At 34.0% G+C, this 72089-nt stretch overlaps 1 long non-coding RNA gene across 1 annotated transcript; it reads left to right on the forward strand.

Moving 5' to 3' along the window:
- The first annotated feature begins 900 nt into the window (after positions 1-900).
- On the forward strand, positions 901-54177 carry LOC141371338 (uncharacterized). The gene is made up of 4 exons (XR_012376225.1): positions 901-992; positions 46419-46576; positions 51910-52011; positions 54045-54177. It is a non-coding gene; the product is annotated as an uncharacterized lncRNA (long non-coding RNA).
- Positions 54178-72089: the final 17912 nt, after the last annotated feature.

Here is a 72089-nt window from a genome sequence, read left to right on the forward strand (position 1 = left end):
TTATTGGGTTAGGTTACAGATATTTTGTAATGACTATGCTTTTTCATGTAGATTAATTAATATAGCTCTGAATAAATTTAAAAACATTACTTTTATGTGTATTGTTCCTCTGGACCCTATAGATTACTTCAAATAAAAAAAGATTTATCAAGGCATTATTAAATATAATAAAATATTTTTCAAATTACAGATCTCAGTCAGAATGGAGAAACTTAGAGAAAACTAAAATGTTTATGTTTATACCTATAGCCATTCAACATTCAGGATGGAGATACCTATTCAAGATAATTTTTTCAGTATTAACAGGAGTTATATTTTAAACTATTTACTTATATAGAATATATTTATTTTAAATATTGAAGCTAAAAATTGCTTATCAGTAAAGAATATATATAACAAACAGATAAATCGAATTTTTTTTTAGTTTTTCAGTGTTTTGTCTGAAGTCATCTCTACAAGGACAAGGAGTGATAGTTAAGTATGAAAATATGATTAAACAGTACTGTAGACCCTTTTCCTAGCATGTGATAAAATGTGACCTGAACCAGTTTTGTAACCCTAAGCCCATTATAAGTTCCAACTTATTTACATAAGAAAAGAAGAGAAATTGGTTGTTGGATAATACAAAGGAAATTGTTGAAAAAGAGATGTAGTCTTAAACAGGAATTTCCTGTCTTTTACAGGTAGTACAATTCTGTTGTTTTTCTACTCATCTGTTTGGGGAAAGACAGATTGTACTTTCCTCCTCTAGCTAAGAGACCAAGCAAAGACCTCTTCTGAGTCATAGGAGGTGCTTTTCAGAAAGGGTACATCTTATTTCTAGGTAGATTCTTGTAAACTACAGAAACTTGTTAACTACTATCAGAGCAGAGCCACATGGTTTTTTTTTTTTTTTTTTTTAGAGCTGAGTTATAAATGATGAAGCTGCCCTAGCCAATCTAGGTGAAAAAAGAAGACTGCTTTAGAGTGAGCTGCATTTCACCAACAATTTGGTAAGAGTGAAGGTTTTCCAAGTTCCAATGTACACAGTAGGATATAGCTGGATTAGTCTTGCATGATCCTTCACAAAGTGACTGCTTCTCAGGATGAACAGATCCCTGACATACAATGCTGGAGCTCAGAAGCTGAGGTTGTGTCATAAAAAGATGGCCAGACAGGGAAGTAACCATGTGTGGATCAGAGACCCAAGGTGGGTGGACAGAGTAGGGAACGGGCAGGTGGGTATCCAGAGATTCTACAGAAAGAACCTGAGAGAGAAAGAACCACTGGTTGGACTCCTACTGTGGCAGAAGGCAGTGAATAGCTTTCAGTGGTCAAGGGAGGACCACAAACAACTCTTGCTAAGTTTAGTGGCTTTTGTCCCTTTGACTCTAAATAATACTTCTTTCTAATCCTGGAAGCAAGAGAAGCAATTTGGTGAATGGGACAGGAGAGGTAGAAGGGCAAGGTGGGGCAAGGAAGATTATGCACCTTATTCCACTATGGAAACATAGAGCAGGACTGCTTACCAGAAAGGGAGAAGCTTTGGATTGGAAGAAATGTTGACATGCTCTATTATATAGAGAGAAAGCTAAAGGTAGCATGCAAATCAAAAAAACTCTTTGATATAAAACATTTATGATGATTTCAACAAAGCCATACACATTATGATTCTGCAGAAATATAATCAAAATAATGGGTGTATTTTGAATAGCATACTAGGTATATTTTATTCCATTGAGCATTAAAATACTTAAAAACGGATTATGTTAGCCAGTAGCTCAACATGAAGCAAATTTTTGTTTCTTACACTGACAGTAACTTAATACTGACATCTGTGGGCTGACTATAGATTTTCCTGTTGACCTATTCATGAGGAAATATATTTGAATATAATATGCACTGCAATAGAATTTAGATTTATTGCTTTGTAAGAATCATAAAACTTAAAATATGAATAACTCAAGTTTCTATCACAAAAGAATATTGTTAAATAAATATCACCATTGTTACTATATTAAAAATTTATAGTGATGCATCATTCATACCTTTGCAAATATTTCACAATTATGTAAATATAAATATATAATACAAACCTTCACTCAGCAATGATTTTATATTTAACATAAAGGCCATAATTTAACCATGTTTTATTGGAGAGAGGGTGTAAACTTTAGATTGATTCTACTATCTAAAATCCGTGGCCTATTCAGTCTATTTCTGAAAATGTACTTAAGACAATTAGGAAAATTTAGTGATTTTATACAGAGAAACATACATATACACACATGCACACAAATTTGGACAATCTCACTTTTGATAGAAAAAAATGAAGAGTGGATGCTATTAAAATAACTCCAGGAAATTAGGCATAAACTAGGATGCAAACAAATATACCTTCATCCTAGAGATATAGCACAATATATAAAAATTTTCTTAATACTAAATGATTCATAATTGGTACATCTCAAACTTCTAATGCAACTGCTTATGTAATTTATATTTTGATGTCTTATAGGATTATTAATAACTATCTTTTGCCAAGGCACTCATTTTAATTAAGCTACACAGAGAAAATTAAATGCAGAATAGAGAATAAAAAATAAATGTGAACAAATATGAAAACAGAATAGAAAACAAATTACAAATAATGATAAAATACCTTGAAATACCTAAATAGTATTACAACAGTTAGAAATACTGATATTTTCTTGAGGCACTGGGTGGCTCTTGGTTGAGCATCTGACTCCTGGTTCTGACTCAGGTCATGATCTCAGGGCCCTGGAATCCAGCCCTGTGTTGGGCTCCAAGCTCAGTAAGAGAATCTTGAGATTCTCTCCCTCTGCCCCCACCCCACTTGCACTCTCACACACACACTCTCTCTCACAAATAAATAAATAAATAAAATCCTTTAAAAAAAAATACTGTTGGGGCGCCTGGATGGCTCAAACGGTTAAGCATCTGCCTTCAGCTCAGGTCATGATCCCAGTTTTCTGGGATCGAGCCCCAGGTCAGGTTCCCTGCTCAGCGGGGAGTCTGCTTTTCCCTCTCTCTCTGTTCTACACCCCCACCCACTCATGCTTTTTCTCTCTCTTTCTTTCTCAAATAAAATCTTTTAAAAAATGCTGATAATATTTTCTTGCACCCCAATATCTAAATAAAAATATCTTCATTTTCCCTCCTAAATATTCCTTAAATTCTTTGTTTCTCTAGCCTCTCTACCATCATATTACTCTCTTCGCTAATGCACACCATGCCTTTCATCATAGCCTTTCAACTGTTTTATCACTTGGAGATTCCTCCTTTTTAATACATCCTACACAATTCTCTCAGGCTAAAGTTCATAAAATGTTATTTCATCACATGGGTCATTGTTTTATTCATCAACTATTTTTTCACTCCTATGTTCCATGCTGCATAAAGCAAACATGATCATGGCCTCACTGATATTTCAGGTTAACTGGGGAGATACCGTAAACAAATAATTACCCAAACAAATATATAATTACTAGCTCTGATAACTGCTATGAAGAAAATGGACAGAATGCTATGAGAAAAAGGGGCCTATCTAGGATCAGGAAAATTGAAAAGGCTTGTTTGATAAACTGACATATATAACAAAACTTGAAAAATGGAGAAAGAAAAATCCAGTCAGTGAAGTGAAAGGTAGATCATTGTGTGTATAGGAACCCAGAGGGAAATGCTTGGTGCATTCTAAACTCAAGAATGGCTAGACTCCTGGATCATAGAGTGAGAAGATATTATGAGATGCCTGGAGAGGTGCTCAGAGACTTGATCATGTAGGATCTGGAAGGCCATGCTAGAGATGTCATATTTTGTACTAAATGCAGTGGGAAGATAATAAAAGTTCTTGAGAATCAGTGCAAAGAATGCAGTAGAAGGGAGCTAGAAGGATGAGATAAAATTTAGAATATTGAGAGAAGTCTAAGTGGATATGGATTTGATTAAGATTTTGAAAGACTTTGGTTTATAGCAGAATTGACAGAAATTATAAATGACTACCCTATAACTTAAATAATAGCCCACAGCAGCAAGTCAGAACTTTTCTACTTGAATTTGAAGATGATTTCAGATACCAACTTACAGGTGGAGTTGTTTCTTCCTCACACTATTACTCTAAGAATACTTCTGTATTACAAGGGTAGGGGTAATTTTTCCACATCAAGTAAATTCTCTGACTCCCTGTGGACACCAATTGGATATCTTATAATTTAATTTAATTCTGACATTATCTACTGGAGTTGCTGTCAGATTCTACAAGTTGAAGGGTCATCAACATAAGACTATGCCACCTCATTTTAGATGCCAATTGAAAGTCAAGGTTTTTGCCTATGCATCTGAATAGCTATAAATGAAAGGTTATGATCCCATCCTCAGGTTTGATAATTTGCTAGGACAGTTCACATAGCTCAAAAAAATGGTTTACTTATTAGATAACCAGTTTATTATAAAAGGATACAACTCAAGAGTAACCAGATGGAAGAGATGTATAAGTCAAAGTGTGGAGGGAAGGATTAGAGTTTCCATGTGCTCACTGGGTGGGCTATCCTCCCAGTACCTTCAACATGTTTACAACCCATAAACCCCCTCAAACCCAGTAGTTTAGGATTTTTATGGGGGTTTTATTATTGAAGGATGGTTTCTTAAATCATTGGCCAAAGGTGTTCCTCTGTCTTCAGGCCCTCTCCCTTTCCTGAAGGCTAAGGGGGTGGGACTGAAAATTTCTATCCTCTAATCATTACCATTTGATTGGTTCCCTTGAGGCTATCCTGGAGCCCCCAGCTACCAGTCATTTCATGAGCATACAGAAAGTCATTTATTCATCAAAGAGTTCATGGTTTTTAGGAGCTATGTGGCAAGAAACAAGAGGATGGAACAGAAACCAAATATATATTTCATATTATGTCACAAGTCCGTCATTGTTTTTCTTATTTTTTTACATTTAAATTCCTGTCAACTCAAGCAGATCTCTATACTCCCCCAAAGGTTTGCCTATTCTTCTTATCCAACCTAGAATATCTTTCTTTCTCCATCTCCACCTCTTAACCAAATCAATTCTTTTCAGTCTAACTGGAGTCTTTATATGTTCTAAAGTTTTGTGTTCTTTTTTTTCCCCCAGAAAAATCTGAATACCATTATTGCAATTAACAAAGTTAGGAAGCATAGCATTCTGTTATTTATTCATTCATCCATTCAACATAAAGATTGCCAATATTAAAATAGTTTCAATTATTCAAATCTAATAAGAAATGTGATAGAATCTTCTCTATGAATCATATCCAGCATGAATAAGGAAAGGCAGCATTTAAAATAGTTAAAACTCTTGGGCGCCTGGGTGGCTCAGATGGTTGAGCATCTGCCTTCGGCTCAGGTCGTGATCCCAGGTTCCTGGGATCGAGTCCGGCATCGGGCTCCCTGCTCCTTGGGAGCCTGCTTCTCCCTCTGCTTCTCTCTCTCTCTCTCTCTCTCTCTCCCTCTCTCTCTCCCTCTGTCTCTCATGAATAAATAAATAAAATCTTTAAAAAAATAGTTAAAACTCTTTTCTATTAGAAAAACTTCTATGGGATTTATATTGTTTGATTTTAACAAATTAAGAATATTCATTGAATTATGCACTATAATCAGTAGGGCAAGATATGATTCAAAGAAATAACTGAAAATTCAAATTCATTCAGTATCTCAGTTAGAAGCTACATTACATATATTTAGAACATTGACTCTTTCAGATACTTGAGAAATACTCAATATGGTGGACTTGAATTAACTGTAAATTTGATGGACAGAAAAAATCAGTATAATTTTTTTAAAGATTTTATTTTTTGAGAGCAGTTTGAGGTTCACAGCAAAAGTGAGAAGAAGAAAGATCCCGTATACTCCTTGTCCTCACACATGCATAGACTCACTCGTTATCAGTATCCCTCACCAGAATGCTACATTTATTACAATCAATGAATTTACACTGACACTTCATAATCATCTAAAGTCCACAGTTCATATTAGGATTCACCCTTGTTGTTGTACATTCTGTGGTTTTAGGCAATTGTATAATGACTTGTGTCCATCGTTGTATAATCATAAAAAATATTTTCACTTCAAGATCCTCTGTGCTGCTTTTATTCATCCTCTCTTCTCCAGCCCCCAGCCTCTGACAATCACTGATCATTTTATTGTCTCTATATAGTTTTTTACCTTTTCCAGAATGCCATATTTTTGGAATCATATAACATGTAGCCTTTCAGATTGACTTCTTTCACTTAGAAATATGCAATTTAAGTTGCTCCATATCTTTTCATGGGCTGATAGCTTATTTTTTTCTTGTTGATAAATAACATTCCATTGATTGGTTGTATCACAATTTATCCATTCATCTACCAAACATCTTGGTTGCTTCCAAGTTTGGGAAGTTATGAATCAAACTACTAAAAAAATCTGTGCGCAAGCTTTTGTGCGGACATAAGTTTCCAACTCCTTTGAGTAAATATCAAGGAGTATGATTGTTGGATCATGGTAAGAGTATGTTCTGCTTTGTAAGAAACAGCCAAACTGCCTTCCAAAGTGGCTGTACCATTTTGTATTCTCACCATTAATGCATGTGAGTTCTGATTGCTCCACAACATCAATAGCATTTTCTATTCTAATGTTCCAAATTTTAGCCGTTCTAATAGGTGTATAATAGTAGTGCCATTGCTGTTTTAATTTGTATGTTTCTGATAAATGATGTGTAGAGCATCCTTTTATATGTTCATTTTGTCATCTACATATCTTCTTTAGTAAGGTGTCAGTTAAGATCTTTGGCCCATTTCTAAATTGGTTTATTTCCTTATATTGAGTTTTGAGAATTTTTTGTATAGTTTAGATAACAGTCCTTTATAATACATATCTTTTGCAAATATTTTTTCCCTGGCTGTGATTTGTTTTCTTATTCTCTTGGCACTGTCTTTCAGAACAGAAGTTTTTTTTTTTTGTTTTGTTTTGTTCTTTTTTAATGTAGTCCAGCTTATCAATTTTTTGTTTCATGGATCATGCCTCTGCTGTTGTATCTGAAAAGTCTTTGCTCTATCAAGGTCTTCTGGGTTTTATCCTATGCTATCTTCTGGGATATTATAATTTTGCATTTTCTATTTAGGTCTATTATCAATTTTGAGTTAATTTGTGAAGACTGGAAGGTTTGTGTCTATATTGTTTTTTTTTTCTTTTAATGTAGCTCTCCAGTTATTTTAGCACCATCTGCTGAAAAGACTGTCTTTGTTCCATTGTAATGCCTTTGGTCTTTTGTCAAAAATCAGTTGACTGTACTTACGTGGGTCTATTTCTGGGCTCTATTCTGTTCCAATAATCTATTTGCCTATTCTCTTGCCAATACCACAGTCTTGATTACTATAATTTTACAGTAAGTTTTGAAATTGGGAATTGTCAGTCCTCTAACCTTGTTCTTCTCCTGCAATATTGTAGTGGCTATTCTGGGTTTTTGGCTTCTCTATATAAACTTTAGAATCAGTTTGTCAATAAACCATAAAATAACTTGCTCGGATTTTTATTGAGATTGCATTGAATCTATACATTAAGTTGGGAAGAACTGACATCTTAACAATATTGAGTTTTTCTATCCATAAACATTGAATATCTCCCCATTTATTTAGATATTCTTTAAGTGCATTAGAGTTTTGATTCAAAGCTCAATATATAATGAACTCTCAATACATAATGAACTCTGCAGTAAAAAAGAAAAAAAATAAGAAAATAGGCAAAAGACATGAAGACACGTTTCACCAAAGAAGGTATACAGATGGGCAATAAGCACATGAAAAGTTAAACATTGTAAGCAATTATTTGGAAATCAAATAAAAGCCATAATGAGCTATCACCATGTTACTGAAACCCAAGCTTGGCTGTCCATTGCTTGAAAGGGCAATAATCAAAAGATGAGTTTTGACTGGAAAGGAATATGAGCTTTATTCAGGAGGCTGACCACCTGAGGAGAAGGCAGACTCTTGTCCAAAGCCAGTTCCAAGGTTTCTGCCTGGCCCAGAGATTTTTAAAGGGGTTTAATCACTTAGGGGAATACAGTGGTCTATGACATTTTGTGCAGACTCAATGATGCCAGCTACAGAGTTATCTTGGTACTTGGAGGTTGTACAAGAAGGTCTGGTTCCTTGGTACCCAAGGGTGGTTGTGCAAGAGTACTCTGTTCTTTCTGCAAAGGGGGGCAAGGTCTACAGATGTGAAAAAGGTGGTCAGTTAAAGTCATTTGTGTGACTTTAAAAAGAAAAAGAAAATTTTGCTGAAGGATTGTTGGGCTAATCAGAAAGCTAAAGAGATTTCAAGCCGACTTGCTAGTCTCTGTGGCCTGGGAAGGTTCTGGTCCTTTATTTCCCAAGGCCAGTGGTATGCAAATCTCAAAGAAAACAAATTAATTGTGTTACAGATCAAGATCCTTAATTCTGCAAGCAAGGAAGGAAGTGTGTTAACTTGAAGCAAGTTAACCCTTAAGATGGCTGGAGTGGTGTTACAACTACAATCTATTAAAATGGATAAAACAATAATAATAGCTGTATTAAATGCATAAGAGTGCAGAGTAAGTGTATCACTTCCCATTGCTTGTGGGAATGTAAATTGGTGCGATCACTCTGGGAAAATAACTTGGCATTTTCTTTTAAAAACTGCTTTTGTAACTACCATATGACCTAGCAAATGTACTCTTGGGCTTTTATTTCATAGAAAGTTTTTAGATTGAGGTATTAGAAAAGGGCTTGTTTGAATAATCAACATTTATGCTGAAACTTTGTAGTCAAATCTCTTATTTACAGAAAACTAGTATGTGATTCTTCATAGCAAATTTGAAATAACTTAAAACTGTAGTCAATCCGAACCATGAGACACTATGGACTCTGAGAAACAAACTGAGGGTTCTAGAGGAGAGGGGGTGGGGGGATGGGTTAGCCTGGTGATGGGTATTAAAGAGGGCACGTACTGCATGGAGCACTGGGTGTTATACGCAAATAATGAATCATGGAACACTACATCAAAAACTAATGATGTAATGCATGATGATTAACATAACATAATAAAATAAAATTTAAAAAAAAGAACTGTAGTCAATCAAAAGCTATCAACAGATGAAACAAACTGGAAACATCCATACAATGAGATACTACTGAGAATTTTAAAAAGTAGGAGTTTGGGCTATTAATACGTGCAAATTTGGATAGATCTTATGTACATTATGCCAAGTGAGAAAAGCCAGTCTCAAAGGACACATACTATATGATTATATTTTTATATTATTATCGAAGTGAAAAAATTATAGAGTTGGGAAACAGATTAGTGGCTGCTAGGATGGTGGAGGGATGGGGCATGGACATGACTATAAATGAGTAACACAAGGTAGATCTTTTTGGTGATGGAGTAATGCTGTATCTTGATTACAGCCACAAAATTTTTTTAAGAAGATTTTATTTCTTTATTTGAGAGAGAGAGAGAGAGAGCGCGTGCATGAGCAGTGGGGGAGGGGCAGAGGGAGAGAGAGAGAGAGAGAGAGAGAGAGAGAGAACGCACGCATGATCAGTGGGGGAGGGGCAGAGAGGACCCTGGGATCATGACCTGAGCTGAAGGCAGATGCTTAACTGACTGAGCCACCCAGGTGCCCGATTATGGTCATGATTATACAAATTTATATATATGTGATAAAAGGGCATAAAGCTGTACACACAAATTATAATAATATTAATTTCCCAGATTTTATATTATACTAGAATTATATAAGTTGGAACCATTGGGGAAAACATTGAAGAATACATGGGACCTGTCTAAGCTATCTTTGCAAACATTTATGAATGTAAAATTTATTTTGTGGTGCCTTGGTGGCTCAGTTGATTAAGCATCCGACACTTGATTTCAGCTCAGGTCATGATCTTAGGGTCATGAGACTGAGCCCCGCACTTGCCTTGATCTTAAGCAATTGAACCTTAATCTTAAGCATTGAACCTGCTTAAGATTCTCTCTCCCTCTTCCTCTGCCCTCCCCCCCCTCTCTCAAAATAAAATAATTTCAAAATGAGAAATAGAAAATTTTTTATTGAAATTAAAAATATCCCTTGTATGTAAAAATAGCAAAATATTATGAAATATTATTCTTCCCATACCCTGATGAAGGAAACTTTCTGGAAAGCACTCAAACAATATATATCATAGGGTGTAATATTTACAAACATTTTCCTCCAGCTTTTGCAAATTAAAAAAAAAAGGAGACATAAGAATATGTTTAGCTACAAAATTATTGTCAGAGCATTGTTTAGTATATAAAAATAAAGGGGTGAGACCCAAATGCTAACAATGAGCAACTGATAGAATTATACTTTCAAACCCTTAGATGTAGAGTTAGATTTATTGTTATTATGTATAGTTAAATTTATAATATATTAGGTTTCCATAAGATATGTACAGAATTCCATTCTTTTAAAGAGAAAGTGAGAAACGCAGACAGATAAACTGCAATTCCAAAAATCAGTCTGGAGGCAGTGGTTTTCTATTTAGGATCAGTGATGATTTTTATTCTCATCTTTTTTTCTTAATTTAAAAAGTATTTTCCTACAATTAACTTGCTATTTTATAATTAAATTGCATATAATTTCTGTCTTAGTCCATTCAGATTGCTGTAACAAATACCACAGACTGTTTTATAAACAACAAACATTTATTTCTTATAGTTCTGGAGTCTGGAAAATCAAATATCAAGGTGCCTGTAGATTTGGTTTCTAATGAGAGCTAGCTTTGTGGTTCATAGACAGTTGTCTTTTCTGTGTGTCCTTATATGAGGGTAGAGGCATGGGATCTCTCTGAGAATTCTTTTATAAGGGCACTAAATCCAGTCATGAGGAATTAGTCCCAATTTTTTACTGTTACAGTGAGTAACAAATCCAGAAAGCTTTGAAAATATATATGAGATGATATAATTTGGTTACATTCAAAATGAATATTAAAACATAGGAGTCCCAGCTCCCATGGTATTACCTCACTATACAGGTACTTATTTTCATGATATTTTAAATATGCAAATTTAACAAGAGCCAGATCTTTTATACTGAAATTCTTAAAACCAAAGCTCATCCTAATTTAAGTGCAGTATATCTAGAACTCTTATCTTAATAGAGTCATACCAGACCAAAGAGAAGGACACTTTTAATCTTAATCACAAATGCTGCATTTCTCCAAATAAGTGAAAGACTTTTTCCTTTGCTAGAAAACTCATAGAACCCCAATTATAAACATCAGACATAGTGTGGAAGAAAATAATTTGTCTTAGATAGGAATGCTATAGTAGATCTTAAATCTTATTATTCCTTTAGCTTGCCCAAATTAATACTTGAAAAATAAGATTAATTCAATAGACACATTTCTAAACAAGTCAGATACATAGGTCTCACGTATTAGAAAAGATCTCTACAGAATGGGATTGAACTGAGTTTAAGTGAAACTTTAAAAGCAGAGCAACATTTAAAAGTTAAAACTGATTTATTTTGTTTGCTCATTTCTTTCTTCTATTTATTAGTGGTCTTGGCATCAACAAAATTGGAGGGTTGATCATTAGATTCTGCCAGAAAAAATAATAAACGAAATAGGGAAGAGTTGTATTTCTAGAAATCCTAATTTTGAACCAAAGGTAAATTCTCAGGGTTATTCATTTCCTTTAATAGGCCTGTCAGTTGTTCAAGCACTTTACTCTGTAATGAGCAGGGGACGGTATAATTGTAGATACTCAAATAGTAGCTCTTGCTAAGCTCATGTTCAATGAACTAGAAATTAAACTTTGGTGTTTAGTTATTCTTTGAGATTGCAGTAGTTCCATTTCACTGAAAAGCAGGTTAGAAGTTCACCAGAAACACTTATATTATTTCTAGAATAAATTACTATTGACAAATTTTTGGTCAAAGGAGTCTTGAATCTGATGTCCTCAGTTTTTAATACAAGCACTCTTGAGAGGTCAACTTCCTATCTCTTTGGATGAACTAAACACCTTAAGCAGGGTTGGTTCACTTGGGAAGAAATTACAGGTAACCAAATTTGTTAATTTTACAGATTTGGATACTGAGTCTGGGGGATAAAGAAGTGGAGTCAGATTATAATCTGAATATCCAAATCATCAATCCAATGGGAAATAATCCATCAGAGAAGGGTTAGGGCTAGAGATAGAATCTGAGTAAGCCATAAATACAAAAGAAGGTTCCAAGGCAGTCAATAGAGAAAAGTTAAGAAGCATAAATACATAATAACCTGAGAATGATCTATGTTTAGTTGGGTGGAGAAGAAAAAGCAAGTAATGTGGAGAGAATCTCAAATTATGTAGATTTCTGCAGTGTGGGCTCCTCCTTGAAGGTCCTCCTCCTCCTTTCCTTCCAGGTTTGATGTCCATGAGAATATTTTTAAAATTTAAATTGATCAATTAATCAATTTTGTTGATGCACTTTCCTTGATGCGATCCAACCTTGATCTTCCCAGATCACCAATATAAGGAGAATGAAACTGAAAGCACCATTATTTTTCCTAAAGTTATCTTTTTTTCTCGGTGATTTCTTGCCTTTTATTAACTATTTTTTTAAAGATTTATTTATTTAGTTGAGAGAGAGAGAGAGAGTGCAAGCAGGGGTAGGGGCAGAGGGAGAGGGAGAGACTCTCAAGCAGACTCCCTGCTGAGCATGGAGACTGATCTAGGGCTTGATTCCATGACCTTGAGATCATGACCTGAGCAGAAATCAAGAGTCAGCTGCTTAACCAACTGAGCCACCCAGGCGCCTTGCCTTTTAGTAACTGTTAACAGTCATGTTGTCTTCTAAGAAAAAGAGTAACATTTTGTGCAGAAGATCCTGTCCTATCATAGCTGGGGTAAGGATGAATATTAAATAAGACTTTCATTTCATGTTGGCCTCCACAAGACAGCATAGATTTAGCTAACTTTCTCAGGATCAGGTGCCTGTGCTCACTCAACTTCTGAGTTGCCCTGTTGTAGAAATTTTCACCTTAATCTTTACTACTTGAAAACCTTCCAGCATTTCTTAATAAATCCTCAAAAGTCTGCTGATAAGTCATGAACCCAAGAGTAGTTGGATTTTTCTCTCAGATGCCAAAAGTTGAAATTTTTATTTTCAGTGTTGTGCCTGAGAAATTCTTCCCTAGACAATTGACACCAGTATCCATATCCTCCAGATATTTCAACTTAAAAAAAAATTCCATGTGAAAAGCAATACAAGAATGTATATGTGGTTAATAATAATAATAATAATAATAAAGTAAAATAGCACTGTTTAAAGAAATTTTACATTAGACAGATATTAATATGTGACAAATATTGTACAGAAACACAGATTTTAGAAGTGATTAGGGGAATGTTTTAATCTTTTAATAGAAAGTTAATAAACAGTAAGTATCTGTCAATAATTATCTGTTTCAAACTTTATCTCCCCTGAATTTCACTGTAGCAAATAAAAGATCATGTTTTTGTCACAACATGATAGCTAGAATTACTCAGGATGTTTCAATTCTTAAGAGGAGACATACCATGAAATATAATACATTCATTCATAAAAAATATTTGTTACGAGATTATTATGTGCCAGGCACTGTTTTAGTTTACAGAGATCCAAAACAAATAAACAAATAAATAAACAAATTAAAAACAGGTCTTGCCTTCAAGTAACTGACATCGTTAATAGGAAAAAAGTAACCAAGGTAATCAAGAGTGTGGTAATATAAAATAAAATAAACTTCTAACCATTTGAAATATCGTTATTTTTGGACTTAGCATAAATATAAAATGGAATAAAAATATTTGAAATATTGACAACTAAAAGTCTATTTTTTTCAAAATTTAGGAGTGCTTGAAATACTTTGATAATACATGGATATTCAGAATCACAGCTCAACATCTGGTGTATTTATTCAGTATCATTTTATTAATTGCATAGGTAGCAGGGTGACAGAATTAATCAGTGACATGACCAGCATACTGAGTAATTAGAATGATAATGTTAGAATTAGATCATTAACAGCCTGCCTTTTTGCCTAATGACAGGGTATCCACTATAATTACTAACAAAGAACAGAATAATAACATATTCAGTAAAGGGTTGTGTTTAATTGCACACAGTATATATGGTAGAAAACTAAGAAAAGGCGGGGCAAGGAAAAGGTTATGGTTAATAAGGAATATAGAATGTTGTCAGTTGGATTTTGTCATTAACTGAAAAACCACACAGCCCCTCTTGCTTGAAACATTGCTGTTAATTGCTACCATTCTCAAAAGAATAGAATAATTTTCTGCCCTAGAAAGCTTATTGAATATCACAAACTTTATTTTTTTTTAAGATTTTATTTATTTATTTGACAGAAAGAGACACACAAGCAGGGGGAGTGGGAGAGGGAGAAGCAGGCTTCCCGCGGAGCAGGGAGCCAGATGTGGGGCTCGATCCCAGGACCCTGGGATTATGACCTGAGCTGAAGGCAGACGCTCAAGGACTGAGCCACCCAGGTGCCCCAGATATCACAAATTTTCACCAGTGACTGCAGATATGCTGCTTATTTCTCGTTATCCCCTCCAGATCCAGCCTTCATTCTTCAGACTTCTTTGTGCCCTGGGAGATACCATCTTCACAAACAGCATCATTGGTCTTCTTGACTTCTGGGTTGCTCTTGCATTTTTGGCCCAAGGCATACACTTGCAAGAGAGGGGAGAAAAGGGCAAAGGAAGAGACTGGGTGTTATTTTCCAGGCTTTCTCTCCCCTGAGTGGACAGGAAGTTGGTATGTTTTTCTGTTCTGTATATCCTCCCTCCTCCCCGCCCCTGTACTTTTGTTTTGGATTAATTAACTACTCCCTAGATTTATCACTTCAGACCTGGTGATGGTAATAGTTTCTCAGCAGTTTCTAGGCCTGAGTGCTTCACTCTTCCTTTGACTTTTCATATTCTCTTTCATGAAAATTTTCCTGCGGTGACTTAGCATCGGTCTTATATAGATACAGAAAATATTGGAGACTTGAAAAAATTCATAAATTTTAGTTTACACTCTGGAGCTTCTTTTTAACTAACTGTCTGATTATATTTATTTTTCTGTGTATCCAGAACCTTCATAGTTCTCATTAAACAATGCAACTTTGAAATGGGATAAGGGATAAGGAGAAATTTTCTACTATAAAATACAGCAATGATCCTTCATATTATCAACATTTACTAGAATTTCCCCAAAAATTACATTTTTCTTCAAATGGTATTATTTTTTATATAAACCAGAAACAAAGATAGCACCTCACCAAACTCATTATTTATTTTATATAGAAACATAATTACATGTTATGGCATAATTTTACTTACATCAAACTAAATAAAAAAGCATATTAATATCTGCCATATAATCTAAATACAGGTTATTAGTAGTTTTTATATTTTTGTTAGCTTTAGTTTTTACCTGCATATAATACTTATATTTTAAAAAATATTTACAAATTTCTATTCTGTACCCATAAGTAGGAAAATTGGGTCCTGAATATAACGTTTTAGAATAATTGAAATATAAACTCATTGGAACATCTTAAGAATATTTTATTTCTCTCCCATAACAGACATATTGTTTTAAAATTAAAGGTACTGATTCAAAAATTGGAATATTATAAATTATGATTCATAATTAGGAATTTATTTATAACTCCTAACCCCTACTGAAATCATCCTTGACAGTTCTCCATATATTATCACATTTAAAGCTTTTAACATAATAAAAGCCATTTTATTTAATTCAGTTTGCCTGACAAATTAATTGGATCAAGTTAATTGAGGTTAGGTCCTGTTTCCTCTAAATCTTTAACAATATTTGTATAATTAGTTCATGAACTTTTTGCAATTGCTTCTTATTCCAAATCATGATTATTCTATTTTTAAACATAAGCTGATTTAGATGGCTATGTACATGTCTTTGTTATCTATTGTGTATAAGAATGCCCCAAAATTTATTGTCTTAAAATAACAAACATTTATTATCGCATAATTTCTGTGCCTTAGGAATTTGAAAGTGTCTTAGTTAAATGGCTTTAGTTCAGGGTCGCTCATGAAGCTGAAATGCAGATATTGTTCAAGGCTGCAGTCATCTGAAGGCCCAACTAGTGCTAGAGGATCTTCTTCCAAGCTTACATTTTCATCTCACCTATTAGCAGGAAGTCTCAGTGCCTTAGTACATGGACTTACCCCAGAACATGGCAGCTGCTCTAGGAAGCTTCCTAGAACAAGGGGTTAAAGAGAGAAAAAGAAAAGTGAGAGAGTGAAGCCATAATGGCAGAAGTAACATACAATTCCTTCTACCATATTTTGTTGGTCATATAAGCCAATGCTGACACTGTGTAAGAGGGGACAACACAAAGGAATGAGCATCAGGAGGTAGAGATCTTTAGGCCTCTTAGAGGCTGGCTAGCACCTGACATAATTTTTAAATCAGTATATATTGCATCAGACATCAAGTAATGTAAATACTAGTAGTTCTCAGGTCAGGAAATGGTCATAGAATAATGAAGTACATTGCTATTTGAGTTTGCAGTCCCTTGATAACAACGCAAAGAATCCTACAATACGATAAAAAATTATACAGACAATGGAATTCAGCTAGAGAGTTGGTGCTACCTTGTATTCTGTGTTACTTCTTTTTAGTCTCAAGTGATATTTAAAGGGATGGTTAGTTCTGAGAATAAGCTGATCATAGAGAAAAGGCAAAACTGCATTTGCTTACATCATCATCATCCTACAGAAATGCTACAGAGTCAATCTGAGTAAAATATTAAATAAATAAATCTATAGGACTTTCAGAATTTGACACAAAAATGTGTAAATTATGAATTACACATCCCTTAGGTATTAAAGTTCCACCTGCTTTGTTTTACCCTCTGAGTCTTTTTTCTTTTTTTAGGTTTTATTTATTCATTATGTCAGAGAGAGAGAGAGAGAGAGAGCACAAGCAGGGGGAGCTGCAGGCAGAGGGAGAAGCAGGCTCCCTGCTGAGCAAGGAGCACAGTGTGGGTCTCCATCCCAGGACCCTGAGATCATGACCTGAGCTGAAGGCAGACGCTTAACCAACTGAGGCACCCAGGCGTCCCACCCTCTGACACTTTAAACACCCATTGTTTTTATTCATTTAGCTCAATTGAAAAAAAAAGTTTAACTCTATCAGCAAGAAGTTTTATATACACAAGGAAATGTCAAGAAATAGAGATTTTTGGACTTAACACTCTTTCCCTCAGCATAGCATTTGTTTTACTCCTGTGACTGTTTAACTACATATTTATCAAACTTCCTATTCTTACAGTAACTAACATTAAGTTAAAGAATGTTTTTGCTGAGAGCTTGGCAAATAACTCTAAATGATTGACTTAAATAGCACAACTAGGTAAGATTTTCTATTGTCAAGAAATGGGTTTATTTTTCATTCCTGATAAAACATTATTCTTCTAAGAGGTTTATTCTTACTTTCTAAGACAAATAGCAATGTTTAGTGTTGATAAGGCTAGCTTCTCAATTTTTTTTTGCTGTCCCCTAAGGTTGATTTCAGGCTGGATTATGCAACATGCAAAATTATGACACTTATTATTGAAATGTGACAGTGCAGCACAACTCTGAGGCCAAGGAAATATTCTGACAGCAGAAGAGGTATATGAGTTCTGAGAGATAATTATATGTAAGGTCCAAGTTTTTCTAGATTTACATTTTTTTTACCAAAAACTGGAACAAACTATGGTGAGAGCAACAGTGAAAGTCACTTTAGTAACTTAATAAAATGTTTCAAGTAAATTTCTAGCTGCAGTTAATGTGTCTGAAAATAAATGCACATTTGTCAGGAAAGTATATTGAATCTTTTTCTCAATAACTGAGAAACTTCATTCTTTCAGCCATTCACTCATTTAGCATACATTTGTTGGGTATTTTATAATGGGCACTCTGCTAGGCACTGGAGATAGAGAAGTATTTGAAAATACATATTTTCTACTCTCAAGAATTGTACAGACTAATGGGAAAAATAACCAATAAACAAATAACAAAAAATTCCAAAAGTTCAAACTCCTATAAGGACATAAACTAGGTGCTATGATAGTTGAAGATATAATAAAAAGCAAATTTTTATATTGATAAGGGCATTCTCACTTGTGAGAGGACTAAATGTAAGCTAGGGCCTGAAGTATGGGTAAGGTTACACAGGAAAGTCTGGGGAAAGAGCATTCTGGGCAGGGTGAACAGCCAGTGAAAAGATTATGGTGTACTATAAGAACAGAGACAGCCAATGAAGCTGGAGTGAAATAAATGAATCTTATTCTTGGAGGACAATCCAAGGAATGCCAAGAATTTCCAGCAGTCACCAGAAGCTAGGAGCAAGGAATGGGACAGATGTTTCCTTAGCACCTGTGCTAAGATTTCCAAATTATTCAGAGTAGTATGAGTAGTGTAAATTGAAAATTTATAAACAGGAAACTAAAAATACTCAATGTAGTTTCAATAAAAGTAACCCCTTAGCTGTTATGTAGGAAAAAATGGGACTAGATAATGCAAGAGAGGAAGCTAATTAATTACAGAGCTACTGTCACAGTCACTATCATTTGAGCAATGATAGTGGCTCAAGCTGGAGTATTAGCAGTAGAGATAAAGAGAAGGTATATAGATTCAAGATATATTTTGGAAGATGAATAATTAGTGCTTAGCAATGGATACTATATTCCATGTTTCAAGGTAAGGAAGAAGGAAGACTAAAAGATGACTCCCACATTTCTGATGTGAATATCACAGTGAATACCACAAACTGAAATGGAGAAAACAGGATTATCTTGTCTCCAAGAAAGTCTTTCCCAAGAGATTTTACTTTATAGTTAACAAAATAATATAAAATTAATATAATTTCATTCACTGGAACCAATTAACTAAATATTTGACCAAATAAGCATATACTTTCTAGGTGAGTAATATGTAAATTTATATAGAACGCTATTGGATATTAGCATTAAAACAGCATAAAGTTTCTAACTGACAAATGCGGGCTGGACAAAATGGGATCCCCTTTAATTAAGTTGTTTGGGTTCTTAACTCAGAAAGAAAAGTGGGTTCTTCCTCGTAGAGCATAACAAAATTGTCCAGTCCTTTTGATGTTTAATGTTTTGAGGAAGTTAATGTTCTATACATAAGACGATCAGAGAGGGTTTTACAAACCTTTCAAGCAGATAATAAATACAAATTCACAATCAAGTTGCAGCCAAGGCAAACCTTTAAGCATATGAAAATTCCTGCTCTCAACACACTAATGTAGCCATGAAAACTAAGATATAGTTTCAGTAATCTTTCACTAAGCATAATCATATGTATTTGTAAACACTTATTTTCCTTAAAACTAAAGATATAGTTTCAGTAATCTTTCACTAAGCATAATCATATGTATTTGTAAACACCTGTTTTCCTTAAAACTAAAAAAGAGACATTATGAAATAAAATTTTCAAAATATAGAAAATTTAAAGAAATATAAGAAAATTCTCTTTATAAAGTCACTATCTATAAATGCTTATGAAAGACTTATGTCTTGTGTGTTAAAAACAAAATAGTCTGTATTATCTACCTCAACTTTTTTTTGGTGGGAGCTAGGAGAAAAAAAACCTATACAACCAGGCCATCTATTTTGTGTTGATTCATGATAAGGAAAACCTTGCATTGGGTATAAGAAAAATGCTTAGATTATAACGCAGTTTCAAGCCCATTCATATCATAATACTTCATTTATTTACATGTTAAATATTTACATTTGTGGGTAATAGAGTTCTTAATCATCTTTAATTAAAACACAAAGAATTTGGGAAACTGAATTGCAAACCCATTAACAGGGTTTATTTTAGGTAACTCTCTTCTAAAGTCTCACTCTATCCTGCAGGAAAGCCTGGAGACTAATAGATTGGAACTAAAATGTTGAGAACAGAATACAGCTATCACAGTGCAAATAATACCTTCACTTCCCTCAGTCATAAAATTAAGATATCCTTAATGCCTGTCATAAACCATTTTCCCTTGGAACAGAGTTTGGAACAAGAATTCCAATGTGAGTATTTCTTGGGGGAATACAAGGGAAAAATAAAGCAGATAAGGAAAGGGGAAACACTAGGCTGTGTCCTCAAATAAAGGATTGGCCTGATACAGAAGCATAAACTGAATCTCAGTTTTCCTACTTTTAAAAGCAAGGGACTCAGTCTTTTTTATCCTCAGTCAAGAGCAATTCTCTGGAGAAAGGAGACAGATAGCTGTCAAGCAGCGAAATTACAGCAACTTCCAGTGTTTGTACTACCCCAAACAATAGCATCTATAACTCTGTCTCACCCTTGACATGAAATCAAGGCATATCCTATCAGTTATACCTTCCAAATATTTTTTGATCTAATCTCATCCTTTTACCTCCATGGTTCTGCCATAGTTTAGTCTCTCTCTTTGACCACTGCATGTCTCATAACTCATCTCCCTGAGCCTTTCACATTGCAGTCGGTTCTTTATGCACAGACTATTTTCTCTCTTTAAAATTCCATGGTTCCCATTGTCTAAGGACTTCTGTTCTCTCACACTGAATTTTCTATCATTGGGTCCTAAATACATTATTTAAGCTTGAGAAACCCAAGCCTTCAAGATAAAGTTCAGTTTTCTGTCCACATATGTCTCTTCTCTTCCGTATTTTAAGTTTATCCAGAGTGATTCCTTTGTTTTCTTCCATCTAGAAATATGTACAGCTTTACACAACATTCAGAAGTATTTATTAAGGACAACTAATTATAGAAACAAAATGGGAAAAGGATAGATTTTGACACCTTTGAAATTTGGTTTTAAATAACAACTGATTATGATCTTGGGCAAATAAGGAACCCTGCTATGCTTCAGTTTCCTCACGTATAAGATGAGGACATTTCCATCAAATATTTTTGAGGTGATTGAATGGTGTAAGTTATGATAAATTTCTGACATATTATAAGCAGCAAATAAGTGTTGTTTCTACCTGTAAATGTATAGTACTGGGCACGAAAGTTAAACAAATATTGTAGCCATGATACAGGCTACTCTCAATTTTGGCCTTCTGTATATTTTCTTTTAGAATTAATTTCTTTATTTCTGTGATTATATAAAACCATTACTTTATATACTTTTACTAACATGGAAATAATAAAATTATCTTGAAAATATTCAGAAAAGATTGACATTTCACACTAAATAATGAAAAAAATTATGAATGTTCTATGAAGCATACTTTATTTTCATGCTAATACTTTTCTGGAGAGAGGAACAAAAAGTAGAATACAGAATTTCCTACTTAAAAAAATATTTAGGGCACCTGGGTGGCTCAGTTGGTTAAGCGACTGCCTTCGGCTCAGGTCATGATCCCGGAGTCCCCGGATCGAGTCCCACATTGGGCTCCCTGCTCAGCAGGGAGTCTGCTTCTCCCTCTGACCCTCCCCTCTCTCATGTGCTCTCTCTCTCTCACTCTCTCTCTCTCAAATAAATAAATAAAATCTTTAAAAAAATAAAAAATAAAAAAATATTTAAACTAGGAATATGCTGGAGTTGGTTAGCAACAGCTCACAAGAGACAGCTATGTGCTTCTTTTCCCAATTCTGTGTTCAGTGTCATTGTGTTGATAGTTTGAAATGAGCCATAGTAAGAATATTTATGTCATGTATATCAATTAAAAACTGCTACAAAACACAGTTTATCTCCCCAAACAGGAGAGCCACCTTTTAAACATTTCCCAGCACTATATTTAAGAATTCATTTATCTTCTCATGATGAAAGACAAAGTAAACAAATTAGTAGAATTGTATATACAGAAAAACATTTGAAAAAAAATGCATACTACTTTCAAATTTCCAGTATTTGAAGATAAAGAAATGATCTTTGGAAGAGAATATAAATATCTAGCTTAATATCAACTTTAATAAATATTTACTATTTTCCACCAACCTGTGGCAGGAAGCAATTGGAGAAAATAGAAAGAAAACATCTTCTGTGTAAGTTTACACACAGAGAATGTAGAAAAGTACAAAAACTCTTTATAAATACAAGGACCACATAATCCTATTAGTGAATGTAATATGCCTCTTCCTTTCCTCCACACTCTACAGTTGTGGGGTTGACAGAGTGTCTCTTCAAAATGCAGCTGTATCTTAAGACAACATAAATACAGTTTTAATAATTCAGTTTGTGTCTTGCTTTTTGTTTTTTTAATTTTGATTTTAGTATAATTAACCTGGAGTATTATATTAGTTTTAGGTGTACAATACAGTGATTCAACAAGTGATTCTGTACATTCCTCGGTGTTTATCACAATAAGTATACTCTTAAACCCCACCACCTATTTCTCCCATCCCACTATGCACCTCTCCTCTGGTAACCATCAGTTTGTTCTCTATAATGAAGAGTCTTTTTTTTTCCTTTGTGCCTTTTTTCTTTTTTTCATTGTTTTCTTTCTTAAATTACAGATGAGTGAAACCATATGGTGTTGTCTTTCTCTGACTGACTTATTTCACTTAACGTTATACATACCCTCTAGATCCATCCATGGTGTTACAAATGGCAAGATTTAATTCTTTTTTATGTTTGAGTAATATTCCATTGTGTATATATACACAACATCTTCTTTATCCCTTCATCTATCAACAGAAACTTGGGATGCTTCCATACCTTAGCAATTGTAAATAATGTTGCAATAAACATGAAGGTGCCTGTATCTTTTCAAATTAGTGTTTTCATAATCTTTGGGTAAATGCCCTATAGTAGAATTATTAGATCATATAGTAATTCTATTTTTAATTTTTTGAGGACTCTCCATACTATTTTTCACAATGACTGCACCAGTTTGCATTTCCACCAACGGTGCAAGAAGGTTCCTTTTTCTCCATATCCTTACCAACACTTGTTTCTTGTGTTTTTGATTTTAGCCATTCTGACATGTGTGAGGTAATATCCATTTAGTCTTGATTTGCATTTCTCTGATGTTGACCATCTTCTCATGTGTCTTTTGGCCATCTGTATATCTTCTTTAGGAGAAATGTCTGTTCATGTCTTCTGCTTATTTTTAATTGGATTATTTAGTTTTTTGGTGTTGAGCTGTGTTAAGTTTTTTTTTTATATATTTTGTATACTAACTCTTTATTGGATATGTCTTTTGCCAATATCTTCTCCCATTTGATAGCCTATCTTTTAGTTTTATTGTTTCCTTTGCTAGGCAGAAGCTTTTAGTTTTGATGTAGTCCCACTGGTTTATTTTTTATTTTGTTTCCCTTGCCTCAAGAGACATAACTAGAAAAATGTTGCTATGGCCAATGTCAGAGAAATTACTACCTGTGCTGTCTTCAAAGATTTTTATGTTTCAGGTTTCACTTTTAGGTCCTCAGTCCATTTTTAGTTTATTTTTGTGAATGGTATAAGAAAGTGGTCCAGTTTCATCCTTTTGCATGTAGCTATCCAGTCTTCCAAGCACCATTTGTTTAATAAGAGACTGTCTTTTTCCCATTGCAAATTCTTGCCTCCTTTGTCGAGGATTAAGTGATCTTACAATCATGGGTTTATTTCTGGGCTTTCTGTCCTGTTCCATTGATCTATGTGTCTAGTTTTGTGCCAATACCACACTGTTTTGATTATTACAGCTTTGTAATATAACTTGTAATCTGGGGTTATGATAAGTTTTGTTCTTCTATTTCAAGATTGCTTTGGCTATGCAGGGTATTTTGTGGTTTCATACAAATTTTAGGATTGTTCTAGTTCTGTGAAAAATGCTGTTGACATTTTGATAGAGATTGCATTAAATTTATAGAATGCTTTGGGTAGTATCAAAATTGTAACAGTATTTGTTCTCCCAATCCATGAGCATGGAATATCTTTCCTTTTGTTTGTGTCATCTTCAATTTCTTTCATCAGTGTTTTATAGTTTTCATAGTAAAGGTTCTTCACCTCCTTGGTTAAGTTTATTCCTAGGTATTTTATTATTTTGGGTGCAGTTTAAATATGACTGTTTTCTTAATTTCTCTTTCTGCAATTTCATAATTAGTGCATAGAAATGCAACGGACTTCTGTATACTGATTTTGTATCCTGTGACTTTATTGAATTCATTTATCTGTTCTAGTAATTTTTTGGTGGAGTCTTTAGGGTTTTCTATACATAGTATCATGTCATCTGCAAATAGTGAAAGTTTTACTCCTTTCTTGCCTATTTGGATGCCTTTTATTTCTTTTTGTTGTCTGATTGCTGTGGCTAGGACTTCCACTACTATGTTGAATAAAAGTAGTGAGAGTGAACATTCTTGTTTTGTTCCTGATCTTAGGGGAAAAGCTCTCAGTATTTCACCACTGAGTATGAGTTAGCTGTGCGTTTTTCATATATGGCCTTTATTATGTTGAGGTATATTCCCTCTAACCCTAGTTTATTAAGGGTTTTTATCATGAATGGAGGTTGTACTTTGTCAAATGCTTTTTCTGCATCTATTGAAATGATCACATGGTTTTTATCCTTTCTCTTATGATGTGATGTATCACATTGGTTGATTTACAGATATTGAACTGCACTTGCATCCTGGAATAAATCCTACTTGATCGTGGTGAAGGATTTTTTTTTAATGTATTGTTGGAATCAGTTTGCTCTTTTTTTGAGGATTTTTGCATCTATGTTCATCAGAGATATTGGCCTGTCATTCTCTTTTTTTGTAGTATCTTTATTTGGTTTTGGTGTCAGGGTAATGATGGCCTCATAGAATTAATTTGCAAGCTTTACTTCCTTTTTAATTTTTTGTGATAATTTCAGAATAAGTATTAACTCTTCTTTGAATGTTTGGTAAAATTCACCTGTGAAACCATCTGGTCCTGGACTTTCATTTGTTGGGAGTTTTTTGATAACTGATTCAATTTCATTGCTGGTAATTGGTTTGTTCAAATTTTCTGTTTCTTTCTGATTCAGTTTTGGGAGGTTATATGTTCCTAGGAATTTATCCATTTCTTCTAAGTTGTCTAAATTTGTTGGTATATTTTACAATATCCTCTTATAATTCTTTGTATTTCTGTCGTGTCGGTTATTTCTCCTGTTTCATTTCTGTTTTGTTGATTTGAGTCCTCTCTTTTAACGATTCTGGCTAAAAATTTATCAATATCATTGATAAATTTTGATCTTTTAAAAAGATCAAATTGATCTTTTAATTGATCTTTAAAAAAAAACAGCCACTGATTTCATTGATTTGTTCTGTTATTATTCTTATTCTTATTATTTTATTTTTTTTTAGTTTCTATATCATTTATTTCTGCTCTAATCGTTATTTCCTTCTTTCTGCTGTTTTGGGGTTTTGTTTGTTGTTCTTTTTCTAGCTACTTTAGGTATAAGTTTAGGTTGTTATTTGAGATTTTTCTTTCTTCTTCAGGTAGGCCTGTATTGCTATAAACTTCCCTCTTAGAACTGATCTTGCTGCATCCCAAAGATTTTAGACCATTGTGTTTTCATTTTCATTTGTCTCCCTTTATTTTTTCATTTAATCTTTGATTTCTCAGTTTACCTATTCAGTGTTTAGTAGCATGTTATTTAACCTACATGTGTTTGTATTCTTTCCAGATTTTTTCTTGTGGTTGATTTCTAATTTTATAGCATGTGGTCAGAAAGGATGGATGGTATGACTTCGATCTTTTTGAATTTGTTCAGACTTGTTTTGTGGCCTCACATGTGATCTATTCTGGAGAATGTACCATATATACTTGAAAGGGTGTGTATTCCACTGTTTTAGGATGGAATGTTCTGAATATATATGTTCAGTATATCTGGTTCCAGTGTGTCATTCAAACCCACTGTTTTCTTGTTGATTTTCTATTTGGATGATCTACCCATTAATGTAAGTGGGGTTTTAAAGTCCCCTACTCTTATTGTATTATTATCAGTTACTTCTTTTATGTTTGTTATTATCTGCTTTATGTATTTGGGTGCTCCCATGTTGGGTGCATAAATACTTGCATTTGCTGTATCTTTTTGTTGGATTGTTTGTATTATGATTATATAGTGTCTTTGTCTCTTGTTATAGTCTTTGTTTTAAAATCTATTTCATATTAGTGTTGCTACTCTGCCTTTTTATTCACTTCATTTGCATGCTAAATGCTCTTCCATCCTTTCACTTTTAATCTGCATGTGTCTTTAGGTCTGAAATGAGTCTGTTGCAGGCAGTGCATAGATGGGTCTTGCTTTTTTATCAGTCCTGTCACCCTACATTTTTGATTGGAGTGTTTAGTCCATTTACGTTCAAAGTAATTATTGATAGGTGTGTAGTTATTGCCATTTTGTTACTTCTTTTATGGTTGCTTTTTGTAGTTCTCTGTTCTTGTTCTCCTCTCATGGTTTGCTGCCTTTCTTTAGTGATATACTTGGGTTCCTTTCTGGTTTTGTTTTGTTTTGTTTTGTTTTCATATCTATTACTGGTTTTTGATTTGTGGTTACCATTAAATTTACAAATAACATCTTATGCATATGGCAGTCTATATTACATTAATGGTCACTTAAGTTTGAACTCATTCCAAAAGCACTAAATTTTTTATTCCTCTCCCTCACACATTTTAGGTATATGGTGTCATACTTTACATCCTTTTATTTTGTGAATCCCTTGACTAATTTTTACATATATTCTTAATTTTACTGCTTTTGTGCTTCCTACTTTTCTTATTCCTGCTTATGTTCTTTCCACTCAAAGAATCCCCTTTAACATTTCTTATAAGGCTGTTTTAGTGGTGATGAGTTCCTTTAACTTTTGTTTGTCTGGGAAACTGTCTCTCCTTCTGTTCTGAATGATATCCTTGCTGGATAGTTTTCGTGGTTGTAGGCTTTTTTCTTTCAGCACTTTGAATACTACCTTCTGACCTGCAAAATTTCCAGGAAAAGATCAGCTGATGTCCTTATGGGATTTCCCTTGTATGTAAACTGTTTTCTTTTTTCTCTTGCTGCTTTAAAAATTCTCTTTTTATCACTCTTTAAAAAAAAGATTTATTTATTCATTTAAGAGAGATCGAGGGAGAGCAAGAGCAGGGGAAGGGCAGAGGGAGAGGGAAAAGAGGGAATCTCCAGCAGACTCCCCATGTGCAGAGCCCAATGCAGGGCTTGATCTCAAAAGCCAAAATCAAAAGTCAGACACTTAACTGACTAAGCCACCCAGGTACCACTTTATTACTACTTTTTACCATTTCAATTACTGTATGTCTTGGTGTGGCCCTCCTTGGGTTGATTTTGTTGGAGGATCTCTGTGTCTCCTGGATCTGAATTTGTTTCCTTCCCAGATTTGGAAAGTTTTCAGCTATTGTATCTTCAAGTAAATATTCTCTCCCCTTTTGTCTCTCTCCTCCTTCTGAGATCCCTGTAATGCAAATGTTATTAACCTTGATGGTGTTGCTGACTTCCTTTAATCCGTTTTTATTTTTTCAGCTCTTTTTTCTCTCTCATGTTCAGATTGATTGTTTTCCCTTACTCTATCTTACAGGTCACTGACCCATTCTTCTGTTTCCTCTAGTCTACTATTTATTTCATCTAGTTTATTTTTAATTTCAGTTAGTTCTTCAACCTTGATTGGTTCTTTTTTATGTTTTCTATCTCTTTGTTTAGGGTCTCACTGAAATCCTCTGCTCTTTTCTCAAGTCCAATGAGTATCTTTATGACCATTATTTTAAATTACCTATCAAGTGTATTACTTATCTCCATTTCATTTAGCTCATTTGCTGTGATTTTGTCCTGTTCTTTCATTTGGGACATATTCCTCTGTCTCATCATTTTGTCTGTCTGTGTCTGTTTCTGTTTTAGGAAAGTCAGCTACATCTCCTGCTCTGGAAAGTAGTGGCCTTATAAAGAAGACATCCTATATTGCCCTACAATGCAATGTACCCTTGTCACCAGAACTTGGCACTTCAGGAATGTCTCCTATGTGCATTGAGTGTACTCTAGTGTTGTGGCTGAGCCATGTTTATCTTCACTCCAGTCATCTGCAATGGCTCTCTTTAATTATTGTGGTTAGGGTTCGGTCCTTTTGTTGTTAGTGGGCCACTCTGGGACCACCTTCTGCTTGAGTTGAGTCAGACCAGAGGTGTGGTAGCACCAAACTACAGGATATTCTCCTTGTTTTTCCTCTGAGAAACTTTCATTGGTGAGTGAGGCCTATAGTCAGACCTAATGTCTACCATCATCCCACAGCTAAGACCACAGTTGAACTTGCTTAAGTGGTTTTCTTTCCTCCTCCCCAGGGCAGGAGTCACTTTGAAGTAGTTTTATCCCATTGGGACTGTTTTCACGCTGCCAAACTTGTGGTGCTGCTTTGAATGGACACTTGTGTTGGCAAGGCAGGTCCACAAGAGATCATAGGGACAGAGCACATGGTTCCACCAAGGTCTATCCTGGTTTGCTCTGGGAGAGGACTTGCAGCAGCTTTGGAAAACTACTGAGGACAGCTGGAGGGGGCAGGTCTGAAAAAGAGCACTGCAGTGGGGCACACAGTGTTAGCAAGGTAGTTGGAGAGTATTTGCATTACACTGGTTCCTGAAGCTGTCCATGTATCTAGGCTGAAATACCAGGGGAGGGAAATGGCACCTGCCAGCTTTTTTATTCTTGGAGAATTCTCCCAAAGATCCCTGCCCTTCTTGCACCTGCTCTGAGATTGGTAAACAAATTTCCCTCTTAAATATCCCAGGAATTTTTCAAGTTTCTATGCTGTATCTCAAGAGGGCTGTTTGTTGTGCTGTGTCTTTAAGGAGAGGGACTCATTTTCCTATGGCTCTCCCAGAGCTGAGCTTGCTGATTTTTAAACTTCCAGATGTTAAGCCCTACTGATGATAAGAACTCATGAAGTTAGGCCCCTCTGATTTTCAAAGACAAATGTTATGTGGATCCATCTTCCCAGTTTGGGTCACCCATGTTGGCTCTGCTTCTTTTGCTTCTCTGTGCCTGCCAAGCGTCAGTTTTGCTCCTCACTGCATCTCCACCCTTACTACCCTCCTTGATGTGGAATTTTCTACACATTTAACTGGAAAGTCTGTTCTGCCAGTCTTCAGGTCATTCTGTGTTATTTATACTAAGGTGGATGTTTTCTAAGTGTATCTATAGGACAAAGTGAGCCTAGCATCCTCCCACTCTGCCATCTTCCCCAGAAGATGCTTTCCCTGCTATTTGCTTTCTTAAAGCTGTATTTCTGACTTTCATATATTTTGGGTATTTTAATCATAAAGTACTAGTAAACTCCTTCAGAGTTGCCCCTCTTTAACAAGAGTACAGTTTATCCTCCTTAGAACCCTATAATCTTTGCCAAACCTCAGCTCATCTGAACTGTTATAAAGTTTTCTTAAGCAGCTTCTTCTTTGATTATGTGATATGGTCCTAAATTAGGTTACTGCGTTAGTCAGTTTGCCGAGATTCCTGTTTTCTATATTAGGGTCCTCATTACAACTCTGCATTAGGCACTATACTAAAAACTTCAGAAAGGTGACAAAGAACAAAAGAACTTTGTAAAATTTTCTGTTTATTAATGTAAAGTTAATTGAGTGGATTTAAAAGGTTTACAAATGTTGGAAAATTAAGTGGTTTTTTTTTAAGATTTTATTTATTTATTTGACAGAGAGAGACACACAGCGAGAGAGGGAACACAAGCAGGGGGAGTGGGAGAGGGAGAAGCAGGCTTCCTGCGGAGAAGAGAGCCTAATGTGGGGCTCGATCCCAGGACCCTGGGATCATGACCTGAGCCAAAGGCAGACGCTTAATGACTGAGCAACCCAGGTGCCCCAGAAAATTAAGTCTTTTATAAAATATTGTTTCCCTGTATCATTGTTCAACATTTAGCTTGTCACAGGAGTATGATAATTTAACAATGTTTTAAATGTTTACTATTTATTCTAATTTTATTGAAATTTTAGTTTTTTGTTAGTATATATTTCCTTTTAAGTAATATTTTAACAATCATCAATAAGAATTTATCTGAAATCTAAATACCGGTAATGACAAATGATAGTAGAATGTGTTAGCAAGAAAAAACCTGCATAATGCTAATGAAATTAACACTAGATAATTGTAAACAACTTTCTTTTTATAATATTTATGTACTAGAATATTTGAGGAACAGTTTTGATTTTTAAAACACAGAGACATAGAGTGGCACACATATATAATTCTACCATTACTTATTTAGGTTAGGATCTGAAGCAAAGCAGTATGTTGTTCATTTGCCACGAAGCACCAATATCTCCTCTTCCCTACCCTTATCACCTTCTGTGATCCGTGACTCAGCACTTCTTTCAGAATGCCTAATAATATATATACTGGAGACACTCAGTTTACTTTTTGGAATCCTGGCTTGGCTGGAATAAAAAGCTAGTTCTAGGACCTTGATTATGCAGCCCTTTTCAGAGTTACTTACTACATCATTCCAACTTCACCGTTGTTATTCTAAATTCTGTAAATGGAACTAGGAATTTAAGATGTAAACAAAGGGATTTCTTTGCCAGGCAGCCCACTGGAAGCCTATGAAATCAGATTTTCAATTAATCACAACTGGACAGGATAGACTATAGCAGCAACCAAGATGAAGCTGAGGAAAACAAAAGAATAGGTTGAAGATGATACATTATTTAAATAAGCATTTAAATCAGGTATTATAGTCTCTCTGAGGATATGGAAAAAGAAAATGATGATGTGCTGACATATTAAAGTATGTTGTCTGCAGTCAACATTGCAGACTTCGTATAAATAGCTAAAATTTTCTTGAACTTCAAAACACATTTCTTTGAAGATATTGTATCTTTTTAGAAATCCACTGGATTTATTCCACTTAAGGTAAAGAATATTTCAACTGTTTTGCTCTCCTAGCATCTCTTTCCTCTTAGTTCTTCCACATAGTTCAGTTTCTGATCTCCTCTGGAGGATATATGCATCTTTTGCTTCCTCAGTCTTCCTTGAGTACATATATAAATTTCATTTTCATCTTTACCAAAGTGGTGAACCTGATTTGATATGCTGTTTTTTTAATCCTAAGTAAATTTGGTACAAAATTTACTAAATATAGTTTTCATTAATGATGTTGTAAGGGAGGCAAATTTTTTCTCTTGTCCTCTTAAAGTTTTTCAGCTGTGCCTGAGAGTTAAATTAACACTTGACAGATTAATAGGAGGAAAGCATACAAATTCATATGCTTTTTGTGACACAAGAGGTCTTATAAGGAAATGAAGATTCAAAGGAGTGGCCAAACCTAAATGCTTTTATATTAAGTTGAACAAAGAGAGGCAATTGTGAAAAAATAATTAAAATATATGGGAAGGCTAAAGGAAGATAAGAATTATTTTAACAAAGTCTGTTTGTACTAAATTATAAATCTCTCAGCTTTGACTCCCAGTGGAAGAATATTTCTGTTCCCTGGTACAGGGAGTGCATCCTACACATGGGAGTCTTTGTCTCCTGTTTTCAGGAAGAAAATGGGAGATTAGAATGCCCTTCTTGCATCTGCTATTTTTTAAGTGCCATTAGCTCAAAATAATCCTTATGCCAGAGAGACATATTTTGGGATGGCATATTCTTCCACCCTTTCAATGTCATACAATGTAGTAAACTTGGGTTGCATTTTGGTAGTGATGAATATGATAATTTGGGACCAGCACAGTAGCTTAGTCTCTGAAATAGTTGGTTAAAATAGAGAAGACCTCAACATACAGGTATGTTTACACCACTGCAATAAAATCAAAGAATTATTTTACTACAGCATTTTTTTTCCCCTTGGCAGATAATGAAAACTTGTAACTATTTTTCCAAACAAGGCTTTCTATACATCATTTACTTTCTCAGATGCAAAGTTGACATCACCTTTAAACATCTGTACAGAGGAGCAATATGTTCTGAATTACTTACAGAACTGTTAGAAGCTTGAATCTTTCCCCTCATCATTTCTAGTAGCTGTCTACACCGTAACCAGCTATCATGTGCAGGCAGACAGCATAGTTGCAATTAATGAGTTTGATCCTTCCAGCAACTGCTTCAGACGTTGTATCTCATTCTTAAGAGATTCTCTATAAAATACCACATTCTTGAAGTTCAGAAACATTAGAAAATTCTTTATTGAACATTAGGAAATCTTTTGTAAAAACAAAAGTCTCTGTTTTGAGTTCTTAGAAAACTCTCAGACTACCTTGCTGGTATTTTTTAAATGATTAAAAACACAAAAATTATACACTCTGATAAACTATGACTAGCTCGAAAGGTGAGAAATCCTTTCCAGCAAATGATGTTTTATTTGATTTCATTATACTGATTTATTGATAAAATAACTGGTACACTCAACTAGCTTTTATTGACATGGGAAATTATTACCTCAGATATGCAATCTGTGAACACAAATATCCAGAATAGAATATTAAGGATTCCAGGTTTAATAAATGCCACACAGTGAAATACATACAAAAGATTATAGTAACAACACAAAAGGAAACCCTCATTTTAAAATAATGAATAATACTCATGGGTTGTCATTGGAAAGTGGTGGGGAGATTAAGTTTTATGCATCAATGTTCTTTAAAAAGATAGCCTGAATGTTTTAGGAATATATATACTTTGTGAGACAGTATATACATTAGTTTCCCAAAGTATATTTTAAACAGTTTAATTCCTCTAAATATACCTTAATGCCTCAGGAATTAAGAAGTTTTAAAATTCTTACAAACATTAGTAATGTGATTAGGGAAGAGTGCTGTACATTCCTAGGCTGAGGTAAATCATGCCACATTTTGCCTTATATGTGAGAAGGAAAACTCAAGTGTTAATAAGTCAGCTAAAGGGCGAAAGTCAAGCCTTAGTTCCTATTTCCTTACATCATATAATTTTCAATTTAAGTAATCTGGATGATTACATAATGTTATGGCACTTTATTTCCTTCATATATGTATGTTTATTTTTAGCATATAACATATAAAGAGGATATTTTTAAAAATGCAGGCATATTTGAATATTGAAAACTACAAGAACAATGTAATTTTAAAAGGATGTTATTGACATGTATTTAGTTTTTAAAGAAGTTTTGTTAATTTAGACAATTGTAATTACAGTATGATAAATCTCACGGCCTTGTCTCTTTCCATGTGACCCTGGTGGGATACTAGTTAGTGCAATTGTAATTCTCTGTACTTTTCTGTTTATATTTCTAGGAAGCCATGTGAGTTGAAATATTTAATTCAAAAATTATTTGCACACTACCCAACATTGTGATGGTTAATTTTATGTGTCACAGAGTGTCCAGATAGTTGGCTAAATATTGTTTCTGAGTATTTCTGCGAGGAGTTTCCAGATGAGATTAGCATTTGAATCAGTAGAGTGAGTAGAAGAGGTTGCTCTCCCCAATGTAGGTGAGCATTACCCAATCAGATGAGGGCCTGAATAGAACAAAAAGGTAGAGGAAGGGAAAACTTCTTTTTCTGCCTGACAACTTGAGATGGATCAGTCTTCCTTTGCCTTCAGACTAGGATTTACACCATTAGTTTTCCTGATTCTTGGTCTTGGACTTGAAGTGCAGTTCAAAATTTGCAGCGCAGACTCCATGGGTAATCTAGCTGCCATTTGGCCAGGAAATTTCAAGTTCTAGGTATTCAGAGCACAGTAGAGAATGAGCTTTTTTATTTTTTATGGGTGGGATGCAGCCAAAAGAAGGATTTTCTAAATAATAAACAACAAAAATAGTGAAATCAATCACAAAAAATCACTTTATATTTAATCAAATAAAAATAAAATATTTCTATATGTTAAAAACCCAACAATAAGGTAATTACAAAAGGTAAACTTAGAAAACTCTGTTAAGGGGCACCTGGGTGGCTCAGTCGGTTAGGCATCTGCCTTTGGCTCAGGTCATGATCCCAGGGTCCTGGGATCGAGCCCTGCATCAGGCTCCCTGCTCCTTGGGAAGCCTGCTTCTCCCTCTGCCTGCAGCTCCCCCTGCTTGTCTTCTTGTCTCTCGCTGTCTCTCTCTGTCAAATAAATAAATAAAATATTCAAAAAAAGAAAAAGAAAACTCTGTTAAATATCACAAAAAACAAATGCTTTAATATTTGAAATAAGAAGAGATAATTTCACAAAAGAAATGCAAATGAATAAAATATGAGTTCAACCTAACTAATAAGCAGTGAGTTGCAAATTATAATAGCAATTAAACCAATTTTATACTTATCCAATTCTCAATAGTGAAAAATAGCATCTTTCAATACAGAAAGATGATCACCTATGCTACTGGTGATAGTGTAAAATATAATTTTTAAAGAAGGCGATTAGCTATTATAAATCAGAAGCCTTGAAAAGTTAAAAGAATTTGTCTCTATATTTTCACTCTCAGGAATATTTTAAAGAAAATTCAGGCATATGAATAAAGAGTGCTATAAATTTGTGCTCATCGCATCGTAGTAAAAAAGCAGAAACAACATAAGTGCCTAGTAAGAATGATGGTAAGGGTGCGGTTATTTAATATAAGTGTTTTAAAATCAGTTAATCCATCAGAAATCAATAAATGTTTGTTGATATTCAGTCTTCTGTCTACATTACAATTTTTTTACACATTAAAAATTTAAAATAAATGTTTGCTTCTATCAGTATAAACAAACATATATTCATGCTATAAATGGGAATGGACTGCACTTTGGATTATAAAATTTAACCTAATTTAGCAAATCAAAAACATATTACTCACTGACAAATTCTAAAGAGAGATATTTTACTTCAAACTGAGCATTATTAGAGTTTTATTGACAAACACATTACCAGTAAGAACCAAATGGATTTGCTATTTAACATATATATGTGTGTATATATATATATATGTACAGATCCAGCATAATATGCTCTTTAACCATAAAATAAACCTTGGATGGCTTTATGCTACTAAGCACATTATATTTGGACACTTTTCCATCCAACATTTTAACAAAACCAATGTAAAGATCCACTGGGCACAACAGAGGGTTTTTGAATTTCTGAATGTTCTAGCAATTCCTTATAAAACCTAAACTGCAACTGATTTCATGAAAAGCCTACTTATTTGGGTACAGATATGAAATGGCAACAGTTACAGGTCAAGCTTCACTATTTCCTTCGATGTCCAGTGCTTCTATGAGAAATTCACACCCTGGGCATACCAAATGGTAAGAAGATGGGGAAAATAAAGGGTGTTTACTGGCCAGCCATCACACCTGTCTATGATTACTAGTCTCTGACTTAGTGGGGAGTGGGGATGTAATGCAGGCATTGCCAGAATTTAGAAAAGTTATTCTTTTGGTGGCTTCCACTTTTCACTTCAGGAAGAGAAACTAGCTCATTTCGGTTTCCTCCTCAAATGGGAAGTAAGACAAAAAAAAAAAATGAAAAGAAAGAACAGAAAAAAAGAAAGACCAGCTTTGCATGAATACTGCGTTGCATTCATCCAAAGTCAGCCTTTTCCTTTCCCTTACCTCTTCACCTTAGGTGATGAGAAAGAAAATAATTCCCCCTCATTTTCATAATAGTGTACATTTCCTTGTCTATCCCTGTTCCTAGTAACCATGCCTACTTTTTAAAATGTTATGTATAATAGTGTACTTTTCCTTGTCTATCCCTATTCTGGTATCTGAGGATGAGTAGATAGTTTAAAGGGTGCCTATTTTGACCTAAGTGGATGCTCATCAAGGATATTTGGCCAGACATGAATATACTGACTTTGCCTCAGAAAATCCGTCCTCTGGCCACCATTGTCTCTCCCTGACCATAGGTCACATTAGATGACAACACGGCAACTTCTCCATTCCTATGGTACTCATTATTTTGGAAAATGGATGAACAGCTTTTCTCATCTTCAAGGGATGTAACAAATTTCAATTCGCTAGGTGCGAACATGGCAACACTGGAAGATGAATGAGGAGCAGAGGAAGTGATTCATCCTCTTTTTCTACTAAGAATTTGACCAACTTCCCTAAATATGACCCCTTGAACAACTAATGGTGGAAGTAGAGGAGGATTGATAGCATTTTCCAAGACCTGTTTTGAGGTCAGCTGGCCACCCTCAGCAGTTACCGCAGACTATCAATAGCAGTTATTTAAGAGCCTTCTATTGGCAGTTGTGGCTTTCTTTGCCAAATCCCTTCATTCTGCAATTCACATGAACCTTTTACAAGTCAGCTTAGCCAGAAGACTTTTACTAACCATGCCCCTTTCAGAAACAGACCAAACTTCCTAAAACATGATGCAAACTTCTTAGATATTTTCATGCACCTTTAAGGGGAAGAGAAACAGTACTCCCACATCAGTTTTCTTTATCTTCCTTCACTTCCCATTTGTGTCCAGCAAATTATAAAATAAAGGCTTTAAGGGACTTCATGTATTTATCCATTCAGATATATTTATTGAGCACCTACTATGTGTGCCAGGCACAGTTCCAGGTTCTAGAGACAGAGCCGTGACAAATCAGACAAAAATTCCTGAGTCCATAAAGCTTACACACTAGAAGAGAATATAATAAACAAGATAAGTAAGTAATGAATATGTTAAATAAGTGTTAAGTTTTACAATGAAAAAAAATACAGCAGGGAAATAAGTTACAGAAGCAAGAGAGGTTTAAATTAGACATGGTGGTCTAAGTAAGTGAGAGAAATTGGAGAAAGAACATTTCCGAAAAAGAAATAGCAATTGGAAAGGAATATGGCTAGAATGATTAATGAACAAGAGCTGATGGAGATGAAGTGGGGAGATGACAAGCCTGGTGGTAAGAGGAATACAGACTGATAGTAAGGTCTTTGGCTTACCTTACTTGCAGTAAGTAGGAACTTTGGCTTTTGAATGAAAGAAATGGAAAGCCATATGGGTTTTTAGAAGAGGAGTCACATGGGTGTTTCTTCAGAATCACTATGGCTTCTGTATTGAGAATGGCCATGACTGTTTCAGGGAGGAAGAGCAGAGGATGGGACATAGGAAAAACCAGTAATGAGGCTATTGCAATAACAGGTTTGAAAAGATGCACCAAGATGTTGGAAGTGGAGAAAAATAGTCAAATTCCAGATATATTTTGAAGGCTAATAGAATTTGCTGATGGACTGGTATAAAGGATCACCTCGAGGTTTTTCACCCAAGCAAATGAGAGAACAGAGTTACCATCAAGAGACATTGCAGGAGGAGTTTGTGGGTAATGTACCCACAAGAGGTCATTTTAGGACACATTAGCATTGCACATACTTTATGGAACATATGTCAAGGAGATCAGAAGGTTGCAAAGTGAAGATATCACCAGTCCATGAAATATATCGCTATAATATGAATTTTTCCCGGTAAAGGGATAAATATGGCACCAGTAAAGGTGATCTTCAAGATAATTTTTCTGAGACTTTCACATGGCCACACTTACTAATGGAAGCAATGATGCTCAATTCAAATTTTAATTGGATTACTATTACACCACATAATGGGGAAAAGAACATTACATTTTCTAAATGTTGAAGATATATATAATTTGTGCACTATTATATAACAGGAGTTAACTATTCTGTATTTCACACCATACAATGTGAACATAATATAGTCTAGCTATTTCAAAGTTCTAAAAAATTTTGCATGCTGACTTATTACAATGAAATATGTCACTAAGTAGAAACAAAACTAGTAATATCTCAATACAGAAGGAAGAAAATGTTTTTAAAAGATTCCAATTACTTTTATTTATTTATTTTTTAAAGATTTTATTTATTTATTTGAGAGAGAGAGCACATGGCTTTGGGGTGAAATCTGAATGCAGAGGAAAGTTGTAGAAGGTTTGTAAAGGGAAATCTTTGGAAAGGAATTTTATGTGTGGTCAGGATGGACTCGGATTGAAAGGAATGGATTTTATTTATTTATTTATTTATTTATTTATTTATTTATTTATTTTAAAATATTTTATTTATTTATTTGAGAGAATGAGAGATAGCACGAGAGGGAAGAGGGTCAGAGGGAGAAGCAGACTCCCTGCTGAGCAGGGAGCCAATGTGGGACTCGATCCCGGGACTCCAGGATCATGACCTGAGCCAAAGGCAGTCACTTAACCAACTGAGCCACCCAAGTGCCCCCGATTACTTTTTAAATTGGTATTTTCAAACAGACTATCTTAGAATAATAAATACCGAAAGGTAGAGGGTTAAAATGCTGTTTTATTAAATGCAATTCATTTATAGTATTTATAGCTTTAGTATGTGATGACAAAAATAAATCATTTCCAAAAAAAAAAAAAAAACAAGTATGAAATTCGTAGATGACCACTATTCCAAGTACTTAAAGAAGGATGATACTGACCTGCTGTTAAGATTTATATATGGCTTAGGAGATAATGTATCCTTTAAAAAGAATAAAGAGACAAAACTTAACAATAATGATAGAAGATCTTATTATGCAAACAAAGGTAAAAATACTAAGAATCAAAAAGAAAAGAAAACCACAGCTACTGCATACCTTTAAGAACAGACTACACAATCTCTTGGAATAAATCCTTACATTCTTTGATTATATGATAATGCCAAGAATACATATTCTTTAAAATGAACAATTTTAATGACCAAGAAATACTAAAATTTTGATCAGTTACAGTTTTTTTATTTCAAAAGGTCAATTAATTTATGAAAAGTTATTTATGAAGCCACATATTTAATAAGTAGTGGCTTCTGAGAGTACTTGTAATCAGACATTACATTTGGTCTTATTCTTCTTAATCTTTAAATTAATTGAGCAAACACTAACAATAATAGCTCTATCATCAGCTCATTAAAATTAACTGCAGTTTTTGATAAGCCATTCTATTTTCATGATTTTACTTAATTTTGATGTCACTTGTTGATTTAGAAAGGTTTAGTTGACACAATCTCATCTGATCTTCTAATTCATGACAAGACCACCTACATAGGTTTCTGCTTAACAAGATTATAAAAAATATATATATTTTAAATAAGAACAAGGAAAGGTCATTTGCCTTTTTAGTTCTCATCTTTGATAGCATTTTCCAAGCACAGAGTTTAAATAACATCATTGAAATCACCTAACACCTTTGCCATTTGGGAATTTTTTTTCAAATCACTGCCGAGGTCCATATAAGATGTACTTTAGCCTTTCTAGCATGAAATTGGAAGGGGTTTGCTTTTCATGACTCTTCCACAATTTTACAATGTGACTTTTGGCCCTTTTTTGATTTATCAGTGGAATTCCTTACCTAGTGAAATTTGCTTTCCTTTTTTTGTATACCCTCTTCCCTGTGGCATCCATACTTCAAAATGACAAGCACAGTTTTGAAACATGCCTTCACCTTTAGGCCATAATAATATAAAACAGCTAAACCTATTTTTCAATCCACCTTGCACTTAAATCTAACAGCCTTCCTAATAGTCCCTTACCCTCATGGGTGAGCAAAGCTAATTGGCATGGAAGACAGCAATGTTTCTGTGATAGATTTCATTTTACTATCGTTCTTTGGCCTCAGATACGCTTGTTCTTTATAAGATTTCTGGAATGGGCTTATAAGTTAATTTCTGGCCATGGGGAAACCTCCTTCACTTTATATTAAATCTCATTGTCTTCCTAAAAGAAAATACCTAGAGTACGTTTTCTACATGTATTATAAGTTTTGTTAAGGCCCATAATTATTCCCATCAAAAAGACACTTTTTTTATAGTAACTTAGACCTCTGTCAAATTGTTCCTTAAACTTCTTTGAAGGTCCTATGATTGGGCAAAGCATAACAAACCGTTGGAAATGTAAAGAATTTTGGAATGGCTACCTGGATGTGTCATTGCAGAAATTTTCTTCTTTTCTTTTAATTTGACATTCCATTAAGTAATAAATAATAACAATAAAACCTTAAAACAATCATAAATGGGCTTTTAAATGCAAATGAGAATGTCTTGAAGAAGCTTTTTGATTAACTCCTAAGAAGAATGTAGCAATTAATTGGCAACATCTTCATGCTCATGACTAAAAAATATGGTTCATAATTTTAGCCATCTAGCTTTAGGGCTATTCTTCCATAGGAGGAACCCAAAAAAGATTTGCTTGTGAATTCAAATTTAGGTCATAAATTTCTTTCACTCCCCTCCTTAATTTTATTTAAGTTTAGAATTTCTGCTTTCCTAAGTGATTTTTGAGAATATTCATCATTTCAAATGCATTTTGAGATAGAAAAAAGCACATTTTGTGTTTCTTCAATATTTTTATTGGAGGCTTCCAGTATTTCTGTAGAGTTTACATTCAGTTGTCATTATTAAAATTAAACCTTAGTGGGGCACCTGGGTAGCTCAGTCAATTAAGCGTCAAACTCTTGATTTTGGCTCAGGTCATGATCTCAGGGTCGTGAGATGGAGCCCCACATTGGGCTCCACGCTTAGCAGGGAGTCTTCCTGAGGATTTCTCTCCCTCTCCCCTTACCTCTCCCCACTCTCCTTCTAAAATAAATAAATAAATCTTTAAAAAAAATTGAATCTTTGTTGTGTGATATTTTTACCTTACTTGAATTTATATGTATATCAAACATATTTTAAAGTCTTTACAGAGAAATATTTAAAATTATATGAACAAAGGAGGTGTAAACAGGCAAACAAATTTGGGGGAAAGGGGAGAAAGAGAAAACAAATTGTTCATATCTTCTTAACAGCAAAACTAATTTTGTCACAAAATACTTTTTAGGCTTATATAAAACATGGATATATTAAACAATTAAAATTAGACTCTGGCATGTCACCTTTTATACACAATCTAGAGTACAAGAGTTTTACTGCTGACCTTCCCTTAACCTATAAATTTAACATATAAATATATAATATAACAAGAAATAGCGCTTGGCATGAGATGGACTTAAACAGAAAGCAGACTCTTTCAAAAACTAAATGCTTAAGTTTGCATATTCTAAATTTCATGCAATGTTGGACAGACATCTAAATCTGCTTTATATAGCAATAAAACAAAACACTGCATCACTTTACAAAAGTCAAACATCAGGTGATGACCCCATTTTAAAAGACCAATCACTTCATAAGCCATAAAATGGATAAAATTGATTATTGATGATGATTTCATTCCTCTTTGAAAATAGACTCAAGTTTATTACTCTATGTTAATGTGCCAGGGTAAAGCAGCCTTTGGTAATTACACTGTGAGTATTTTATCTCTGAGTTATTAAACTTGTCTCTGCCTCCCTACACACTGTTAGAGGTTAATAGCAATGTTCTATTTTATTCAGTGCCTTACTTCACTTAATGCAATGATGCATGGCCTTCATTAAAGCATGAAGCAAAAGGAATTGCAGAAAAAAATTAACATCTAATTTCAGGGCAAAATAACCTTACAAAAAAAGAATATGGTGGTGGTAACAATCTGTGTCAAGTTTAGCTAGGTATACAACATAGTCGTAAAATAACTCTATTTTGAATTTTATCACATAAAGGAAAACATTAAATCACATTACAAGATTTCCAAAGTACTATCTCCAGTATTACTTTTAATACATGAATATCTGCTTAAAATATCAAATAGATAAAACACGTACTATTGCCATCCAATCTATTCTGGAGTTATGCTTTTACTATTCTAATCAAGTGGGTTGCTTGATACAATGGTTACAATGCTGAAATAAAAGATGGTGTAATTGACCATGTATATATTTAAAATATCAGACCTTATATTAACTATATTCTTACATATGTCAAATGAATGAAATCAGTCATCATTTGTTTCTGTCTTTTTGTAGGGAGTTATACATTTTATTTTTAATGTTCAACAATAGCTCAATCCAGTGTGTTTTGGAAATGCAGTATTTTGGTACATTGAGGGATATAATGTAATTTCTGGCTCTAATAGTAGAATCTCTACTATTCTGGCCTTCACAGGTGACAGTTTGTGTCACATGTCTGTTTACAACATTTTGATTGCATGCTATTGTCATAGTTTTCACGGTTACATTTGTTGTGAAATGCTTCTTATAAGTGAAATCTTAGGTAAGTAATCACAAATGAAATATGGCAAAGTAGGATATTCTGAGTGAAGGTGTTTGCCCTCTCACCTACAGGCATCTACTGCTCTGTTTCCATTAATGTAGATTAGTTTTGCCTATTTTTTATGATTTCATATAGAGTCATACATTAGATACTCACCATAATACTTTTGAAATTCATTTATTTTGTTGAGTCTGTCAATAGTGCATTTTATTTTATTGCTCAGTAGTATTAATGAGGAAATGAATATACCAAACTTAATTTTAATAATGGACAAATGTAGTGTTGCAAGTTTTTAACCATCATGGCCAAAGCTGTTATAAACATTCTTGAATAAGTCTTTCTATGAAAGTTTGTTTTCATTCCTTTTGGGTATAAACTTAGAAAATGGAATTCCTAGGTCTGCCAAACTGTTTTTCAACATGGTGGTACTTTTTTATATTCCTATCAGGAAAGTATAAGTGTTTCAGGTGCTCCATCCTTGCCAACAGTTGGTGTTGTCTTTTTAATTAAAGCCATAACTATGGCTATCATGTGTAGTGTTTGCCAATGTCTGTGGTATAAATTCTCCTATCATGGGTTATTTCAAGTGCCTCTATGTTTGTGAATGTACAGTAGGCAAAAGAGGTGTACAATCTGCTCTTGTGGGCTAGTATAAGTTGGCTTCAACACACAACTGCAACCCCATAAATAAGTACACACTTAAGTACTGAAGTGCTTTGCGTGCCTTTATGTGTATTTCTCATTGGGACACAAAGAATATTAAAAAAACATGGAATTAAGAGTCAAGATGTAATAAAACTAATACTTTTATTGCTTCCTCAACATCATTCTTAACTAAACTGACATTTTTTAAAGGTTCTTATGCAGGAAAGTGAACAATACAGACTACCAGTTCAGTTTGCTGCCACTGCAGTGATCCATGCTGAAAGGATAGTAGCTTTACCCATCATTATTTTTTTCACGTCTGTGAAAAGGCCAACAAAAAGAAAAAAGGCAAGCATCTTAGTATTATTATGAAAATAGTTTTGACTTCACAGATCTCTTGAAAAGGAATTAAAGACTCCTATGTATTCATGGACCATATACTTTGCCAGCTATAACTCTAGGCTTATTGGAAATACTGGGAAATTTGTATCATCCGGGCTGTTAATGTAAACTAAGTTCTGACATCTTCTTAGTTTCTCTCTTTAGAAATCATTGAAATGTTCAGGAAAGCAAAGAGGGAGAGAGATGATTGATATAAAAATAAAGTCAATATAATTTAGGTTTACATTTCACTTTTCTCTCACTTCCATAAAGTTAACAGAACACTTTGCTTTACCTAAGTGTTATTAGTAAAGTGCTTGAAAATCAAAACTAATGGATTCTAAATACCTGCTAAATATCTCTTAATTTGTAATACTTCATTTGAAGCTTATAATTTGCTAATGAATTGTTGATCATATCAACGTAAAAATGTTAAATCTGCAATGTAAATGCAAAATGGAATTAATAACAAAATGTGCTCTCACTGACTATGGAAAAGCAAAAATTCTACATATGGAAAATGACTGAAAATTAAAACTAAAAATTAAAATATTTTTAGAGAGACATCAATTTCCATGCAAAATAAACCTCCTTAAATAATGAACAACAAATAGAACAAATACAAATGTTAATGATTTGAGGGAATACAAACTCTTTAAAGAAACCTTTCCAGGGCACCTCGGTGGCTTAGTCGGTTAAGCATCTGCCTTTGGCTTAGGTCATTGTCCTGTGGTCCTGAGATCAAGCCCCAAGTCAGGCTCCCTCCTCAGTGGAGAGCCTGCTTCTCTCTCCCTCTTCCTCTGTCCCCCACTCCCAGCTCATGCCCTCTCTCTCTTTCTCTCTGTCTCATGTTCTCTCGCACGGGGTCTCACTCTCTTTCAAAGAAGTAAATAAAATCTTTAAAAAAAAGAAAATTGTCCAGCTACATTTTTATGTTACAATGTTATATATTTTACATACAAAAGTTTTTCACATTAGAAAAAAATATTACTATCTAAATAAAAAAATGACTAAATAACCTCTTCTACAGTGCTAATTTATAAATGGAAGTGTAGCAAATACTTGGAGAAAAAAGAAGAATAAACCCTCAGAAATCATTAGCTGAGAAAGATCATCTCGGTGGGCAGGATGTTATAAAACCAAAGTTTTCTACTCTGGTCTGGTCTATACAGGAGCTATTTGGGGTTACAAAATAAGGCAGCTAATTAACAGAATATAAAACTCAGTGGTCCAGAAAGGCAAACATTAAATAAAGCTCAGCATGGAAAAATCAGAGAATCTAAAAATAATTAAATTATTCAGTTAGATTTAAAATAGACTTCCGACATTTTATTGTAAACCCTGACAGCTCTTGGGGTTTTTTTTCCTCCTTCTTTTAATGCTAATGTCTAACTTAAGCTTTGATTGCCCAGCCTTCCAGCCATAGGACTAGATAAAGAGCTAAGCCACCTACCCCTCCCTCACTGAGGCACTTTTGTTTTAGAGATCTGGTTGATCTCAGTAATTGACCATTTGGGCCACTTGTTTTGATCTTACCTGGCTTTCTTTCTTTCTTTTTTTTTTTTTTTAAGATTTTATTTATTTATTTGACAGAGAGGGAGAGCGCACAAGCAGGGGGAGCGGGAGAAGCAGGTAAGGACCTGATGCGGGGTTCCATCCCAGGATCCCAGGATCGTGACCTGAGCAAAGGCAAACGCTTAACCGACTGAGTCACCCTGGCGCCCCTCTTCCCTGGCATTAAGTTCCTGCTCTCACGTTTTAAATTCACTGATGTAAAGTGAGCCCACAAAGCCCTAGGCCCCCACCCTGGACCCCAGTAAAAACACAATTCCATGCCCATGATTTCTTCCCCTGCAACCACCATGTTGCTATGTGGCCCCAGGTGTGCCAAGTGCTTTCCAGGACCTGTGGGTAATAAACCTTTTTTTTTCCCAAAGTTTCCTAATAGTTATTGCTGAAGGGCATCTTGGAATTATAACAAGACCACAAAGTCTGGTCTAGCCACAACATTGGTTATTGATAGGTTGGGACCAGCACAAACAGATATTTTCAACTAAGCAAACTCAAATATGACCTTTATGAAGTAAATTACCATTTTCAAAAAATTATCCAATGTAATGCAACAAGGCAGTATCCAATAATCTTTAATAGAATTAATATTGTAAATTAAAACAGTATGACCAGAGGGGTGCCTGGGTGGCTCAGTTGGTTAAGTGTTGGACTCTTGATTTTTGGCTCAGGTCATGATCTCAAGGTTGTGAGATCAGGCCCCATGTCAGACTCCATGCTGGGCGTGGAAAGAATCCTGCTTAGGATTCTCTCTCTCTCTCTTTCTCTGCCCCACTTGCACTCTCTCTCTCCAAAAAAAAAAAAATCTATCTATATATATATATATATATAAAACCAACATGACTAGAAGTACAGAGATGAGATTGTATGTACAGTTGACTCTTGAACAACACAGGTGTTGCCATGCCAACCCCCCACACAGTTGAAAATCCATGCGTAACTTCTGACTTCCCCAAAACTTAAATACTATTAGTGTACTATTGACTGAAAGTCTTACTGCTAACATAAACAGTCATTTAACACGTATTTTGCATGTTATATGTATTATACACTGTATTCTTACAATAAAGTAATCTAGAGAAAAGAAAATGTTATTAGAAAATCATAAGGAAGAGAAAATACACTTAAAATGCTGTACTATATTTGTTGATAATGTAATTTTACTTCATCTGTTTACAAGATGAACTGTCAATAACTACATCAATATTATATGATATAAAACACTATAGATGCTATACATATTACTAACTCTAGACATCAAAAATGAAAAAATAATATGAAAAAGAAATTCATATTTGTTTACAGATATAACGATTCATGTATTGATAATGAAGAAAGCCATATGATTACTTTATGGTAGTTTCATGTAATTGATACAATTGCTTTGCAGTAGCCTAGCCTACACACTAACAAATGAATCATTATAAAATTTTTATGGAATATGGTATTATAGTCATATTCACAATACAGTATTGGAAACATTATAATTTCCTCAAAAATGGTTTCCCTATGATGATAGGCTGATACACAGTTTCTCCAATTATGAGAGGCATTTGAATAGTAATGTAATTCCTTTAAAGCGAAGTTATAAGACAGTAAGAAAACTAACATATTATTAATTTTATATTAAATATCACTCATGGAGCCAATCAAGGCCATGATGATGATGATGATGATGATGATGATACAAAAACATCTCACACAGTTCTTGCCATGCAGTTATCACATTTTCACGTGAAGACCCTCATGCACATACACAACAGTTAAGTTTATTAACTGTGTGGCGTGATTCTTGTTTACCATTTCTTAGGTGGAAATGGATCATCACAAAGGTCTTCATCCTCATCATCACCAGGTTGAGCAGGCTGTAGAAGGAAGGAAGAGAAGTTGACCCTGCCGTCTCAGGGGCAGCAGAGGCAGCAGAGCTGGAGGAAGTGGAAGAGGAGGCAAGAGAGGCAGGCAGACTCGGTATAATTTATAGATTTATCATAATGTATGTGTGACTTTTTCACTTTTTATTTCTCTAAGAATGTTTGTATACGGTACCAATCCTTCTTCCACCATTCATGTTGGTTTCAGTGCCCTTATCATTGAAGGATCCATGATGTAAAAGAAGTCAAAAGCAGTCTTGAATAATCAGAATCCTTCTGACAGATTGTCTAATGTCAGCTTCCTGGCACTGCTTCTTGTACAACTTCCTTATCATCTGACACTGGTTCGGAATCACTCATCTCCATTAAGTTGTCTTCTGTTGATTGCTCTGGTGTGGCATCTATTAGCTCTTGAATTTCTACAAGGTCCACATCTTGAAACCCTTCACACACACACGACCCCACCTTTTTTGTCATATCCACCATCTGTTTTATGATTTCCTTGATTGGCTCCATCATAAATCCTGCAAAGTCATGCATGACATTTGGACACAGTTTTCTCCAACAGGAATTTATTGTTTGGGGCTTGATGGCTTTCATGTGTTTTTCTTTAAAAAAATTTACTTATTTATTTTTTAGAGAGAGAGAGAGAGGGCACACAGTGGGTAGGGAGAGAGCGAAAGAGAGAATCTCAAGCAGACTCCCTGCTGAGTGCAGGGCCAGATGCAGGGCTCAATCTCACTACCCTGAGATTATGACTTTAGCCAAAATCAAGAGTCAGACACCCAATCCACTGAGCCACCCAGGAGCCCCTCATGTGTTTGTCTATAACAACAATGCCATCTTTAATGGTGTAATCCTTCCAGATTTGCATGATGTTCTCTCTCTTGGGGTTCTCTTCCATAGTGTTGACAGTCCTTTCTATAGAGTACCATGTATAATGAGCCCTAAAGTCTTATGACCCCTTGATCTAGAGGCTGAATTATAGATGTTGTGTTTGGAGACAAGTACACCACTTTGGTAACTTAAGTGTTGAACTCATGGGATTCTGGATGGCCAGGAGCATTTTCCAATATCAAAAGATCTTTTAAACTCAGTCCCTTACTCGCAAGTTTACTTGGGACTTCAGGGACAAAGAACTGTTGGAACCAACCAGAAAAAAAGTTCTCGTTGTCCAGGCCTTCCTATTGTACAACCAAAAGACTGGCAGCTTGTATTTATCTTTTCCCTTCACTGCTGGGGGGTTAGCAGCTTTATAGATAAAGGCAGTCCTTATCATAAGCCTGACTACATTAGCACAAAACTATAGAGTTAGCCTATCCCTCCCTGCCTTAAATCCTGAGGCTTGCTTCTCTTCTTTATTAATGTGTCCTTTGTGGCAATTTTTTCCACAATAAGTCACTTTTCATCTGCTTTACAAAGTTGTTCAGGCAACTATCCTTGTTCCTCAATGATTTTCTTAAAGACATCTGGGAACTCATCTTCTACCTGTTTACAGCAGAAGCTCCTTCTCCTGTTATCCTGACTTATTTTAAGCCAAATGTCTTTCTAACATTATCAAACCATCCTTTGCTGGCATTAAATTCTTCAGCCTTAGATCTTTCACCTTCTTTTTGCTTTAAGTTGTATAATGACTTCACCTTTTCTCAAATCATATTGGAATCTATAGTCAGGACTTTCTTATAGCAATCCTGTACCAAAATAAAAGCTGCATTTTCAATACGAGATTAAAAAAAGGTATTTCATAAAAACTGCAAGGTTTTCACACCTGCTGGTGTAGCTGAGTAACAACTTTACAAATTTTCTTTTCTTTTTTTACAATGGCCCTTAAAGTCACTGGTTTCATTTATTTTGAAATGACAGGCAACTGCAGCTATAGACCTCAATCTGTGGAACATATCAAGATTTTAACTTTTTCTTGTAATGTCATGACTTTTCTCTGCTTCTTGGGAGTAGTTCCAGGATCACTAGTAGCACTTTATGTAGGTCCCATGGTGTTATTCAAGATTTATGGTATTGCACTAAACATGATGAGAAATACACGAGAACCACAAGAGTTTTTTTTACTGCAATATGCAATTTACTGCAAAGATGAACTGCTCACGCAGAGATGATTAGTATCACAGCATTTTAAGCAATACACACAACACTTGAGCTCACCACAATAGCAACAGGAGGTGGCTACAAAATTATTACAAAAGTAGTACAGTAATTACTAGAGTTAATTTTATGCAGTTATGATTTAATGCTGCATCTTTACATTTGTTTACATTTCTCTGTGGTGCCTTGTATGGTCTTTAAGTGTTTGTGTAAGTTTTGATAAATTTTAGCTCTTTTTAATAGATTTGTGTATATTTTATGGTAGTAAATGATAAAATAGACTCGTGTCTACATATATTTTATGCATTCATAACATACATTTCACTTAATTTTTTTCAATATTTCTAGGCTATGTGGTTTGTCTCTTGAGTTTTTCAAATTGTCACAAGTCTCCAAAAAATTTTCCCATACATTTATTGAAAAAAAAATCTGGGTGTAAATGGACCCACACGGTTCTGACCCATGTTCAAGGGTCAACTCTATAGAGTTCTTTTCAAGAACCAGATGATTGGGATTATAGATCATCCGTATTACCTATTACATACATGTTAACATTAGCTCTTTTTTTTTTTTTTTTTTACATTTGATGTCAGTGACAAGAACAGGAGTCAGCCAACTAAGGCCTCTGTGTCAAATGCAGCCCTCCATCTGTTTTTACATGGCATGCAGGCTAAAAATATTTCTTATAATTGTGGATAGTTATAGAAACAGAAAAAAGAAAGTATTTGATGACAGGTGAAAATTAAATGAAATTGAAATTTCAAGGGTCAATGATTAAAGTTTTATTGAAGCACATCCATGCCCATTCATTTAATTTTTTCTGTGGCTGCTTTTGCATTACAACAGCAGAACTGAGTTGTTGCAACATAAGCCGGGTAACCTGCAAAGTTGAAAATATTTACTGTCTGGCCCTTTATGGAAAATGTTTAGCAACCTCTGATAAAAAAAATCAGAAATTATATTAATAAGATAATATTTTTAAGTAGTGAGTCAGACTATCATTATAAAACTGAAATAATTCTCATAAATCCTCTCCATAGCTGTTTGACCCAATATTAAGGCTGAATTATCATTTAAGTTGCTTGTGTTCTCTAAAATAGAACTGATCTAACATTAGAACATAATATTTGAAAGATAGACGTGAAAACCAATATTATCTCCAGTACTTAAAACAACTATATACTCAGGCATTGAAGAGGAAGTATTCCATTTTAATAATTAGAACAACTCTAAAGCAAATTCTAACTCTCATCAATATATGGGGAAACTAAGGCTCAAAGGAATCAGACAGATAAATGGTGGCACCTGGGTTTGAATTCAGACATCTAATTCTGGAACCAATATTCAGTTTATTGCATAGACTGCCTCAAGTGTGATTAGAGGGCAGTTCCTAAATGCCCTTATCTATTGTCCCTAAAATTTCAGTGAAAGAGATGGAGTACTTTCTATTAAAATAGATATATTATGAAATATTTTCTACAAGAATAGAAAATAAAGAACAATTATGTGTCTTAAATTTCACCAAATCTTTAATATATTTGGATTATTAATTTTAATAAAACACTAAAGATAAAACTGAGTTGTTATGACCTGCTTGGTGCCTCTCCCCATCTGAAACAATGTCTCTACTTCCACACATTCATCATTTCCAAAATTTTTATTTTTTATTTTTTATTTTTTTAAAGATTTTATTTATTTATTTGAGAGAGAGAGAATGAGAGATAGAGAGCACGAGAGGGAAGAGGGTCAGAGGGAGAAGCAGACTCCCTGCTGAGCAGGGACCCCGATGTGGGACTTGATCCCGGGACTCCAGGATCATGAACTGAGCCGAAGGCAGTCGCTTAACCAACTGAGCCACCCAGGCACCCATCATTTTCAAAAATTTTAAATCACATTTTTATGTATCTCAAATATCATATTGTATTATTTTCCAAACATTTAAAGTTATATAAATTGTCTATTTTGCCTTATACAATTGCATTAATAAAAAAAGGAAGAAGAGAAGGGTGAAGAGGGAGAGCCAGGGAAGAAGGGAGAGGGGAAGGAAGAAGGAAAGGGAGAGGAAAGGATGAGGAAAAGAAAGGGAAAAAAAAAAAACCCATATCTCAGTAGCTTAAAAAACAGCAGAGGGGGCGCCTGGGTGGCTCAGTTGGTTAAGCGACTGCCTTCGGCTCAGGTCATGATCCTGGAGTCCCGGGATCGAGTCCCACATCGGGCTCCCTGCTCAGCGGGGAGTCTGCTTCTCCCTCTGACCCTCTTCCCTCTCGTGCTCTCTGTCTCTCACTCTCTCTCTCTCAAATAAATAAATAAAATCTTTAAAACAAAACAAAACAGCAGAGGTTTATTTCTCTCTCATATTTGATGGATCTAATGGCAAGTCCGCTGCAGTTCTACTCCACAAGACTCTTCAGCCCAGAACCCAAGCTTAGCAAATAGTACCAATTAGTGATACACCATTCTGGAAGCAGAGAGAGAAGAGCAAGAAGGCTGATGGAGACTTACAAAACTCCTTAGAGCATCTGCTTGTGGCATAAGCCACATGTGCTCACATCATTAGGCAGACCCCAAGTCAGTGTGTGGGGCTGTATAATTCTCTTTCAGAGAAGGGAATATTTGCAAATGATAATGTAGTCTACCAGACTGCCATACTGTATATACCATTCCACACTTGTTGATAGAATATTACATTTTCAGTATGTACTATTTATATCCATGTTGATATTTCATTCATTTTATCTACTGTATAGAATTCCACTGTATGAGGAACAATTAATTGTTCCAGCTTATTGCTACTAGAAAATACCCCCACAGCTGTGGACATTATTGTACATATCTGCCTTTGTACACAGGCAAGAGTATTTTCTGGATACATATCTAGATGTGGAATGTCTGATCCTTGGGATGTGAGCACCTTAAATATTGCTAAATTAGTCTCCTAATTTGTTAATGGTTTTTCCTATTTTCTATCTGTCTAAAACATTCATACAGAGGTTTTAATTTTTATCCATGTTATGGATGATATGAGAATGAGATGACTTCCATTTCTGTGAATTGTTTATTTCTACCCTTCCTCATGTTTATGTGTTCTTTTTCTTTTTTAATTTTTAGGGCTTGTCAATATATTCTGGACATTACTGCTTTATCAGGTTTGAGTTTTGCAAATAAACGGTCACATTATTTATCATTTTGCCTTGTTATAGTGTCATTTGTTAGGCAGAAAGCTTAAAATATTAATTTAATAAAATCTACTGATTTCTTTCTTTCTTTCTTTCTTTCTTTCTTTCTTTCTTTCTTTCTTTCTTTCTTTCTTTCTTTTTCTTTCTTTCTTAGTTCTCTGCCCAATGTGGGGCTGGAACCATGACACCCAAGATGAAGAGTCACACACTCCACCAACTGAACCAGCCATGTGCCCTAATTTTTTTCTTTTCTGAGGTGAGCCTGTGAGAGTTTTTGAAGTGTCTTGCTTTCCTCTTTTAAAAAAATAATATATTTTCTTCTGAAAACTCTAAAATTATACTTTTCTTATTTAGTTTCCAATTATTAATCCATTTGGAATTAATCATTATCTATGTCCTGAGATGTAAGAATTTGGTTTTCTCTTTATCCAAATGGAGAAATCATAGTCCAACACCATTTATTAAGTAGTCCACCCTATTTGGATATCAAGATTGTATTAGGACATACAATGAGTTATATAGATCTTAATCTTTTTTTTAGTTTTTGAAGTTTCTGTTACTTGGAAGTAACCCACTAAAACTGGTTAATTTTGTTGATATTTTTCCATATTTAATTTTTAATTATTTAATGTCAGTTTTTCTTTATATATTTCAAGGCAATAGTACTTTCTGTGCACAAGTTTATAATGAAAAAAATTATGTCTTCTTGCAGGAGCATTCATTTTATGTATCATTCTGTTTTATCTATATTAAACATTTTATCTTAAATTCTCCTTATCTAATATTTATAATGCTACAGTCAGCTTGGCTACTATTTGGCAAAAATTCTGGAGTTCATAGCCCAGCTCAGTCATTTGTTGGCTGGATGATTGGACAAATTATTTAAATACTCTGTACTCCATTTTCTTCTTCTGGATTACAAGAATAAAAGAAACTATCTCTTAGAGTTCATGAGGCTTAGGGGCAAACTCAATAGTATTTGTAGGGTATGCCCATTTCATTTCTTCCATTGTTAATATTTCATTGTATTAAAATATTTTATTTCATTGTTTTTTTAATTTTTGTTGCTTTTTAAGCAGCATGTTGCTAGAATTTTTTTATTTTTAAGAATGAGGGAAAATCTGACTTCTTTTTTTAAAATATTTTATTTATTTGAGAGAGAGAGCAAGAGCTGGGGGAGGGGCAGAGAGTGAGGGAGAAGCAGACTCCATGCTGAGCAGGGAGCCCCATGAGGGGCTTGATCCCATGACCCTGAGATCATGACCCAAGCTTAAGGCAGATGCTTAATGGACTGAGCCCCCCAGGTGCCCCCTAGGTGCTCTACTAGGATCCTGATAAACATCATTCCATTTCCTATTGGAGGTATGGAAGAATTGAGAAATAAAATAATGTGATAAAATGTGGTACTGAGGACACAGTTTAAGTAAGAGAGGCAAGATGGGTTTCGCAACATTAACTCCAATAATTAGGCAAAATTCCCACTTGGAATTACAGTATTGGCCTGGAGTGGCTTAATCTTAATGGCTGGGATAACTCTAAAAACAAAAATGAGAATAAAAAGGGAACAACCAAGGCAAGTGTGTCCAAATTATTCTTTGTGAGTAGGTAAAGAGGAGTAACAGGTTGAATGAGTACAGAGAAAGGAAAAAGATATGTACTTATCTATTTTTATTTTTTTAAAGATTTATTTATTTATTTGAGAGAGAGAGAGAAAACGTGCAGAGGGGAGGAGCAGAGGGAGAAGGAGAGTCTTAAGTAGACTTTGCACTGAGCGCAGAACCCCACGGGGCGGGGGGGGGGCCTCGACCTCACAACCCTGAGATCACGACCCAAGGCTTAACTGACTGTGCAACCCAGGTGCCCCAAAGATGTGTATTCATTAGAAATGAACTACATTCTCAGTTAAGAAATTGTAATATATGGGGAAGAAACATTCTCCTGAAATACCACTTATTATGGGTACTTTTAAAATTATTTATGTTATTTGACTTCGTATTTTCTGTTTATCATCATTTTGGTTTGTTAGTTTTGTCCCTATCCCCTGCCTTCTGTTTTATTAAACTTTCTGTATTCCTTATTATTTTATCTGTTTGGTTGGAGTTTTGCATGATATTTTAAGTATTTACTCTTAAATTGTAATTCTTTAAACATGAAATTCAATATTAGCTCAGTATTCATCTAAATATTTTTGTACAAAATTGTAATTTTTCTATGTTCCTTTGTATAAGAGCTTTAGCATATTTTGACCATTTTCTGACCACTGCCATTGTGTTGTTAATTTTTGTTTAGGGGCACCTGGTTGGCTCAACTGGTTAAGAGTCTGCCTTCGGCTCAGATCATGATCTCAGGGTCCTGGGATCGAGACCTGCATCGGGCCTCCTGCTCAGCAGGGAGTCAGCTTCTCTCTCTCTCTCTCTCTCTCTCTCTCTCTCTCTCTCCCCCTCAGCCCCTCCCCAATGCTCGTTCTTTCTTTTTCTCAAATAAATAAATAAAATCTTAAAAAAAGTGTTTTTATTTGAACATTTTCCAAAAATGCATAGGTAAACCCATCAGTACTTATTTCCATCAGGTGATTATCAACTTATTTTCCCAAATTCTGTGCCTGATATTTGTCTTGTATCATTTAATTGCTCTTAAAATTCTTGTTATTCTTTAAGTATATATTATAATGGGTTTGTTGTTTTTGTGTTATTGCTGTTGACTTAGTATGATCTGTGTGTGCTAAGTTCTTTTCATTTACATTCTTAAAAATGTTTGTATTTTACTTCGTTCCCTGGATGGAAAGTTGCCTGGGGTTAAAAACCCATATTGGCAGGTTTTTTTTTTTCTTTTTTTCAGTTGCCTTTAATGTCTATTGGTGTTGAGGACAAGAATGTTACCATTCTGATTGTAGTTACTCTTTTTCTCTGAAAGTTATTTAGACTTTTCCTTTTGCATGATATTTATCAGCTTCATGCCAACATATCTATGTTTTAAATTCATCCTGATCAAAATTCCAAATACACCTTCTTCTACAAACACTTGACATTCTTTAATTCTGAAACATTCTTTTCAATTATCTCCTCACATACTGTTTCTTTCATCCACTTCCATATCTTATTCTGATAATGCTTTCGAATATGTGGTGGAACTTCTTTATCTTCCATGTGTCTTAAAATAAATGTTTCTCAACAGGAGATTCTGAAAAAATTCCTCAATGTTAGCTTCCAATTTACTAAATTCCTCTTTGAGTCCAGGGAAAAGTTACTCGTCCATTTTATTTTCTTAAAATATTTGAATTACTTCTTCTTTTAAAAAGACAATCACTTATTTCAATTTTACATTTGTCTGTTTGATTTCAAAATGTCATGTCTATTTTGTGTTAGAAGTTATGTCTCATTCATCATTTGAGCATCTTATTTAGGTGATTCAGTAAAATTACTGTCATCTGGAGAGAATCCATGTTTTGATTATTATTTTAATGGTTATGTTTCTTAGGACTAGATCTATTGATGTGTTGTGGAATGTACGTTTTTATACTCATTTCATTGGGGAGGGAATCAACATAAAAACAACAACCAATTCACTTTTTTTTTTTTTTTTTGAGGGTAGATAACTCTAGGCAGTGGGGAGAATCCTAAGTGAATGCAGTAATATTCAGTTGGCAAAAAGTCACTTCGTTGGTAAGGTGAGCAGCAGATTTGTGTCTCTTTTCTCAGCATGCACTATAGCCCTAGGCTTTTGATAAAGTGAAGGTATGGTGATAGAAGGAAATAGATTCTTTTGGGTCCCACTAATCCCAGCTTTTAGTAGTACCTTATATTGTTTTGTTCATAATCTGATAATGAAGAAGTGAATAAATATTCTCTGGAAATAAAATGTTTGAAAGATATACAACCTTTAGAGTTGTATTTGAAGTTGAGGAAGGGCTAATTTACCAGATGGCACCATTATTTTCTCAAAGAGTTCATTTGCCTCCAATGGATAATTTCTTTAACATTGGTTATTTCCACTCATTCTAATTAACAGTACAGTTGAGACCTCTCTGCTTGACTGAACTGTGTAAAAAAGAACCTTGGCCAAAATTCCCAATGACTTTTATCATGAAGACCAAAAAAGTGGCTTAATAATATAGAACTGATGCTAAAATGATTTATAACTGGCATTTCCCTCTTTCCTTCTCTGGAGATATTTGTAATCCCCAAGAACCTTCTATTTTGGGACCCTGAGGTTATAATATATGTTCATAAATTTGCCATATAACAATTTTTGATAAAGACTGAGAAAATGAGTAAGATATACCTTAAAAGTCAGGCTTCCAGTGAAACCTTGATCAGTCCAGCATATGGCTCTGAAGTGTAATTACATTTAAAATATCTTAGCTATCTTAGAGTGAATGATAAAATGTCTTGGCATCAAAGCCAAATATTTTATTCTTCATGGTTTTATCCAGAATTTTATTGAATCTTACATAATCTACAATTCTTAATATTTTTGATTTTCTGGTTTATCCATCTATAGCAAACAAGACACAATAAATAATAAAATAAGGAAAGAGAGGAAGGAAGGTGCTAAAGAGAAGGACAATGGAAAAAAAATGACAGGTTGCCAAAGAAGAGCCACAGCAAAATGATATAATAAAAGCTATTATTCATTAAGACAACATTAGATTATATTTGGAAACTTCTATTAAAATAAATAGTAGAATAGGTGTACCTAGCTGGCTCAGTTGGTAGAGCATACAACTCCTAACCTTGGGGTTGTAAATTTAAACCCCATGTTGGGTGTAGAGATTACTTAAAAATAAAATCTTTTAAATAAACAGCAAAATAGATGTTGAAATTGAGAAACTTACCACAACAATGGAAAATATTGAGAAAAATGTGTTCAGAATGTAACAGGATAAATTTTTCATTAACCTATCTCAGCAGGTGGGCCATGGTATGAGTATATTACAAGAATGCTAATATTACCACCTGCTAAAAGTTTTGAGTTACAAACAGCCAGTAGTAGAAGAACCTCAAAGCCCATTTTCTAATGCCAAAGCATCCTTGTCAATTTATCCCTTTGTACTTTGAAATGAAAATATTGGAAATATTGTTCTGGATAATATATAACACATAATGACAAAAAATGCCCAGAAAGATAAAGCCATTAAGATTACTTAAACTCTAAACTCTTTTGGCAGAAGTTTATGAATCCATCGTGTCCATACTTAGCAGAGCTTCACACATGCATAGTGTGCAATAAGTATTTGTGAATGAATGTTAGTGACAAAGGCAACAAATGTGGGACAAACAAGTTTAAAGAATAGGAATGAGTTAATTAAAAGAAAAGGGAGGTTAAAATAATGGGCAATGACACAAGCAAAGTCATGGAAGAAAGGAGTAAGGGTTTTATATATACATAAATACACACACACACACACACACATATATATACATATGCATGCAAGATTATGAGGAAATGTTGAAATTAAGTGATATTGGTATGCGTATGTTTTAGTTAAAATAATACATCCGTGTAAATGATCACTTCTGGGTTAATGAGTAAAAAGCCAAATGTAGAGCAAAGCACAATAGAGTACACTAACAGATGTAAAAATAATATATTTGCTTTTCATACATACTTGTTAAAATCTTTTATAAAAGGTTAATATCCCATATAACTTTATAAAATCCAACATTAAAATAACTTCAAAGGGAAAAGTTAATAAAAATCACTCCTTACCCTATAGATACCTGAGAAAAAAAATCTAGAAGAGCTAGGTGTTTTAAATGTGTTTACTAAAATGGACCAGAATCAACTACTGCCATTTTTAAAAAAATAGTTTTCTAGCCCCATCCCTTGAGAATGTGATTATGAGTGGAGCCTAGTAATTGCTATATCTCACCAGGACTTTCTGATGATTAGTCACCTTTGGAAAATAGATTTAATATACAACTTTATAGGCATGAAAGTGGAGATTAGTTCTACTAGCAGCTAGTATTCATTATAAATAACATTCTTGAGAACTGCTTTTGAAAAACATAAGTCATAGCTGGAAGATAACCTAGGTCAAGACAACTATCATTTTATTTTTTATAGTCAACATTATGTGAGTGGATTTTGTATCAGTCATTAATCAAGACAAATATAAAATTCCAAGAACTTGTTCGCCTCGGCAACAATTTATTTAAACATAAACATAAAGCATAGTATTAAAAAGATCCTTAGTCCATGCATTGGAAGTCACCTTACATTTATATTTTATAAATTCTTTTATCCATCCTGTTGTAGAAGAACCTGAACTTGTGCACATGTGAATACTATGAACTTTTTTTTTGGCACAAACTGAACCACCTCCCTGGTGGATTCATTAACTTGAAAACCCAACCCTGGTTGGCCCAGCCAAACGTGTTGTTGATTTTGCTTACTATAGGGTTATTTTCATTTAATTATGAAGTTGTTTTCACTATAATAATATGTTTTGAAATCACTGAACCAAGAATCTTTCAATAGTGAAAGGAAAATTAATTATCTTCATGAAGCTATAAAAGTTTAAATTATTTAAAGAAAATTAGAATATCACCTGTAGATAGACAATGATCATGTAGAATTTTTAAGAATTCTTTTGGTGCTAAAGCTAATTACATATAAGCAGTCCAGAATTTAAACTAGAGCCACTTCCACACATCACAAAACAGTGACATTTTGAGGATTATTCCCCAAATGATTACTTCTGATATTTTTAAGAGAACATATATTTCATATTGATGGCTTCCTCAAATTCAGTGTAGTGACCTTAATCATACGGTTATCAACTTTTATTGAGTCAGACCTAAAAGTGATTTGTTTTATCTTTCTTGGGTATTTATATTGTGTAATTAGGAGAATTATTAATGGTCTTTTCAGTATGATTGATTCGAGTTCTTAAAATCTAAAACTTTGAACCTTTAATTTTACATTGTATTTCTGTTATCTGACATCAATGAGAGAAAAATGAAGCTTTTGAAAAGAATTCATTATAAATATTTCTTCTTGATACAATTATTCCATTTAACTGTTTCAGCCATATCAAAGGACAAGCAAGAATTATCATTTGTAGGATTTTTAAAGCCATAAAAAGGTATTATGAAAAGCTTCATCATTTTTCAGTAACTGAACTAGAACTACCTCAGACATTTAATATATCCAATAAAAGTGGATAAAATGAAAGCACCACCATAGTAATATATAACTAGAAACTAACATTTCAACGACTTCTTCAAGTACTAAATATAACATCAATTGCAGAAAAAAGGTCTTAACAGCTCATTAGGCAGCTAGAAAAGGGAAATTTCCAAAATAATTTTGTACATTATTCTCAGGTATTAGTCATTAATAAAGTGGCAAGCCTTTCTCAGTATAGAAAAGATTTAGAGACTGACTTATAAAAATAGGGTTATTTAGATTTCAACAACTCAAAATTACATTTTAGTATCTTCTTTTCTGAGAACATTCTACAAAACTTACTATTTTAAGGGATAACTATCATTACAGATTTTAGGAATATGGATATGTAATTAAATTTGACTAATTATATATCTAATAACATTTTAGAGAGATGTTTCACTTTTTAAAATATAAATGATGATTAATTTATCAAAAACTAAGGCAAACTTTGTATTTTTTAAAATTTTATTTATTTATTTGAGAGAGAGAAAATACAAGCAGAGCGAGGGAGAGGGAGAAGCCGACTCCCCACTGAGCAGCGAGCCCAACTCCAGGCTCAATCCCAGGACTGTGGGATCATGACCTGACCTAAAGGCAGACACTTAACTGACCAGGTGCTCTGGCAAACTTTTATTATGATAAAATATATTTTTGTAAGTCATTAGATTTTAGTTTCATATGCCTAACATTGAATAATTATCATAGTTTTATAGTATATTTCCTCAACCACTCATATTTTAAACCAGTATTTATTATTTCATATCATAGGGTTTCTGAAGCCATATCTTATGCAGTTTTAGAACTACTCTGAACCCTTAAATCAATCAATCAATTTCTTTCTCTCTCTTTCCCTCTCTCTCACACAGACACACACACACATTCAACACTCTAAACCTTATAAGAGTTGCCAAGGGAATCATTTAAAGCCAAGTATGCCCATCCCTTCATTTGTGTTGAGGACACACAAGACGAATGATGCTAACTGAAGAAATGTTCAGTTTTGTCACAATAAAATAGGCCCTCATTTTTTTGTCTCTCCCCCCCCACAAATAAAAACTACAAGCAGAACTCACACATAAGTGATTTAAAAATTGTGGAGGGAAGGGAGATAGGTGACATACATCTGTAAATTCACTTAAATAGTTTATATTCTTTAAAATAAAACCATTAGACACTTGTATCATACCAGGATTGCTACAAATACAGTATTAGTGACATTTGTATGTCTTAAATCTTTAGTGGTGGTTACTACACAATTCCCATTACCAACCCTTGTTTATCAGAGGTTTATCTAAATTTCTATAGTTTTATTTGGTTTTATTCCAGTTGGTATGAATTCCGAGAGTTGCTTTTATGAGCCATGAGTTTTCCATCCATGCCATCTCACCTTGTGGTTAACAATACTAGAAGCATAATGTCAAGTCTTTCCATGGTTCCAGAAGATGAAAGTAATTTAGCCATCATACAAGGAAACACATATTTTTGTATATTTTCAGTGGGTTTACACACTGGTCCTACTTCTTTGGAGGGTGACTTGCAACTTCTATCAAACTTAAAAACCTATATACTGTAAACCAGCAATTTCATGCTTAGGATTTCATCAAAGTGTTAAAGTTACACATATGTGAAAGTATGTGCATAACAATATTTCATTGCATTCCATTATGGCAGCAAAAAATTAAAAGGAATCTAAATTCGGTAATGGCCTGGTTAAACAAATTATAGTTTCCATACAACAACTTACCACATAATTCTTCTAAAAAAATCAAGGTAAAAATATACATTTTTGATATGGAAAGTGTTTGACATACACTATTAAGTTAAAAAAGCAAGTTTTACCAAAATGATACTATTTAGGTGAAAAATATATATTCATTTATATAATTATATAAAATTTCAGAAAGATACATAAGAAAAATTAGTTCAGACCCTCTTTGAGAAAGATTTAGAGAATATGGGTTGGCTGTGGGATGAAGAAACTTTACTTTTTATTGTGCTTTATTTTGAGAAATTTAATCTGAAAAATAACTTGAATTCTTTAACATTTCTCAATCACCTTTAACCTGTTTGACACAGATGGCACGTATCTTTCAAACATCCTGCTGCATAAGATTTTGGTAACTTGATACTTGGTACCGACGCTTATTGTGCTGTTTTAAAGATGATTTAGTGTTCTTCAATAATCCCGGTGTTTCCAATAGCATAGTGAAAAATCTTGTATTCTGGTTACCATTTTATCTTTTTGTTCTATTCCAGGCTGTCAATGCATGTGTTTCTGTCAAAAAGAGATTTACATATTCTCAATAAGAAATTCTCACCACTGAACTGCTCAAAAAAAAAAAAAAAAAGAGGGAGAGAGAAAATACGTGTAGATTACGATCAAAGTGTAGTCCAAATTCTCATTGCCTTACTTGAATGAATTTTTATTCATTCTGACCCACCAATTGGAAATTTTTATAGAAATATGTCAGCTTCAATAAATTACTTGATCTACACAATGACTAAAGATGTCAGTCACATGATTTTCATTTTCAACCAGCATATTAGCCAAAAATGTGGAAATCAATTTGCCATATTTCAAATCATATGACTTACTCTTTTAGGATATAGTATCCAAAAATAGTAATTCAAAATTTATATATGGCTTGTTTGTGAATCTTACTAAAATATATTGTTTATGAATTTTACTTTTTATATTTTATGATAAATATGATATGCTAGTTTTCTTTTTTCTTGGTGCTTTCTGATGGCTTCTTATGTATTATTTCTTTCAAGTGCACAGCAAGTAAATAGGTAAAGCATTATCATTCCTAAATATTCAAGAGAGAACTATGCTTCAGCTTGATAAGGTAATGAGAGGATCACCTATAATCAGTTTGCTAAAGGAAAAATCTGAGTTCTGGTCTAATTTATACTTTATTTCCAAAGCTGTAAATAATTTGCCACACCTACAACTATCTGGCCTCCTCTGATTTGGTCCTCATTCTATTAGCACAATCTCTCCATCTCTTTTACTGGATTGTTTCATCACTTTAAGCACAACATCTATCAATTCATGTAACTGGAGGCTTGCTCATTTTCAAAATTTGGGTGGGATGCATGACTTGTTATTCTGGGAATAATCTCCCTCTCTCACTCTCCCTCTCCTCCCTCCATTCTGCTCCCTCCCTCTGCTGCCTGTGTATCCCTCTGTCTCTGTCTGTCTCTCCGTCTCTCCAGGCCACCCTGCAGCTATATTTTCTCCACATCAAAGTGGACTAGTTAGCGGTATGTAAATATGTTTGTGTGAACTTGTGTGGATAAGAAGTGTGCTGAGACTGTTCTTTTGGATTGTTCTTTCTGAAAACACGAGGGTTTCAGGTCAAACCCCGAAAACAGATTCTCTATTGAGTAGAAGAACAGATACTTACTAATACTGATCTTAGTAAGCAACAAGTGCTAATGGTTTTCAATGATGTTTTTATTTAAAAATTTCCATGACTGATTTTATTTAAACTAAAATAGCGCTGAAATCTCAGTGGACTATAGCTATCACTCTGAAATTTGGCTAAGTCATCAGAAGAACTTAACATAAATGTAGATTTATGGATCCTAACATAAACCTAATTAATCATAAGCTCTGTGAGATGACTGTCTGGAATCTCTGCATTTTAAAAAAACATTCCTGATTCTCATAAATATGCAATTTTGGAAAACACAAGTCCAAGTAATACTGAAACGGTGCTGATTCTCACTGTGTGTGTAATATGTAAGTTTGAACTTACTTGTATTGAGAGAATATTGATTATATTTTGTCCTTTGTTACAATGTCTGTCCAATTATACTATAAATATCTTTAGAGCTGCCTAGAACATCCTTTTTTATAATGCATACTTTAAAAAGTCTTTGAAAATGCCACTTCTTATTTCCTAATTTCACTGGTAAGGTTTACTATTAACTGACAATGAAGTCTCTAGGTGGGAAAGAAAAAAGAACTTCAGTCTGTTTTTTCTTCTCTCTGTCCAAATATTCTAAAAAATCATTGAAGTGTTGCATGAAAACCTTCAATTGGTAAATCTTTATAAGTCCTAAACAGCAGGTTATGCCTCATATGAAATCACTATGAATTATTATGGATTGACTCCAAAGGCTGACTGATCCTTTTCCTGTTTTCTCTGGACAATCATATCATTCTACTGGTCAGGAGAATTTAGGAGTAATTTTCCATCTATCTCAGGGTAGATGCATCTAGATGGTCACTGATCTCTTTTGGTTTTTGGACATTATCTAAAACCTCACACAAACACCGCTGTCCATCTATGATACAAAATGTCATATACTTTTGCCCTAGGAATAATAGAGGTCAGTTTTCTACTCATTCTATTTCTAACTATGTATCTTATGTGTCTGAATTTTCTCTACATCCTGAGTGCTTGGTAAAGTCTAGAACTATAGTACATCAATTAAGGCACTATAGTGCCTTCTTTCCAGACTCGTTCCTACAGCCACCTTACAAGTCTGACTGCTGCTTTATTTGCCAAGGCTTTGCATTGAGCTAACTAACACTTTTAGGCTTTATTTAAAACTTGAACATTGATTATATTGAAAACAAATAGATCTTGTCCAGAGCATCTTACTCTAATTCCTGAAATTTTTTTTCCCTTCGACTCAGTGTGTGCCTAGAATGAGATTGCTCATTTGGCCTTTGATGTTTGATTCTGCCTTGGCTTGCAGCTTTATCCCACAGTGGTCACCCCCTAAACCCAGAGGAATTGGTCTTTTTTTTTTTTTTAAGATTTTTTTATTTATTTGTCAGAGAGAGAGAGCACGCGAGAGCCAGAGCACAAGCAGGGGGAGCGGCAGAGGGAGAGGCAGAGGGAGAGGGAGAAGCAGGCTCCCCGCTGAGCAAGGAGCCAGATGCGGGACTCGATCCCAGGACCCTGATCATGACCTGAGCCAAAGGCGGACGCTTAACCGACTGACCCAGGTGTCTCTGGGGAACTGGTGTTTTTCAAACTCTGTTATCTGTAAGCTTTGCCACATTCCAAACCCCTTTTGAAATGGAATGCTGATGTGGTGACTTCATAGAGTTTTTGAGAGAATGAATGGAAAGAAACAAGCCCTAAAAGTATAGTCCATTAAATCAATGTTAAAGGTTCAGTGATTTGTATAATCATCTCTAAATATGAAACTGATTCTTTTCCATTTTGAAAGTTCTCCTCATAAATAGAGCACAGAATTAACTTTGCAGAAGTTATTTTAAGATAATGTTGCTAAATTTAGCATAAATGAAACCATAAAGGAAATATTTCTTCTCTCTCTGGTTGAAAATATTCTGTTTTTATTGGGTAATATGTTATAAAAATAAGTAAAACTGACTTAAAAACTTTTGGCATTGGATTTGTGGTTTGAAAAACAAATGGCACCACCACCTCCTTAACTACACCATAAGAGAGAACAGTGCACATGTGTGCACAAACACGCACACATGTTCATGCATACTTACACCTATCCTTTAAGGTAAGCATGATGCTGAAGAGAATAAAACCTGAAATAGTAATGTAACTTTTTGTTTACTATTATCATCAATCAATATTTTCCAGACAAACTGCCCCCTTACTTCACTTTCTCAAGCCATAAGGAGTAAATTAATTATGGACTGCAGGATGGACTGTGAGGTAAAAGCTTTTGTCAATTGAAGAATAATCATTTCAATTATATTTATTAAGGAACAGTAAGATAATAGTTATTTCAAAGGTTCTAGTACCTACTTTCTAGAAATACTAATTTAGCTGAGCTTGAATATAAATTTCTCAGCTAAAACTCTATTAGTATCTGAGCTAGTGAAACAAATGGTTATAAATATAATGATGAAAATTATGAGAAAACTAGAAAGTTATTTAGTTTTGCAAAGTACTTCATATCAGTGAGAAATAGAGCAATAATGACTAGAAGAATCTAGTATGTGCCACTAAAGTTATGGAATGAATGAACTCAAGATTGGTGGAAATTTTTACTTTCTGTGATACAGTCTCTAGGAAATGTGTAAGTGTAATTTATTCCAGTAAGAGTATTTTTAAGTAGGTAATTATCTTGCAGGATTCTTGAACAGATTAAATGAATATATGTAAAAGCATTGGTAGATGATAAACCTTTAAAAATATTAATTATTTTTTCTTAATAAAACATCACAATTGTTATATTTGGATGATATTTCTTACTTTTCAAATCAATTCCAAATGCTTATTTGAGCCTCATGATAATCATGTGAGGTAGACATTGCAAATTTTATTTTTCTAAGGCTGAAATCAATTGAATGGCAATACTAGTCAGAACTCAGGTGTGCTGACTACAAATGGTTGTGGCCCTTTTCTTCAACCATCCTTTACTTCTGCCTTTTGATGGTCATTTAGAAATACTTAACAGTAATAGAAGCATCCACTCAATGAAAAATACTGATATTATATCTTTAGGTTTAACATTTTATTGTTTTTCTTAAACCATAAATGTCATGATAAAGAGGAAATTATTATTATATACATTTAAAAACAAAGAGAGAACAGGGGCTTCTGGGTGGCTTAGTCAGTTAAGCATCTGACTTGATATTGGCCTAGGTCATGATCTCAGGGTTGTGAGACCAAGCCCCGTGTCAGGCTCTGCGCTGAGTGTGGAGCTGCTTGATAATTCTCTCTTCCTCTGCCCCTCCCCACTGCTTACTCTCTCTCTGAAAAAATAATAATGATGATGACAATAATAATAATAATAATAAATAAAAACAAAGAGAACAAATGGTCAATACGGTAACCCATCACCTTGATCGCTTTCCTTCCTTCCTTGCTTTACTTTGTCCCTCATTCTTACTAATTTGGGATCAAACCATCCAAATAAATAATCAGCACTTAACTCATGCCTAAGTTTCTATTTTCTAAGGAATTTTGACTAAGAGAAGGCAACTGAAGAAATTAATATTTTTAGAACACTTTTTATGTACCAGGTACTTTGTTAAGTACCATAGAACAATGAAACAATAAAATATTAATATAGTCATAGACATATAAAGTGATACCACTAACATAAGATCTTTGAGTTTCTTTTCTCATCCACTGTAGTAGTGTTTTCTTTTCTTTTCTTTTCAGCCATTTGCTTCTAACAATGTCCTTATTGTGATCAGGTGCACCTTGTGACTAGAGGCCTTCAGTAGTTCAAGGAAAAAGCAGAAGTATTTGGATACACCACTCAGGTAAATTATAAGCAGTATGAAATTTTGCTTAGTATTACCATGGTGCTTTGTGAATCTTTTTCATTGGATTCTAGTAAACCCATTCACGAAATTGCCTACCTGTCACAAGTGGTGTCACAGAACCACTAAGCACTCGCTAGAGACTATTACAAGCATATGAAAGCAATGCAATGACCTAGTGTTTCTCTGGCTTCTCTGAATTTGGAAAGAGGTGTATCACATGCTCAGGTCTGATCCTACTTAAAGTAAAAACAATGGATTTGATAAATTAGAGGTCATTGTTGGCCTTCTTGAGGATACAGTTAGGAGAGAAGGTCAGAAGCCCATTGATTATGGCTTAAATAAATGACACTTTAGAAAGAATGAGCAGCAACTATAAAACACTCTTTCCAAATCATTACTGATTTAATTTAAAAAAGAAAAATCTCTTTTTAAGCTTCCTGACCTATATATAATTAATATTATGAAATTTATTATAATATCCATCCATATGGAGTCCTTACAATTTTTAACTTTTTTATTTTCATATTAAAGAGTGTCATTAGTTTTTTTTCTTTTTGTAAAAGTCATTTCAAAACTTCAATCATTTTAATTAGGTTTCACTTCTTCACTCTAATTTTTTTGATTTGAGACAACTAGAGAACCAAAGTCTTAGAACTATAGTATTTACTATAAAGATATGCTATTAGGTACTATTTCACCTTCAGTAGTCTCCCTAAAAAGTTCTCAGCCATTGATTTAGATTTTAATGTTAGATTAATGTATTCAGAGATTAGTTCAAATGAATAACAGTGTGTCTTATAAAAGAATATTTTGGGGGTGCCTGAGTGATGCAGTCTGCTCAGGTCGTGATCTTAGGGTCCTGGGATCAAGCCCTGCATTGGGCTCTGCACCTAGTGCAGAGTCTGCTTGAGACTCTTTCTCCCCCTTGCTCTACCCCTGCCCCCTGCTGGTGCTCTCTCTCTCTCTCAAATAAATAAATAAAATCTTTAAAAATTTTTTTAAGAACTTTTAAAAGAATATTTTGGTTTCCCATAAGTTTAATATCACTTGCACATGAACCATTTGTTAATTGTAAAGGTGTTTTAAGTTTATTCCAGTAGGCTGACATTTTGGTGTCTAAAAGAGCTTAACATTTATTTACTATTACCTAGCATTTATAAAAATAGAAATTCACTAATGATAGCAAATGAAGTAATTTGATTTATTGTAAAGAATAATTTTTCCATTATATAAGTCGAAACTCTATATTCTTTGACTAAATTATTTTATCTCAATACCTAAAATGTTTTCTATTTATTTTATAGTAAAAAAGTTAAATAACCAACCTCATCTGCTTGTCTGAACACTTAAGAAAGTAATATAACTAAAATCACATTTACTTCAACACCCTGCCATGCACCCTCATAGGCCCTAAAGTCATATGCAAAATGGGGATTGTAGAGGTAGTCTGCACTTTCACATCTGTTTCTGAATCTTGTTCCATAAAGCACCCAGTGATAAAGTGGATCACATGGCCCCAGTAGAATAGAATCAGAATCAGAAATTTTATTATTGGTCTTATCATAGACATAAACAATGTCTATCAAAAAGCAAGCAAAATTTATCAGACATAAGCAATTTATCATAGACATAAACAATGTCTACCAAAAAGCAAGCAAAAATTTTTTTAAAACAAACATCTTTTCTAAAAAAATAATAATTTTTAAATTATCCTTTCTCTTCCATAAATGTACTCTAACAAAGGAATATGTAAAGTGTAACAAATAGATACATAATGCTTAGAAAGCAAGTCTACTATTTAATAAATTCGCTTCAATATAGTTAACTATAATGGACCTAAACCCTTAATCAACAATAATTTTGTACTCTTATTATCCCAATAAAGTTTATTGAAGATAACATATAAGCAAAACACAACTCCATAATTCACAGAGACTTTATAATTTACATAGTCTCTCAGAAAGAAGTGTGATGGCTATTAAAAGAAAGGCAACAAAAGCACCCACAAGAAAAAAATTAAAATAAAATTAGAGATAATTTTCAATAAAATATTCCTGAAGTGAAAAGGATCATTCAGAACTATTCTAGTGAATTTATGTAAAACTATTCCCTGCAATTCCCCCTTGTTACTCAAGAAAAATATTGTATATTGGTAAACTTTGAAAGAATGAAGCCAGGGAACACTGAAATAAACATTTAAATGAAGCAACTGTAAAATGAATAAAAATAAAACTATAAGTCACAAACAGTGATTCTTAAAACAAATATATCATTACAATTCTTTTACCAACTTTGTCTCCCCCATTGTGATCATCCTTTTAGGTCATTTCTTTTCAACACTGTTTGAAGTTTTGTCACCATTCATGGTACTATGTCCATATTTCTATTAAGGTACAGGTATACCTTGTTTTTTGGGGCTTTGCTTTATTGTGCTTCACAGATACTGGGTTTTTACAATTTGAAAGTTTGTGGCAACTCTGTGTCAAGCAAGTCTATCAGTGCCATTTTCCAACAGCATTTTTTCACTTCATGTCTCGCCACATTTTGGTAATTCTCACAATATTTCAAACTTTTTCATTATTATTATATTTGTTATGGTGATCTGTGATCAGTGATTACAACACACTGAAAGCCCAGATGAGGGTTAATATGTTTTAGCAATAAAATATCTTTTAATTAAGGTATATGCATCATTTTTTTAATATAATACTATGTTTAATAGACTTAATAGCCTGCTTAATAGATGATAGTACAATGTGAACATAACTTTTATATGCACTGGGAAACAAAAAAATTCATTTGATTCACTTTATTGCAATATTCTCTTTATTGTGGAAGTCTGGAATGGAACTTACACTATTTCCAAGGTACGCCTGTATGTACTGTTACCCAAAAACCATACAGACTTTAATGGGACAAGTATGGTGTTTTATATTTCCACTTAAAAGTAAAAATAATTATTTCTTAATTTTAAAAGCAGCAGATAATCATTGAAAAATATCTGGAAAGTGCTGAAAATATGTTAGAAAATTTAAAAATTGTTTATAATCTACCATTAGATATCCATTATTAATGTTTTGGTGCATTAACTTCTTGTCAATTTCATAGGCATGGTTAAATATATGCCAGTAATTTTTTTTCAAATGGATAACACAAAGACTTATAATGAAATTTTATAGCCATGTATTAAAGTCCCACTTCCAATTTTAGTCCTTACAGGAAATTAATTTTGGTTTTCCTGCCTTACAGGAAAACCAAAATTGTATGGGTGACACATTCGGCTGGGGAATTTTCAATTAATGTTATAAATTTCTTAGCATGTGTTTAGAACATGGCAAATCCATTATTATTTCATGATTTCAAAATACCCTTAATGAATTTTGAAGTGTACAATATCATGTTGTTAACTATAGGCCCTATACTGTACAACGGATCTCTAGAACTTATTCATCTAGCATAACTGAAACTTTAAACTCATTCAACAACAGCTCCCAATTTCCCGCACCACTCAGCCTCTGGTAACTATTACTATACTCTACTTCTATGAGTTTTACTTTTTTAGATTCCATGTATAAATGAGATCATGCAGTATTTGTCTTCCTGTGTCTGGTTTTTTTCACTTGACGTATGCCCTCCAGATTCATTCATGTTGCTGCAAATGCAGAATTTCCTTCCTTTTTTGTGGCTGAATATACTATATAGTATATATATATATATATATAGTTTCACTAAATATAGGTCTGTGATTTTAGTTATATCATTTTCTTAAGTGTTCAAACAAGTAGATGATATATATATATATATATATATATGCATTTTCTTTATTCATTTGTCAGTGGACTCTTAGGTTGTTTCTATAACTTGGCTACTATAAATAATGTTCCAGTGAACATTGGAGTGCCAAGGCAGTATTCTTGATTCCCAAATCTCAATTCCAGTTATCACCATCTGGTCATCTCAGAAAATGGTATATATAATAAACACACAAATCAATAGGAATCACCCTTTGTTCTTCACTTTCACTCAGTTGCTACATCTAATCCTCCAGTGAATCATGGTATACTAACTCCAAAATCAATTCTTACTTTGTCCAATTCTTTCCATCTCTACATCTCTGAAATTATTTCACCTGAAAAACTGCAACAGCTTCCTAAAGCATTACTCTTTATCCAGTTTTGATCTTCAGTAAAATCATCAAAAGATACAATTAACTGAGTGATTTTCTTTGCCATCTTCACAAATAGAATGGAATTTCTTTATCTCATACACTGCCATATCTTCAGTATATAGAATTGTGACTGGATGATAGAGTATTCTCAATAAATACTTAAATTCATGAATGAGATGTTTTAAGAAGAATTGAGCCACACATTGATTCCTGGTAACATCTGAACAAATGAATCAAACTCCTTTCAGTAAGGTATAAAAGTTGTGTCCTGTCACAGCTTTGGTTTTGTAAACAAATTGATTGAATTATTTGATTAATGTGGGCAAAGAAGAGTGATAACATATCAAATGGAAAGTGAGTGATAGATAGGGAAAGGGTTAGATGTAGACAGACAAAGAATCTAGTAAAATGGAAAAAGCCAGACAATTAGTTGGGAGTAAGGTGAAATTTATGTTTAGATTGGCTCATTTGTCATGAATGCAAAGGGGACCAGAGAACAAAGCAAAGAAGCTGGGAACTAAAATAGATATTGAGAGGGAAGGACGGAATAGAGACAGAATAAAGGTGTATATATCTCAGATGCTAAATTAATATACAAGCAAAGGTCCACTTAAGTAAGCCACATACACACCTGAACTATTTTGACCAAAGGGAACATACCATGCTTTTCTTCAGTTATATGACACATTCAAACCCTGAATCCATTGAGATATCAGAGAATATAATAGAAGGAAGTTTGAAATCAAGAATTTCATTTCTGGGGGTGCCTGGGTAGCTCAGTTGGTTAAGCGTCTGCCTTCAGCCCAGATCATGATTCCAGGGTCCTGGGATCAAGTCCTCCGTAGCGCTCCCTGCTCAGCAGGGAGTCAGCTACTCCCTCTGCCTCTGCGCCTCCCCCCTGCTCATGTTCATGCTCTCTCTCTCTAGCTCTCTCTCAAATAAACAAATAAAAATCTTTATAAAAAAAGAATTTCATTTCTGGAAATGTTTTTTAAATTAACTTGTAAAGATAATAATGATGATGATGATGTAAATTTAGATATACAGAGATATTTAAAATTAACTGTCTGGTATCCATTGTTAGAGAATTTATCCTGTTATAATTATCCATTGTGTTGTGAAAATCTGTCACTCGTATTTTATTTTTCTGATCATATTTTTGTCCTCTACACTAATACAGAAAGCTTCTTACACATGAGAAGTATTCAAATATCTAATAATAACTATCTTAACTCATAACAAATAAGATGATTGCCAGAATAAACATCTGGTAATCCCACTCATCACATTCCTCTTGTAATATATGTAACAACACTCAATAATCTGGTCATTATTTTCTGTGATTTAGCTTTTCAAAAATACCTACAAAATGTTACACCAAAATGTACACAACATTCCAGATATACACCTATAAGTAAGCTATTTGATCCCTTAATCTGAATTTTATATTTATATGTTCTTATATGATAATATATTCTTATATTCTTACTTTATCATTCTTTTAGTTTGGCAAGAGATAATGATATAAGCATTGCCCAGAGCTTTTTCACTTGAACTTTTTTTTAGTATGTTATTTATTTATTTATCTGAGGGAGAGAGAGAGAGAGAGAGAGAGAGAGAGAGAGAGAGACCGCCTGAGTGGGGGAAGGAGCAGAGGGAGAGGGACAAGCAGACTCTGCAACTGAACATAGAGTCAACGCCAGGCTCTATCTCATGACACTGAGATCATGACCTGAGCCAAAATCAAGAGTCATATGTTTAACCAACTGAG

This window comes from Callorhinus ursinus, unplaced genomic scaffold, assembly GCF_003265705.2.
Source record: "Callorhinus ursinus isolate GAN/ISIS: 27379988/994484 unplaced genomic scaffold, GSC_fseal_2.0 scaffold3, whole genome shotgun sequence".
NCBI lineage: Eukaryota > Metazoa > Chordata > Mammalia > Carnivora > Otariidae > Callorhinus > Callorhinus ursinus.